General features: G+C 38.6%; 1 protein-coding gene across 1 annotated transcript; it reads left to right on the top strand.

Moving 5' to 3' along the window:
- Positions 1–404: 404 nt before the first annotated feature.
- On the top strand, positions 405–54,786 carry LOC122032395 (chromatin assembly factor 1 subunit FAS2 homolog). Its single transcript, XM_042591687.1, has 12 exons — positions 405–589; positions 1,597–1,708; positions 5,238–5,264; positions 5,371–5,443; positions 5,517–5,620; positions 5,702–5,916; positions 6,012–6,114; positions 24,060–24,132; positions 24,617–24,705; positions 24,780–24,918; positions 25,075–25,175; positions 54,448–54,786. The coding sequence occupies exons 1-12, from the start codon at positions 476–478 to the stop codon at positions 54,648–54,650; spliced, it is 1,353 nt and encodes a 450-aa protein (XP_042447621.1). The 5' UTR covers positions 405–475; the 3' UTR covers positions 54,651–54,786.
- The last annotated feature ends 17,303 nt before the right edge of the window (positions 54,787–72,089 follow it).

The raw sequence follows: 72,089 nt of genomic DNA on the forward strand, positions 1-72,089 counted from the left end.
TAAATTATTGTGCATCATTTAAGAATTTCATTACGGTCTTTGATAGATTATCAAAACATAAAAATAAATTTAATTACCTATTCTAATGTAATGATCTATTTTTTTAAAAAAATAATATTTAGAAGGATTAGATATTCATAGTTCCATTGATAAATTTAATTTTTAGTTATGATGTATTTATAAGTATTTTTTTTAAATATAATTTTTTTTCTAAATATAACTCGTAATGGATACTAAAATTCTGAATTATCCGTCGTATGATTGATAAAAAATTTATATGAAATTAAGTCGATGATTCTAGGGTTTAGGGTTTAAGTCGATGATTCTAAATTCAACGTTACTTAATGTCGTTAATTAATTAATTAATTTTTAAATAACATTTAAAGGGTTTATCTATTCCGAACCGTTTCACATTTTTAAACCCTAATACTAAGGATCGGAAGTAAGAAACTGCCCGACGCAGTTATAGACAAGGATGCGGGGAGGGACGGTACAGGTCAACTGGCATGACGCTCAGCCGGTTCTGACCCTAGATTTCCACCCCCGCACTGGGGCACTCGCCACCGGCGGCGCCGATCACGATATCAAGGTCCTGATCTTCTACTTTCCGTGGATTCAAGAATTCTCGGCATTCCCGTCACATTAGCTTCATGCTCTAAAATGCGGGTTTTGACGTATTCCCGTCTTTTGTTTAATTTAAGGACAAAAGCGTTAGTTTTGGTTAGTTCACAGTCAAGTAATTTTTAATTCCTTGTCTTTTTTCCTGTGAAGTTGATCAAAATTGGAATTTCTCCTGCTATTTTGATGATGCTGTACCAATTCTCATGCAAAATTGTTTTTCTCCTAATCTTTGGTAACTGCACATTTGCAATTTTTCGACAAAATGAGATACTGCTAGCTCCTTTGTCGTTTCATATGGGGAACACACAAGAAGACTACCACCGTCTATTTTCTTTCACTTCTTAAGCTATTTCTCCACATCTGAACCCAAAAGCTTGCAGCTTTGGGGTATGCACTTGAATACAAAAGCTGTTGGTCAGTTATTGCTTGGTAATAACTAATGTTTCTGTTTGATATCCCCCACTGTTAGTTGTTGATGCGAGACCCTAAGGCTAGATTTGTTGAACACATGGCTTGCCTTATGGCTTTTAAAAATATCATAAGTGCCTTATGCCTTATGATGAGTTTTATCTTCAAGAAGTACTACTTGTATCACCTTGAGTGCATCTCTTTCAAAGTGAATTACCAAAGAAATTGACACACCTACAATATCCACAACATGCTAAGCTTTGTACCTTTCTGGGATTTATTTTGTCCTTAGTGTTTAATATTTATGAGAACACTAATATTTATGAGAAGGAGAGTCTCGGCGCAACGGTAAAGTTGCCCCATGTGACCTGGAGGTCACGAGTTTGATTCTTGGAAACAACCTCTTACAAAGCAAGTAGCGTACAATAAACCCTTTTCTCGGATCCTGCATTGGCAGGAGCTGCTCCAGGCTGCCTTTTTAGTGTTTAATATTTATGAATTGATCTTGTATTTTGAATGCTATTCTAATATTGGTTTTCCAATTTATTGAAATATTAATGACTACAGCTGTGGCTTCTGAAATCGGGTGAATCAGAAAAGCAACTTCCAACTGTTTTATATCAGAACAGTCTTTCTTACCACTGTACAGCTGTCAATGTGTTGCGGTTCTCTCCTTCTGGTAATAAATCATTGATGGCATATCAATTGTTTGTTATTGAAGCAACTTTCAATCATTCTTCTCTATCAAACTGCCATTCAACTTTTAAAATGCTGGTTAGAAGTGTTGGACCTATGTGCAACTATGTATCTCATAGGGGTACACTTGTGATATTCTGTGATATCAGTAACATCTATACAAGGTACTGGGGGCTACCTAGGATTATTCATCAAGAAATAATTTCCCAAAGGAATATGGTATTAGAGCCGTCATTCTTTCTCACATAACTTTTCTTCGGATCATTTGCGCAATATTTCAATCTATATGAACTCCCTTCACGGACATTCTTCTCTTTTCCCTTTTCTTATGTGCATTGTATTCTTCTCTTTTCATGCATCTTGTTCTTTCGTCATGAGTGTCCTGCCCATCCACAAGCTCTTGTGGATTAAATTAGTGACATGTGCAAGCTTTAATTGTCTAGTCCGTTTGTCTATGATGCTGAGCGTATATCTATTTGCTTATGACACTGGCAAGTGTTGCTCCTATTTGACATCCTTTGTGCACAGTCTTGCATTCTCAGCACACATCCCTGCAAAGTCTTACATTTTTTTTTGTGTAGTTTGACTTCGTCTGCCAGCATCCACAGTTGCTAATCACACCAAGTTGTTTCTCTTCTCGCAACAACAATACTCTAAAGCCCTAGAGTCCTAGTGAATAACTCAAATTTAAGAAAGCTCTCAAATGTTAGAATCATCGTCTTCTATATCCCCAATGCCTCGGACTGTGACCGCCCTCTAGTCTCTTAGAATCCAAGATGATTACCACCGAGAAGTTGAATGGAAAGAAGTATTTTTCATGGGCTGTAATTGTTTGTGTGTGGGTTATGGGTTAAGGGAAGTTGGATCATCACTACATGAGCAATTGATACTTTAGAGTTTGTATAGGTCATGCGGGAGCAAACTAATGTGCAATTTCTTGCCTTGTGGTTGTCTATTAATCTTAGCTTGATGACTAACTTTTGATGCTACTTCTTGAGTTATGAGACTTTGACGTGGAATCAAGCATTGGATATGGGTGACATCTCTTGAGCTTATGACGTGATTGGTAGTCTATTTCTATTGCACCATGGTGACACTAAGATGACCTCTCATGCAAATCTCGTTTAGACTATCACAACCCATTTTATGGACATATTCTTGATCATTTTGGATGTTTGAGACATAAGTGACCATTTCAATAAGCTGTTAATTATCATATTTCTCCATACAGTTTTATATGAACTACTAGTGAAGTCTTAGATCTTGGGCGGCTCCTCGAATATTGCAAGCCTCTACTACAACTTCACCATCGGTTGATCTTGTTGTCGATCATTTTGCTATGGTCTACTTGACCTTTGGAGTGGCTGGATGGTGGTGGGCATGGGGGCAAGGAGGTTGATGAAGGGGTAGAGGTGTTTGGTTTGGCCAAAATAGGATTAATTGTACCTATTGTGGTAGACTTGGACATATCAGAGATACTTGTTACGTGCTTCATGGATATCCTACTAGCTAGTTGTCTCACATTGCACAAGTTGCTCAGATTGATAGTGTGTCCACTACTATGGCTCCAGTCATACTTGACAGATCACTCGAAATTTGATCTTATCTTTTAATTAGGGAAGTGTATTCTTCTTATTGTATAGGTGGATGATATCATCATTACGGGTGATGATTCCATTGGAATTGCACAATTGAAGGTTTTTCTTTATCAACACATCTAGAATAGGATTAGGTATCCTCAAGAATTTTCTTGACATGAAGGTGGCTTACTCTAAGGTATCTATATATCTCTCAGCGCAATTATGTATTTGATATGCTTGAATTGGTTTAGATTTTAGGGATTTAACCAATAGATACTCCTGTGGATTATAGTGGTAGGATTGTACTAGGACAGGGAACCCTTGATCAACCTAGAAAATTGAACTATCTCTCAGTCATTAGATTTGACATTTCATTTGCAGTGATCAATTACTTAATTTCTAGAATAACCCATGTCAGGGCCATTGCTAATGGCCTTAAGAATTCTCCGATATCTTAAGAATGCTCTTGGAAAATGTATTTTGTTCTATGTAGACTGGTTTGTCCTAGAGAAAGCAATCTAAATCGGGTTATTTTATCCTTTTAAGGGAGGGAATCTTATTTCAAAAAAAAAATAGTAAAAGTAAACAGTGGTAGAACAATATGTGAGGGTAAGCATTTAATAATTGAGGTAAGATGTCCTTTAGAACAAATGAAACTTTAGTGTGACAATCAAGCTGCATTGCATATAGTCTTCAATCTATTTTTTTCATGAAAAGACAACATAGAAATTAATTGTTACTCCATTGGAGAGAAAATACAACTCTTTGTTATTTTGGACGATCAGTTGATAGATTTGCTAACTAAACTCGTTGAGAGCAACTAGAGTTGAATATACTGTAATAACTCGGAATTTTACAATGTATTCAAACCAACTTGAGGGAGAGTGTTGGAACCTATGTGTAAATATGTATCTCATAGGGTTATTTTTGTAATGTTACATGATGTCAATAGCATTTTTATAAGGTAGTTGGCGCTACCTACCTTTATTCATTGAGGAATAATTCCCTCCAAAGTAACAAAAAGTTTTCAGTTTGTTTATGACAACCTATGATGTCTTGAGACCAGATTACCTTAGTCAGCTAACTTATCGTTTGTGTTTCTTGTTTGAGATGGAATGATTCAGCAATCGTGGAATACTGTTTATTTCATTAAATATAATCTGTGTTCCTCATTTTCATTTTTGAAGTGGTTCAGTAGATACTAGCAGATTAACCTGACTAACACAGACATCTACATTTTTTTTTAGTCGTTCACTTAAAAATGGGACCTATTCTAAATATGTTTTTGAGTTATTTCCCACATTCTTTTACTCTCTTATTGATTGTTAATAAATACTTGTGGCTAAATCCCCAAAAACTTTTCAAGGTGATTACAATTATCTTCTTTGCATGATCTCTGTTTGGCAAGTCTTTATTTTTGCATGTGCTATATCAGAAGTTGCATTACAGATTGATTAACTATTGATATCTTTTGTCATCCTTATTGCCTTCAGTACTAACATTTGTGTCTAGGTACCGTCTCATAATTATTTTTATTCTGTAATGTGTGGCATGTAGTCCCAAGCAATAAAGAAGGAATTCATATAAATGAAACTCGTTTCTATTTTATTTTATTTTATTTACATGATCATTTTAATTGTCTTAGACGAACATCTGGCACATTTCCTGGTGCTTCAGTACAATTTTTAATATTTTTTTAATGCACAATTAAACATTTATATAAATTATTTTGCTCTGATATATTATTGGGAATCAGTTTCTGAAAGAAATTGAAGTACAACATTTTGACATAGATTAATTTTCAAAAAAAAAAAGTAATTGCTTATTTGAGCATTAATGTTCTATGATTTCAGGTCTGATTATCCATTGTCCATACATATTCTCTCAAGTTGATTGTATAAACATAGTAAAAGTTATTGTGATTTTTTGCAGGGGATTACATTGCATCAGGTGCTGATGGTATGCATCTTCCATTTGTTCAATTAGTTACTTGATTTAAGTCATTTGTTTTTTTCACTATTTATGGATACTGATAGTTGTCTATGCACATCTTTTGGATTTGCAGGAGGTGAGCTGGTTATTTGGAAGCTACACTTGACAGATGATAGTCAATCTTGGAAAGTGCACAAGACATTATTGTAGGCCTTCTAGTAAAATTTTTTTCCATCATAGCTGAAATTGTTGTGGTCCTAATATTAATGTTCTAATTAGATTTCATCGGAAAGATGTTCTTGACCTTGAGTGGTCTCCTAATGGAGAAAGTTTGATTTCTGGTTCAGTTGATAATTCTTGCATAATATGGGATGCCAATAAAGGTTTGTCACAGTTAGTTGCCTAAACTTCTTTCACTTTACCGCTTGGATAGTTATTGGAATAAATGTGCGCCAATAACTTAGGATTGGTCCGTCAAATGCTGGATGCACATTTGCATTATGTTCAAGGTGTTGCATGGGATCCTTTGGGCCATTATGTTGCTTCTCTTAGCTCTGACCGGACTTGCCGGATTTATGCTAATAGGACTCAGAGTAAACATAAGGGAGGTGAGAAACTGAATTATGTCTGCCAGCATGTTCTCACAAAATCAGACCCACAAAACTTTGATCATTCCAAGGTTAGTAAGTTGGAAATTGTTTTGGCTAACCATATTGCATATAGACTTGCAAACCATACTAATAGGTGTCTATTTATTTGTTGATTGATTTTCAGTCTATCTCAGGAAAATCTCATCTATTTCATGATGAAACGTTACCATCCTTCTTCAGAAGGTTGGCATGGTCTCCCGATGGAACCTTTTTAATAGTACCTGCAGGTATAAATGTAATGGTCTTTCATAGTTTTTGTTATTTGCCCCATTACTTTGCTTCCTTTCCTCTATTTAAAATTTATTTTACTCTTAATGTTATATTATTATTATTATTATTATTATTTTTGGTAACATTCTCTATGCTAGTTATTAATAATATTATTATTTTACTCATTGTAGTTGAATTCAAGATTTAAAATTTCGACCTTTGACGAGGTTTCGGTTATAGACCAGAACGATAAGGTTTCAGTACTATATCGTGTCGTGCCGATATAATTTTAGTATTTTTAAATATAAAATATATTAATTAAAAATAAAATATTTAAAAAATAAATAAAATAAAAAATATAAAAAATAATCTTTAAAAAAAGGAAAAGATATGAAAATAGATAAATAAATAAATAAAAATTTTATTATAATTTTTAAATTAAAATAAATGAAATATAAAATTAATTAGATAATTTTATTAGGGTTTAATAAAGCTTCTTTAGATTATCTCCATCATAGCTAGGAGTTGATTAAAATAATTAATCTAAGTTTAATTAAAAAAAAAAATCCAAAATCCGACACTACTCGCCAGATTGCGCGACCTCGGCGTTGCCGTGGGGTTGCACGACCCCTCAGCCATGGCCGCAGGGATTGCGTGACTCCTCCTGCACGACTGCGGTGGTCGTGTGACCCCTTTGCAGTGGTTGCAGGGTCGCGCGACACTTCTAGGGTCGGTAGCGGAAGGGTTATGCAACCCCTTCGCTGCTTTTGCAGGGTCGAGTAACCCCTCCGTTACAGCCACGGGGTCGCGCAACACGTCGCAGTTGCCATGGGTCTGGTGTTGTGGTCGTATCGGCATGCCGATGCCAATCGTTGGGCGGAACGAGATGTTTCGTCTGTTTCGACCGTCTCAGCATGACACTTTAAACCACGATTGAATTAGACTAAACCCTTTAAGATCCTTGATATTCAGTGTTACTCTTGAGAGATTTTGAACTACTTTTGTGATCAAAAACTCAAGTTCAATTTTGTAGTTCCGAGACTAAGGTTGACCTCTCAGTTCGTCACTTAATTTCTAAGTAATGCAAACGATTGAGCACACTAAAATTGAATCAAGACAATCATAACATTAATAAGAGAAGGAAACCAAACTTCAATGTGAATATGTTATCGGGCTAATCTCTAATCCTGGAATAAGAAAACTACTCCATAACGTTGAAGAGACAATTCATTGAAATCAATAAAAGCATTTTACAATCTGAAAAATAAAGATCAAGTAATGAAAGAACTTGATTGTGGATGTTTGTCTGTCTCTGGAAGATCTCCACATGTTCTTTGTTATTCGGTATCTCTTAGCTCCTTGGAAGTCTTGGATGCAACTTTCACTCTGATCGGCTATCACCAGATGCCCTAAACTGCCGTCCTTTACTTCTTTTATATCCCCCAAACCCTAACATATTTTTTGAAATAAAAGGGCGGTGTCATCATTTAAACCTAATGATACATGGTCGTGGAACGTTACACGAGGTGGCCGTGGATCGTTCTACCTTGAATCTACACTTTACTTCAGTAGTGTCTACGGTCATGGTTCTTGCTGCTTGTTCTAGTCAACGCTCCACAGGCTGATCTGATTTCTCAGATTATCCACGGCCGTGTATCATTTTGCCATTTGTTTTCTCAAATTTTGCATCTCCAAGCATGCTCCAACAGTAAGATCTTCACTTTTTGTCAATACAAAATACAAATTACAGTCATCCAAACTAAAAAGATAAAATGAATGCAAATGCAAGAATTTTACAAAAAATATACTCATGTAATGCAACAAATGTATGCTAAATAAGATAAAAAACATATGCATAATTCACACATCAAACATCCACTACCTTAAATCTTTATTTATCCCTAAGCAAAATATATAGTCAAAAACTAATGTGTGTGAATGAAACTTATCATTTTTGAGAAATTTATCTAATCCTATTACGTAGTGTTATTTTATGTGCATAGGCTTACAAATTATTTCACTATGACTTAATCTGAAAGTTTTGTATTCGCTTCACTGGTGCAAGTGTATTGACTCTAAGATAGATGCAAATCCAAGTTATTTCTTCATTTGACTATGTTCTCCAAATTTCCGATGTAAAGGGCACATTACTTTTGCCACCAAACGCATGACTTGTCCCTCCTAATGTTTTGCATCTTCCACACTTAGTCTTAAAGGAGCACTCGATGTCGAGATAAGCTAAAATGCAATAAGTATTCCCCATTAACCACTACGTTCTCCAAATTTCCGATGTAAAGGGCACATTACTTTTGCCACCAAACGCATGACTCATCCCTCCTAATGTTTTGCATCTTCCACACTTAGTCTTAAAGGAGCACTCGATGTCGAGATAAGCTAAAATGCAATAAGTATTCCCCATTAACCACTACATTCTCCAAATTTCCGATGTAAAGGGCACATTACTTTTGCCACCAAACGCATGACTCGTCCCTCCTAATGTTTTGCATCTTCCACACGTAGTCTTAAAGGAGCACTCAATGTCGAGATAAGCTAAAATGCAATAAGTATTCCCCATTAACCACTTGGTCTCAAAGGGGTACTTATTGCCTTTGCTCATCATCACTTTTTTTTTCAGTCTTTCGAGTAAAGTGTTTCTCCATTAGCCAAATGAAGTGGGAGCCCCGAAGGAAACTAGGGTACTAAGTGTAGGAAATAACAAGTCTTCTCGGATGCTTCAACCCTAGAAGCTAAGTTTATGTGAAAGAGATCGTTATCAAGTAGGCAAACAACGAAACTCTCTGACTTAACAATACTTAGATCATAATATTACAAATAGAAGAAAACGAATTGCTAAAGATATGAGCACAAATTCATAAATGCAAAAAATTTCTACATGATAATGTCATGCAATAAAAACAAATAAAAACATGATTAATGAAATAAAAGCAAATAAAAACATGATGACTATTGAAATACTATAACTTCCCCAAACTTAAAAATTCCATTTGTTCTCAAAGGGAAATGACCTTGAGAAAGGTGCGCTTCAATCATGTCGCGCTGCTCGGCTTGCTCGACTTGAATAACATTAATGGAGGTGTGAATCCAAGAGAAAGCGTCCTTCGTATAACTTGCAAAAGAAGAGTCCCGTAAAAGAAGAGGAATGCCTATAGCCTGAGTGGATGGACGAGTGGGTTACTCCACCGTAAGTGGTTTATGCTGAGGACCACTAGGAAAGGCCCAGTTGGCTCGTACACCTACGGTGGTATGCTCATGATCAGGAACGGGACGTGGGGCTTGGTCTTTAAGGAGAGGCTATAACAATCCTCATCCTTGACAATCATTATAATTGCAACACAAAATTCCATGTCAATTTGTGCTGCCCGTGGCTTCTTATAAACCATTAAATCATAATTTAAGGTGAGAACAATAAGAGTGATGTGCTCGCCTATAACAATCTTCCCTACGAAGCCTTATAGGCTTTGGTGAGGTGTCTCACGAAGTGGGAGCCTATGTCTAAATTTACATTGTTCAGCATAGCCTATAAAAACATCAACTTACTATTGAAGGACCACACCATCGCTATCTCCGTGATTGAAAATAGTGTGGGATATGATTCGTTGGAGATAGCGGAAACAAGGATTGTGGAGGCCTTAGCCCTAGAGAAATCATAACTAAGTACGTTAGTGAAATCAACCCAAGCATTATCCACTCTAAAATCGGAGGGATCTCTTTCCTCCCCACCACAAGGTAAACTGAAGATGGTATTGAATTTCCCTTAGGGATACAGTGCAGCGGTTAGACCCTCCAAGCGGTTAATCAGATATCTAAGGATCGAATTCCAGCTGCGATACACTACAGGGATTTTCCTCCACCCTAAGAACGTTGGTCGTTTGGATGAACCTCCGTGAGCGCTTCTTGATTTATGGCTAGTGGGAATCGTCCGTGGAGTCGAGCCGATCACCTCCAAGATTAGTCGGTTAGTTCAAAAAGTTAGATACCTAAATTATCAAAAAAAAGACGGTATTGAATTGTTCAAGGGTAAGTCTATGTTCAGTATTAAAAAGACGGAAAGAGATGTGACCTTCATCAGAACCCTCCTCACAACACACTAGCCTTAATAAAACTTAAAAACTCTAGGGTGATACTATAATATCAATAGGATATTTCATGTTAATAAAGGTATTCCATCCTACTTATTCTATCATCCAAAATACGTCATCCTTAAGTCCCAAAACATCAAGCACATTACCATCTAGGTATCTAGTATTCACAAATTTTCTTTTAACGAGTGTATTTACCTAGCCTTTTGAGTTTCATCACGAAAAATAATACCAACAACAACAACAACAACAATAACAACCAAGCCTTTTCCCACTAGGTGGGGTCGGCTGTATGAATCTTTTTACGCCATTGAGCTCTATCTCCTATTATATCATCATCTATATTTAAATAAATTTTATCTTGTTTTATTGTTGCTAACCAAGTTTTTTTTGGTCTTCCTCTTCCTCGTTTTATATGCATGTTTATCATAGTTTCACATCGTCTAACTGGAGCATTTATTGGTCGTCTAAGTACATGTCCGTACCATCTTAAACGTGCCTCTCAAGTTTTCCTCGATAAGTATAACCCTACTTTCTCTCTATATTCTCATTTCTTATTTTGTATATCCTCATATGTCCACACATCCACCTTAATGGTAAAATACCAAACATATATATATGGATTAAAATGATTAAAGTTTGGACATAATTAAATTTATTTAGGAAAAGGACTTTATTTGGTCAGGCATTAAGAAGGAAATAGTTTTATACAAATTATTAGAATTCTATGGACATCTCTCTATCCCTCCATCGTTTTGTAAAAACGATCCTAAATATTTAAATCTCTCGGTTCCGGCAACTCGTCCTCTCCTATCTTAACAATTGTTTCATTACTTCTAATATTGCTAAACTTAAATTCCATATATTCCGTCTTTAATCTACTAAGCTTAAAACCTTTCCCTTCTAGTTTCTCCTCCAAGATTCTAGCTTAGCATTTACTCCTTCACGTGTCTCATCTACCAAAATAATATCATCTCCAAACAACATCACGATATTGTGTCTTGAATGTGTGTAGTGAGTTCGTCCATAATTAATGTAAAAGATAGGGACTTAGAGTGATCCTTGATGTAACCCTATCTTTATGGAAATGCTTTTACTCCACCCGAAGTCTTTACTCTGGTCGTTACATCCTCATACATATCCTTAATTAATATATTACGCTAACACCTCTCTTTCTAAAATTCTCATATAATTTATCTTGGGACTCTATCATACGCCTTTTCTAAGTTAATGAATACCATGTGTAGATCTTTTTGCTCTCGATATTTTTCAATTAATTGTCTAAGAAGATGTATAGCTTCTATTGTCGACCTTCTGTATGAACCCAAATTGATTTTCTATCATTGTGGTCTCCTTCCTTAATCTTTTTTATTACTTTTCCCAAAGTTTCGTAGTATGACTCATTAGTTTAATACCCTATAGTTTGCATAATTTTGACGTCTCCCTTATTCTTATATAAGGAACTAGAGTACTTATCCTCCATTGATCGACATTTTTTCGCTTTCAATATCATGTTAAATAATTTTGTAAGCCATTCAATACTTGTTTCCTAAGCACTTCCATACCTCTATCGGAATATCATTTCGTCCAACGATTTTTTTGGATCTCATTTAAAGCTTGTTTTACTCAAGTTTGAATTCTACGATTAAAATTAAAATTTCATGCTCATTTGACCTAATTAAATTACCTAAGTTAAGTTGGTCTCTTAAACTTTCATTAAAAGTTGATGAAAATACCTCTTCCACCGCTCTTTTATTTCTCCATCGCTTACTAATACCCTATTACATTCATCTTTAATACATTTTATTTGGCTAAGATCTCTTGTTTTTCTCTCTCACTTTAGCTATTCTATAGATGTCTTTTTCCCCTTCTTTTGTATCTAATTTTTGATATAACCGCTCAAAAGTTTCATTTTTTTGCTTCACTCACTACTTTTTAGCTTCTTTCTTGCTATTGTATATTTTTAAATTTTCCTCGCTTACAAATATATAATTCTTTATAAGCTATTCGTTTTCCTTCACTTTCTCTTGTACTTTCTCATTCCACCACCAAGATTCTTTACTTAGCGGTGCATGCCCCTTTGACTCTCAACTTTGATACCATCTTATCCCATGTTGTATTAGAGTCATCATATATTTCACCTAATGCTTATACTTCGACCTTCTCTTTAAATATATGTTGCTTCCCATCCTTTAACTTCCACCACTTAATTCTAGGAATTGTATATATTTTCTTTCTATTAATACTATGTTTGAGGCATATATCCAACACTACTACCCTATGTTGGGTAGTTAAGCTTTCTCCAGGGATAACTTTGCAATCTTTACAAATCTTTCTATCATTCTTCCTAACCATAAGAAAGTCAATTTGCGATTTATTATTCCCACTTTTGAATGTGACTAAGAGTGTTCTTCTCTTTTCTTAAAAATCGTATTAGCTAATATAAGGTCATATGCTATCGCAAAATCTAATATAGTTTTTCCTTCCTCATTCCTCGTTCCAAACCCATAATTCCCATGTACTCTCTCATATTCCTCATTTTTCACTTCGACATGCCCATTTAGATCACCTCCTATTAAAATCCTTTCATTTGGTGGAATATTTTGTAATATTTCATCTAAGTCCTCCTAAAATCTTAATTTGGTAGCTTCATCTAATCCTACTTGTGGTGCATATACGCTAATTATGTTCATAATTTCTTTCGCCACTATTATCTTAAGGGTGCGTTTGGTTCAAGTCATCATGTATAACATTGTTTATGTGATTACCAGGTAATCACACAACCAAGGTTATAGGGAATAAAACATAACCAAATGTTGTTTGGTTCAACTTAGGTAATGTAACAAAAACTTGTTTGTTTGAAGGTTTTAATGAATACCCTAGTTTAATATTTTACCGTATTACCCTCAGTTACAAAATCAACTATACATAATATTATTATTATTATTATTATTTATTTATTTAATTTTTAATGTTTTTTACTTTTTTTTTTCCTGTATATTTTTTTACTTTTTAATGTGTTTTTTTATTTTTTAATGTTTTTATATTTTTATATTATTTATATTTATATTTTTTATTTTTTTACATTTTTTAAATTTAAATTTTTATTTATTTATTTTATTTTTATTTTTTAAATTTTTAAAAAAATTTTAAATTTTTTAAAATTTTTAAAAAATTTTAAATTTTTATAATTTTTTTAAAATTTTTTTAGAATTTTTAAAATTTTTTAACATTTTTAACATTTTTATTTTTTATTTTTAAAATTTTTATTTTTTATTTTTTTAAATTATTTATTTTTTTAAAAAATAAATTTTTAAATTTTTTAAAACATTTTTTTATTTTTTTTACATTTTTAAATATTTTTTTACATTTTTTTCTCTTTTTTTCATGTTTTTTCTTATCGGAGGGTATTTTTGGTAAAAAAAATTCGTTAACCCCGGAATCAACAAAAACCTTAGTTTTTTGAAGTTTTCCGATTCCGGGCTGCATGACCCTTTTGCTAACATGTCGGGCATGGAACATTACTTGGGAATCATCGAATACCTAAACCAAACAAGGTTTTTGTTGATAACCTTGGATGGATAACCAAGGTTATCAAGAATAACCCCGAACCAAACGCACCCTAAGGGTTATAATTCTATCCCCTTTTCTAATTACTCCTACAACTTCATCCTTTAACAAACTATCTACAATAATACCCATTCCATTTCTTGCTTTACTCTTTCCAGTGTACCATAACTTAAAACCCGAGTTCTCTATCATCTTTGCCTTCTCACCTGTCTATTTTGTCTCTTGTACACATAAAATATTAATTTTTTTCCTAATCATCATATCTACTACCTCCATTGATTTACCAGTGAGAGTTCCTATGTTCCATGTTCCAAATCTTAGATTATTAGTTTTCCTATCATATTTGTTCTTATCTAACCTATGGTGTGAGAACTCTTGCCTATTTAACACTACACCCAAGTTCTCATGGAGATGTAGCGGTACAGTCGGACCCTGTAACGCGAACTCTTGCATATTTATCACCACACCCGAGTTCTGGAGATGTAGCGGTCCTTGCCGAGACGTTACAGTCGGACCCTGCAATGCGTTCCTTCCGGGGAACAACCTAGCATTAGCACAATAGTTTAATGGATTCATTCATGAAATATTTGTCATAGTTTGACGCTGGCTGGCAACCTAACGCAACCCTCCTCCTTTATCCGGGCTTGGGACCGGTCACGACCGGTCATCATGGGCGGAGTTCGAAAAATAATACCAAGAGGGTTAAAATTGTTACCCTTAGTGGAAGCTTTCCCCTTCCGTTTCGATTTTGAGCTTGAACCTTCGCTACGTTGTCTTTTGGACGCCATTGTGTCACTGCAACAAAAAAAAGAGAAAGTTGAAGAAGAGGGGAAATGGAGGTTAGGGTTTTGAGGGGAAAAGGAGAGGAGAAGATGGTGGCTGTGAGAAGAGGTACAGTTCTTTTGGAGGCTGTGAGAAGAAGGTTGGGAAAGGAAGAGAATGAGGGTTTAGAAGGCTTGAGAGGATGAGGTTTGGGAGCTCGGGAAAATTAGGGTTTTGAGGAGAATAGTGGTTTTGGTGGTTGTGAGGATGAGTATCAAGAGAGGAATAGATTTTTTTTTGTTTTATACCCTCTATGACCGTGTCTTTTACTCTTCTACCCATGATTTTTTACGTGCCACGGTCATGGAACGATCCACGATCTGGCCGTGGTGCATTTTGAGTATTCCAACCTTTCGGTGCGCAAGGGACCACGGTTGTTGTGCTTACCACTGTTTGGCCATGGTTCACACTGCTTCCACACAACTAGATGTTCCCTTATGTCCATGGTCGTGGTGGCTACCACGGGCGGGCTGTGGTGCATGTTGTAACTATTCCTCTTTTCTCTACGGTCGTGGTGGCTACCACGGTTAGACCGTGTTTCTTACTGGTTCCAAAAGATTTTAGCCTTTCACTCATGAATGATCCACGACGATGGTGGTTACCGCGGTTTGGTTGTGGATCTTGCTATCCCGAACATGGTATTAATCAAATTAAAACATTAAAACATCAAATTGCAAATAAACTACCAAAAGAAATTAAACTTAAATGAAAAATAAATTTGGGTTGCCTCCCAAGAAACACACTTATTTTAGGTGATAAGCTTGCTTGACCCCTATTATTCTCCATCTAGAAAGGATGTTATGCTTCCCTCCTTTCTCAATAGGTTCATTAAGGAAGTATCTTTCACTAGTTGCCTTATCCCTGCATGCGCTACTTGTATATTCTTTCAAAAAAGGTACATATCAATATTAATACCTATGAACCTCCAACAATTAAAGGCAGATTAATTACCCCATTCCTCTTAATGGATTATGGTCTTCTTCATAAACTATGGGTACATGATCCTGATTCCATCCAAAACTTTCCAAAGAAACTTGGGCAGATTATTTCTTTAGCTCTTGAAGAAGAAGAAACATATGTCATATGTACTATCGATAGCTCTCCTCCAGAATGGGTTGATTTGAGGATTCAACCTGCAAAGCATCTTATTAAAATAGATATTGATGAACTTAATGGAAGACAACCAGAATTTGATGACTACACTACTGATTTTGATATTGATTGGGATGCTTTTCCATCATTAACATACCAAGTCAAACACTAGAGAGCTTCTGTCCAAGGGTCCAACTTGACATGCAAGAAGATCCTAATGAATACATCCTAGCCGGAGAAACATAGACAGAAAAAATTTATTGGCCCAGAGACATGGGTACTCGGTTTTTCCCTTTTTCTTTTACAACCCAACATACAACATCACTAAACACTACAAAAGGAAAGCCGAACGATGGTCTTATAAAGCACGAGCTACTTCAGCCCTTTCTGCTAGAGCTTACAAAACAGCTCTCGCCAAGGCCTGAAGAAGTGAGGCCTAAGCCAACAGTTCTTACGCTCAACATGCCAGTTCAATGAAGCCCAGGAAACCAGTGTTACTCCCTCAATGGATTCTGTCGGTGACCATAACCTTGAAAACATGATAGAAGCTTAAGGGTCCCACTACTATTATAACTTTCCAGCTCCACTTTCTTTTCACTCTTATCCTCCAAGTGCCTTACTTTGCTCTTCCCCAACGGTCAACATTTCCACCTGCTCACCAGCTGTCTTTCCTTCTTCACGAAGGAATTTTTCTCTGCTAAGGCCTCCCTTTTTCTTCTCCTATGCTTTCAACCTGTCCTTTTCTTCCCCCATTTTCTCTATAAAAGCCCTTCCTGTTTCCACCCTAGGGGCAAAAAGAGAGAGTGCCCCAAAAGCGTGCACACAATCTCAGCTCCGTAAGTTTCTGTAAGTCTGCTGTTTCGTTTCTCAGTCAATGTAAAGTCCATTTGTCTATACCACCTCTATGTAAACACCTGTCTCTATTTGTTTATACCACCTCTATGTAAACATCTGTCTCCATGTGTCTATGTTTAATAACATTATTTCTATAAAGAACTGAACAAAGTAGGGACTTTTATCTTGCTTTTCTAAACTAGTAATTACCTTTCTTAAACTTCCTCAGTTCTTATCTCAGTAATCAGAGGTGAAAACTATCTCAGGAATAACAGAAGTTTTGACCAGATAAGTCCTGTGCAAGCTAAGGAAGGTATACTACCTATATTCCTGAAAATAGCCGGGGCAATGGTTCAATTGTAAGGTCCTGAATATGTGAGACTCATTAGAATTTGTTGGGCAAAGCCCCTCATGATTTATCCTATTCTAGGAAGTGTGGGGCCACTGGGAGGGACTATCAAGATGATAGTTTCACCTTTTGCCACAATAAGGAAGTGTCTTTTCAATCTTACCCATTCATCTTAAAAGAACTTGTGGTTTCACTTCATACATCAACAACTCTATAAAAATATATTTTTTAAACTTAGGAAAAGTTTTAACCTAGAATTGAAAAGTAGCACAAGATCTCCTTCATGAAATTCTCTATGTAGGATTGGCTTGTCATGCCAACGTTTGGTTTGCTCTTTGTAAGAGTTAGCATGTTCAACTTCATTCAAACTTGCATTAATAACTACAGGATATGTAGAGTTGAGTCTGAGAAATTCATACTTGAGGATCTACTTGTGTTGGCTTTCCTTCCTCCCATTCAATTTCATTGTCGCCATCTACTGATCTTCCACTAGTTAAAGACAACTCCGAAGGATCAGCTGAAGGATATCTGTGTTTTTTCTTTCACCACTTGCTATAATTAAGGTTTAAAATCTCGACAAACGATACAGTTTCGGTATCGTATCGTGTCAATATAATTTCAGTATTTCTTTAAATTTTAAATATAAATGTATATTAATTTTATTAATATTTGATTATTAAATATACTTTATTTTTTGAGATAGTGAATTTATATTTCAATATTATCTCATAACATAATACCTATTACACTTTTATAAAAATTATTTTAAAAAATAGTTGATTCTCAAAATTTAGAAATAAATTTAAAATTATAAAATCTTTTGAAAAGATAAAAATAATTATAAAATTATTTGAAAATTTTAAATTATTTATTTAAATGTATTTGTAAATTATTAATTAAAAGAATTATTTGAAATGTTTAAGAATTATATATTTTTTTAAAAAATTTAGATTATTTTTAATTTATATTTAATTTTAAAATTATTTAAAAATTTTAAATTATTTTATAAAGTATTTATTAAATTTTAAAATTATTTAAAATTTTTGAAATAATTATTAATATTTTATAACTATTATTAATTACAGTTTATTTATAAAAAATACATATTTAAAAAATAAAAAATAAAAAATAAAAAATAATTAAACCAAAAAACTAAAAAAATTGTGGTTACGGTAACACACAGAGTGACTCTTGTGGAGGATTTTAGGAATATATAAAATTTATTAGATTTTTTTAGAATTTAAAATAAACTTTTATATATTTTAATAGGATTATTTGATTAAGATTTTAAGAAATATATTTGGCTATTTATTTAAGTTAAGGGTTGATTGGATATATTAAAAATAATAATAACATAGCTAAGAGATAAATAGATAAAATTTATTATATATTTTTAGAATTAAAATAAATCAAATATATTAATTCATATAAATCATATTTATATTCTAATAATTTTATATTTAAAATTAAAAACATTATAATAAATTTTATTAATTCATTTATATTTTGATAATTTTATATTTAAAATTAAAAAATCTAATAAATATTATTAAATCATATAAATTATAATTATATTCTAATAATTTTATATTTAAAATTAAAAAATTCTAATAGTTTTTTTAAATCATATTTATTTTTATTTTTTTAAATAATCTATAGCTTTATTAATGAATATTTTGTTATGGTCATTTGGTTTTTCAAAGACATTTTCAAAGACTTTAATAGATATAATAGTCCTTTTGTTTATTACATTTTTTTTTTGTAAAGTGTGCACTTCACTTTGCGCTTTAAGTTCTCATACCCTTAGCGCTTTTTTGCGCCTCACACTTTTTTGCGCTTACGCTTTTTACAACTATGATTGACAGATAAGGTGACTAAAATAGTCGAACTAGAGATGAGTGTGTTTCAGAGAATGGTGTTTGGGTTAGGAATCACATCGAACACCACTGCGTCCTCATATGGGGATCCACTTCAAGCCACATTAAGGACCTACAAATTGTGACAAATGTTGAGAAAAGAAATATTATGCTCGAGGCAAAGCTTGACGAGGGGGAGTTCAATAGAGTCCTTACAGTCACATCGTTGGTGTGAAGGCGACAAATCTCGTCGACCTCCTTGGTGAATAAGCCCTTGGAGGCATCATCTTGTTATCATTTTGGAGGAAGCTACATAACTTGCATGATAGATAACAGATTCGACAGCAAATTTTGCTTACTACGATCCATCACCAAGAGAATGTGCCCAAGGGTGTCCTAAAGTTCCTCCTCCAAACTGTAGTACGGAATCATCCCCGGTCAGCGCAGGCATATGCCAAACATGAATACCCCCTGAAGCCACGGGTATAACACCTGGCATAGAAACCCAATCTTGAGTGAAGAAAATACCACGACTTCGATCTTTTTCAAGAAAATCATCACGTAATAAATCAACAAAACCTAAAGTCATTTCGCGTTCCCCTTCCAGTTTACCTACTACTGTACCAGCGTGAATATGGTCTCCACCAGACATACGTAATGCTTTAGCTAGTACACGGAAATGCATACCATGATTTTTCTGTCAATGATTAACTTCTTGGATTCGTGATGATGTGAACAATCACATTTCGCGCATCATGATCAATAGAGGAATGTGTGACCACATTTAGGGTGCTTGGGGTCTCCAATAGGGTGATTTGTTTTTGTTGTATCTCTTTGATATGTGTTAGGACCAAGGGGAGCTAGAGGGGGTGAATAGCTTCACTCGATTCGACGAAGATGATTTGCAATGGAATACTTGAAGCGAAGAACTCTCCAATGCTAACACAAAGATTTACTTAGTATCCATCTCAACGAGGTGACTAATCCAAGGATCCACACAGTGCACACATTTACACTATAAAAACACTCCTTTTTGGAAATAATCCGGAGATAGAGTAGCCTCGTACAAGCTCACAACACGAAATACAACTTGAAACAAGGAAACAAACAAATACAAATTGAAACACGACTTAGCACTTTGAACCTTGATTTGCTTGAGCTTTTCTTGCTTTGGAATGCCTCTTGAAGGTGGGAAATACAGAAGCACTTGTCTCCCCCAATCTCAAGAACCAACATTGAAAGCTATGGTGAGTCTTTTTTTTCAAGCCTTCGCCAAAACCCTTTTCTAGGGTTCACTTGACGTCTCTAATCGATTAGACTTTTCCCTAATCGATTGTCATGTCATTCAACCGTCCAACACATGTAGAACGACTCTTTTTTTGAACCCTAATCGATTGGTGAGTCATCCCAATCGATTCAGAGAGCCTTAATCGATTATCCAATCGATTTTGTAACTCTCTGTTCACTTGCAAAAAGACCTTAATCGATTAACCCAAATTGGTTCCCTCTTCTCGCGATAAAACACTGCCTAGTCGATTGACCCAATCGATTAATTAATTGGGCTAATTGATGCAGTCTTGTTTTCGCTAATTTCCCTTCACGAATCTCTTGGCCCTAGTCGATTGGTCCAATCGATTAGGCTCAGCCTAATCGATTGACCAATCGATCTGGGCCCTTTCTATGTTCTCGCAAGAATTTCCTAACCGATTACCTAATCGATTAGCTTAGGGTCAATTGATTGTCCCAATCTATTGCCTAATCCTAACTTGCTTAATCCATATCTAGGGTTCCTTTGCCCAACATCCGATTAATTGTGACCTGTTGGAACTTGTCCACCAAGTGTCCTGCCAACCTTTAACCCATTTGGACTTTGTCAACTTTCTGCGCCAAGTGTCGGGGCCTCCATGATCTATTTGGACTTCTTTTTTCGTACCAAATGTCCGGTCCTTCATGATCCACTTGGACTTCCAAGCACTAGGTGTCCGGTCAATCTTTGACCCACCTGGATTTTCTAATGTTTGATTTCACTCACTAGGACATTTCACCACCTATTTTCACTCATTCTTCACTCATCAACGTTTCCTTATCGCTTAACTTCACTCATTAGGACTTTCTAACTGTCTGACTTTATTCACCCGGACTTTCCAACTACCCGGCTTCATTCACCAGGACTTTTCTCATTGTTTGCCTTCACTCACTAGCACTTTTCACACCAAGTGTTCGGTTCTTATTGACCCACTTAGTTTTTCTTTTTCTACCAACCATTCTGTTGGTTTTGTCCTTGCCTAACCTGTAGTTAGAACTTTTCTAATACCTTGACCTACTTGACCTTTCTCACATATCAACCCAGTCAACTTTTGACCAGAGGAGATTTGCACCAACATTCTCCCTAATGGACAATTGCACATGCAATCTCCATATATTGTCAAACATTAAAACTCAAGCTTGAGTCGAACTGGTCAACTTTAACCTAGAGACAATTGCATCAACAAGTATCCGGAGGAATGCATGACCACATTAAGGGTGCTTGGGGCAAGGTGATTCTCTCTCCTTTGTTATTTGGTTTATGCTTGGAAATAATCTCACGTTCTATGAAAGTAGTTTCAACAATAAGTGCATTTCATTATCATCCAAAATGTAACGCCGTGGAGCTCACACATATAGCATATGCAGATGATCTATTGTTGTTTGCAAGAGCCGAAGTCGACCTTACTCTTATTATGTATTGTCTAACGCTTTTTAGTAGAATAGCATTTTAAGGATCCGAGTTTGATTTGAGGATCATTTGGGAAATCAGCATATATGGTTGAGTAATGCAGTGTATTTTTAGTAGTTCAGGTTTTGGATTTCTTTTGCATATTGGGTATAGATCTTTTATAAAGCTGTTGGGCATGAGCAGATTGTATAATGAGTAGTGCCAAATAAATATTAATTGAGATAAGTAATATCATATGCAGGAAAATGGAGTTAATCAGAGCAATACTTGGCTATCCATTTTGCTAATCCCATATGATATCATAGATAAGATATATTTATTATACAGGTCATTTGTTTGGACGCCAAAACACCCACTTATATCTCGGGTTGATATATATGCTTGCTAAGGGATGAGGGGATATGGCTTAAGAAATTTATGGGTATGGAACAAAGCCCTTCTTTCTCGGGTCTTATGGACTATCCATGAAAAACGAGAAAATTACATTTTCAGTCCTGTAACTTGTATTTTTTTCAATTTTAGTCCTATTATGAGTTAATTTACGTTCTTAGTCCTGTAACTTATAATATTTTCCAATTTCAATCCTTTTTCCTCCAAATTTGAAAATTTTCAACTAAAAATGTCTAGTTTGTGGCTAGAATATAAAAAGCACATGGGTCATAAAAAATCAAAATCCCCAAATTCAATTTACAACTCATCATTTTCCGTTGAAAAATTCAATTTTAAAGGAAAAAGGATTGAAATTGGAAACTATTACAAGTTACAGGACTAAAAATGTAAATTGACTCATAACAGGACTAAAATTGAAAAAAGTGTAAGTTTTAGTACTAAAAACGTAATTTTCTCATGAAAAACAGGACACCTTATGGATCAAATGGATTCATTACACATATGTGGGCCATGTAGGTGTATGGACATGGACAACAAAGCATGCAGACTCCCCATTGATTAAAAAGATACTAACAATCTGGGATGAAACACTTGAATGCTCTGGTCGGCTGTGGATGGTTTATGCAAACCGGCAAGGATGTCTCTAGAGCTTATCGTTTCTTTCGGACCCAAGGAAACAAGAAGGCTTGGGCCAACATTGTGCGGAAGCCATATATCTAGCCAAGGCATGCTTTCACAGTTTGGCTTTTGGCGCATGGGAGACTTTTGATCTCTAGGTGTACAAGAAAAAAAACTATGTGCTATGCAAGACTGTGGAGTAATTGTTGGAGCATGCATTCTTTTGATGCTCCACGAATGCCATATCTTGGCTGAAGATTTGAGCATGACTTGAGATGCAACAGGAGCAGATGATACGAGTTTTCAAGTAGCAATATAGGGGCTCATAGATTTTCACCAAGGCATGACACTTGGTAATATCTTGTATAGTTCATCTTATATGAATGGCTAGATGTGTTTTTAATAAGTGTTTAAGGGATATGATGTATATTTCATGATCTTCTTATAATCAATTATTTATCAAAAATAAAAAATAAAAAACAGAGATTGATAGAGCAAGCATCCATTTTCTTGGAGTGTTATAGAAAGTATTCATACTCATACTCTTTATGATTACGGTGGGCATCAGCATGGATCCTATAAGCTCATTACTTAGTTCATCTTATCCTAACATCAGTATGAATCTCTTGAACTTGCTTAGCAAACTCCTCAATAGACTCTAATGGGTGGAAAGAGAAATCAAGTAAACAACTTGATGAGCTTTAAATCTCGAAACAACAACGAAAGGACGTCTAGCAATAATCTATTTGTAAAATTGTTGTAAGTTAATTTGGTAATGAGCAGAACTGTTCTAAATTACATCAACATTTCATCTGCTTGAAATCCAAGCAAGATTCCTAAACTATAACCATTAACTTTGGTGTGACCATCAATTTGTAGATGAAAAGTTGATGAGAATTTAGGTTGGGTGCCAAACAACTTTCGGAAGTTTTTCAATTATAAATTCACCATTCTTATTTAACAAATATGGGTAATTCATGCAATGTAACAAATTTTTTTTTTGAAGAACATTCTAATTCATTTAATGTATTGTTGGTTTTGTCACGGTGAATGAAATTTGTCATCTTGGAAAACTAGCCATGACTCATAATGGAATCATGGTTTTGATTGGTTCAAGGCAGCTCTCATATTTCCAAGGCTCATTGTGAATGAGTATTGGTATACAACAATTTGTTGGATGAGCATGTGGCTCAGCGCTTCAGGCTGGTCTCAACATATTAGAGCTATGATGCTTCTTCATCTGTGCTTGAACTATTAAGTGTTGTCTGCCTGAGGTGTTATGGGCTAATATTTCAATCTATGGCCATAAGTGCCTAATATCTCCTTTTCATCTTACAAATTTGTGTGCCTGCACTTGACATAACCTACTTATTCATTTGCATCATGCCTCCTACGAGAGAAGGAAATATGGATGGAAATAAGGTGGCAAAAAATTTTATTAGTGGACATTGTTTATAGGCATTACTAGAGTGTCTAAGTTCATTTTTGTGGATTTCACTGCTATTTTCATATTTTCCTGCACTTGTAACTAAATTGGTCATGGAAGTTTACTGAAATACTGAAAAAGAGGTTGGCTTGAAGTTTTCTAACTCTGCTCCTTTTTGGCATTTTTTAGGTACATACAAATATTCATGTTCGTCTGGAACTATAAATACTGCTTATGTTCTCTCAAGGAGCGATCTTTCTAGGTATGTTTTATTTTTTTCTTTATTCCTCAAGGAGGGTATGTTCTCTCTGCTTATGTTCATCTTTATAGGGATCTTTTTAGGTACATATAAGTATTCATTTTTTAGCTTTCTTTATTTTCAGGTACTTTGCTTTTGTGTTTTTTTGATATATGTGGAGGGTGCCCATGTCTCTGCATGTTTATGCTCATGTTTGTGTGTGTGGGGTCAAGATTGATGTCAGTCCAGGCTCTTTAGTAGGAACTGTATCTGTTCTTAATATAACTGATACTCCAACTCAAGACAAAACATTGTCAGCCATATGATAACTCTAGTACATGAATATCTAAATAGTGAAAATCTTGCTGGCATGCAGTATTTTTGAGCAGTCTATTAGTTAAATATGACAATTCTAATTCCCCTATAGTGTAGATGGCCTTCAGCTGGCGTCTACCATTAATATATTATACCTTGCTTTTATAATTTGACCACTGCACTTGTTTGACAGACCAGCCATGCAACTCTCACAGGCTTGCAAACCAATAGTTGTTGTCAGATTCTGTCCTGTTCTTTTTGCTCTTCGAGGTTCTAACTCAGGTAAGTCTTTTCGTTTACAACAATGAAGTTTAGATGAAGCTATATTGGAGCTAATTATTTTTTGCTACCTGCAGCTGGTTTCTTTAAACTACCATATAGAGTCATTTTTGGTCTGGCAACCTTGAACTCTTTGTACATCTACGACACCGAAAGCATGCCACCCATTGCCATCTTTGCTGGACTACATTATGCAGCCATCACAGATATTGCATGGTCTGTTTTAGTGAATTATGATTTGTGGTTGGCAATTTTTTAGCCAGAGGAATCCTATGATTATCCTTCATGGTCAATAACTATATTTTCAAGAGCCTTTAGCAAAAGGAGCTATGTTTTTTAGTCTCTTATCGAACTACCTTTTTTTTTTGTAAGGTCTTCTGATGCTAAGTATGTGTCACTGTCCTCAAGGGATGGATATTGTACCATTATAGAATTTGAGAAAGGTGAACTTGGAGAACCCTTGTCTGCCTCAGGTACATAGATTAAATCATTTTTTTATGCTTTATTGTTTATCCCTTTTGATACTAAATTCACTTATCTAAGATCTACTTTTTCTCTGCTCTTCTGTGTTTCTATGATTCATGTAGTTCAAATATTCAAATCTTGGGATTGGTAATTTCATCATGTTCTTAGAAGCCATCTCAACTTTTTCTTCTGAATTATATCACTGTTTGGATATGTACACGATCACTTTCTCTTGAATATGTAAAAATCTGTCAAACATAGACCACATGATGTGATTATTGTTTAGTTACCTTTTCATCTTAGGCAATGATAACCGCTTATCGTTTAGATGTATTTTCATAAAGTGTATCATAAAGGCTCTGTCATGAAGTACTTTTAAATTTAACAATGTTTTGGGATAGTAGATAGAAAAAGAAACGAAATGAGGAGAAAAAGGAGGTAGTGGGAAGAACTGGAATTTCTGAGCCAATACCACCATTGGACCATTTTGGTTTTAACTGTTGGATGCTCTATGATAATCATGGTTTCAGGAGTTCTTGAGTTATCGCCGGAGAATATTTTCTAGCCATAGAAGTCATATAAAATAGCATAGCTAATTTAGGCTCTTATGCTTTGTTTACATGGCCTAACATCTAATGTTTGTGCAATAGTTTATGAAGTTTCCCTGCGATATTGTTATAAATGGTAAAAAATTTTGGTCATAGTCCCTAGGTAGTGTGGTCCACCTATGGTCTCATTCTTGGATCACTCTCTATTGGTGTGTATGGCTGTAATCGAGCGAATAAATTTGTACAATCTTCTTATGGTACTAGTTGTTAGCTTGTCACCTTGTATTGAATGAATGATTTAAATAAAAGGCTAATTACTTTGTTTCTGAATTTTTAAGACTATTTAAGTCCTTCCTAAATCGTATCTAATTATGTAAAACTAAAAGCATGGTGAGTGAAAGAAGGCTGAGAGATGAGATATTGAAACAATGGTTAGTTTTTGTTAACGATAATTCAATCACAGTAGCAGCTTTCTTCCTCTTTTAACTAAAAAACTTACTTCTTTGCAAACATCTTGGGGTTGGGTTAAGAGTTTATGTGCAAATCATGTTAGTTTGAGCTCAACCTTATAGTAACAGAAATTAGACTATTCACTCAGATGGTTGAAGAGCCAAGCTTATGTTGTACCCACTAACAATGTTTGCCTTGTTTTGGGTGTTTCAAGGGACTTGTATACCAAGTCATCAATTGGAACCCTACCAATTAATCTGGTATTTGCATTTATCACAGTATTTCTTGTGTACACCATTTCATTCAATTTTGAGTGTCTTGTTTTGGGTGTTTGAAGGGACTTGTACACCAAGTCATCAATTGGAACCCTACCAATTAATGTGGTAATTTGCATTTATCACATTATTTCTTGTGTACCCCATTTCATTCAATTTTGACTTAGATTAGGTTTACAATACCTTGTTAAACAAGGCAAATGGAATCAAATCAGAGGATGTTTGAGGATTTTTAGAATTACCTGACCATATGCTACTGCAGGTATACGCTTGGGCTAAAATCTTGAATTCATTCCACCTGGTCAGTGATAGAGTATTGCATCCTAGAACTGATTATGTCCCTTTTGTTCCTGTTATTTAAAGCTAATATATAGTGTCATACGGACTTCAACTTTCTCAGTTGAAATAACATTTTGTCATACTCTCTTGTCCTAGAGAACCTTGCAGTGAAGTATTAGTATGAAGCAATTAGGACCTTCCCATCTAGCTTAGAAATGATAAGATAAATAGGATTTTATTTAATAGTGGTGGAACTAAGTATTCCTCTTAAACTATGGAGTGTGTGGGAAAACATGATTTTGAAATATGTATATTAGGTTGAAAATATTTCATAAATCATGTAATCATAATTCTGTAAATTATGAGATATATAGTGTAGCTAGTTTCATAAAAGTTTGGTTAGTATTATTTTTTTTCAAAAAAAAAAGTTTGTTAGAGTTTTTATTAGCATAATTAGGATTTTTATTGGAAAAGTTTGTTATTATGAATAATAAGTGTTGCCAATCTATATAAAAGAGGTTAGGATCCCATATATTAGATAAGTTTTGAGTGAATACAATTTTTAGCTTTCGTTTTGGTATTAGAGATGAAACTTGGTGAGGTAATTTGGTCTTGATACTAGTTATCCTTTTGTTCACCATCATCCTCAAACTTCAACACCACCATCCATGAATCGTCCGCACTTCGTTACCTGATTTGGTTCTTTTTGACCGTCTCTTTATTATTATTTCTTTCTCTCCTTATTCTTTCCTTATCAATAAGAAGTTAATTCTTTCCTTTTTTTCTTTCTTTTGTGTTCTATCTATCTCTTGATCTTATTCTTCTTTACCCTAGTACTTCTACTCCTGTATTTTTGCATATATCTTTTTATTATCATTCCCATTTCTTATTTGTTCTCTCTTTACCGCCGCTTTTGTTCTACATCTTTATTAGTCTTGTAGACATTTTCTTGCTCTCTTTTGTCTCATCTTTTGTCCTCTTCACATTTTTATTTTCGTCCCTTGTGTTTTTTCTCTTATTCTTTTTCATCATATTTATAGTTAACTTCTTTTATTTATTTTCTTTTTTTCATGCTCTTTTATTTAACTTTATATTGGTCTTATTAAGTTTTTATATTTTTCTTATTGCTGTTTAACTTATTCTTTGTTTTTGATTTTCTTATCATTGGTGTTTATCTTTATATTGTTCCTCTCATCATTGCACATCGTTTCCTTCACCGCATCCTCCAAACATCTACAGTCGTCTCCACCTTTTGTTTTGCTATTTTTTTTTTCTAAAGACAAAACATAATATTTCTCCTACCCCTTTTACTGATCTTTATAGCTAGATTCCTTTCCCTAATCTTCATCATGGGCGGTGTATCTTTGTTGCCAATTTTTCCTTGCTTGTTTCTACTAACCATAACATGATTTTTTTTTTCTCTAGTCTTCCTTTCCCTAATCTTCATCATGGGCGGTGTATCTTTGTTGCCAATTTTTCCTTGCTTGTTTCTACTAGCCATAACATGATTTTTTTTTTCTCTAGTCTTCATCATTAGCAGTTCATCTTTTTTGTAGTCTATCTTTGTTGCTTGACCTTTATTGCCATTTTTTTCTTCTTTTTTTCCCAACCATAATTGGATTCCTTTCTCTAGCCCTCATCATTGGTGATTCATATTTTTTGCTCAGCCCTGTTTCCTTTTACTAGCCTTTGTTGCTCCTGTTTCCTTTTTACTAGCCGTGTGGACATCTCTATTGTGCTACTCGAGTCCCCTATGCCTTGTGCCCCTATCCGTTGCGAGTCTAGCCGAGTGCTAGCGATCTTTTGGAATGCCCTTCTCTGCTTGAGATGTTGCTCTTCGTCTCATGAGTCCTCTTCATCTTCGGTCTCTCTTCCTCGCCCCTTGCCCAAATTTTCTATGATCCCTCGATCCTGTGTTGGCAACCTTTCCCCTATGCATTAGAAATATTCTCCAAGTTGTAATGAGACTCAAGCGATGCCTTCTACATCCGAACCTTTCTAGGTTAGCGAACGTACAATTGCTATGCCGATTGCCGACCCCGATCTCAGCAGACAACTCCACCATGCGAGATCAGTTTTGTATCAAGTTATTGGTGAATTTGACTATAGAGGACCGTTGTTCTTTCAATCTGAAGGGGTTTTGTTCTCTTATATCCCTGGCATCCAAAATCTACATCTTACAACTTGTTGCAAGTATGGTGGAATCACTTCAAATGAAGACCAAGCTTTGCTTCTCATGGTGGCGGTAGTTTTGATATATCTTACAAAGGTAAGTTATACATTAAATTTCTGGATCCAAATCTATATATATCTTGGTTCTTGTTGCTTGTCTTAAAAGAAAATTTTCTTTATAGCAGGTGAATAGTCAAATTGTTTTCTTTCAAATTATTCTAATATATGAAATATCATCAAATCTTTATAGACAGGTAAGTAGTCAACATTTTACTTTCAAACTACTATAGTTGAAGTATCATCTATAATCGTACAACATCATTGTGGGAATACCATTCCCTCAATTTTAACTTCCTTACATGATGAAATTTGTATTCGTCTATTCCATTCTACGGAATGGTATTGAAATTGTTTGTGTACTTAATTACATTGGTTAGGAAAGTTATAGTAGCAGAAAAATGCAATCTAGAAGATGAAAAAAAATTAAGCTAATTCGGTTTTCGACCAAATTAATCGATATTTTATCGGTTTAATTTTTAATGGAAAATTTGGTCGATTCAGTTAATTCAAAAAAATTCAGTTTGTTCGGTTAATTTGGTTCGGTTTTAATCGAATACTCAACCCTATTAGAAATTGTTAGCATTGTAAATGATGATAGGTGATGGCTTACTGCCTCGGCCGCCTAGGCGATTAAATTTTTTTTACTATTTTTATATAAAGTATTATAAATAGTCATCATTCTTTATGTAATATATATAATTAAATGATGTTTATGCAAAAATAAACTTCATAAAATACAATACAAATAAATATATAAATTAAACTAACAAGATAATTAATAAAGATTCATCATCATATTAATACTAAAAAAGTAATATCATCATTTTTACCCAAAGTTTAACTTTAAAATTTAGTTTCAATCCCACATGACAACAAGTCAACAAGGACTAGACTAAATATAACTAATCTTCTAATTCATTTACACATGTACAATTAACTACATCCATAATTAATAAAGATTCATCATCATATTAATACTAAAAAAGCAGTGTTTTCAATAGCGGCGAATAGCGCGCTACATAGTGGCGATAGCGCGCTATCGTGCGCTACGATCAGCGAACGCTGCAGAGCGTTCGCTGATTAGCAATTGTTCTGAATAGCCCACGTTGTTCGGGACAATAACGTTGATAGCGCACATACCGTGCGTTATCGTGACCTAGCGGCCCATAGCGGGCGCTATAGTTGCTTACAAAATAGCTAAGGCAGAGACGAGGAGGCATAGGCGAGTGGAATCGTGACCTTTGAGAAGGTAGGGCAGAGGCGACCAGGGACTGGCGACCTGTCAACGACGAGCGGCGGTGAGGGACGACGATTGGAGGTCAGGTTTTCTCCTTTTCGATTTTCTTCGTTTGGTTTTTCCTTTTCCTTTTTCGTTTCTCGAAGGAGCAAAAGCAATCGCGATTTCCAAAAGACGGGTATCTTGATCGATCTAGAACAGAATGGATATTGGATCGATCACTAGATCGATCCAGATGCCCTAGATTGTTCCAATGATTGATCTAGATACCCTGGATCGGTCAGTGATCAATCCAGATCCTTTCTGTTCGCAAATTTTTCTATGAACAAAAAGGATCTGGATCGATCACAGGATCGATCCAGATGCCCTCGATCGATCACCGTGGATTGATTTCGATTTTTTTCTGACTTGTTTATAATTAATTAATTATTTGTTCTGATTTTTTCTTTTGTTTTTCTAGGATTTTGATTGTATATTTGGAATTTGCAATGCCTACAAATTTGTCAAAAAAAGATAAAAAATATATTAGTTGGAAGTATTGTTATCAAAGGAGGGGAAAAAAAATCTGTTCGGTGCAAATTATCATCATTTATTGAATGGAGGAATTACTCGCTTAAAGGAACATTTAGTTCAAACTCATAAAGGGGTTGCACCTTGTGTTAGTGTTCTGAATGATATTAAGCAAGAAATTAGAGAATCACTTAACAAAATTAGACCATCTAAAAGCAAAAAAACCGAATTGTTACGAGAGATTGGTGAGGGTCCCTAGAGTATGAGTATGCAATCATCAAAAGTAGAAAGTGCAGGGGGAAATTCAATTGGATGCTCTAGTAGTGGTGAATCAAAAGGTAAAGGTACTCTTCATGGGTTTGTTAGTTCGAAACCTAGATAAACAACCCTAAATTTGGCATATAAAAAAGATTTGCTGGTTGATGTGAAGAGTTGGTCATTTTATTTACTCTGCCGCACTTCCATTTAATTTATGAATGATCCTTATTGGTTGTCTATGGTTGAGGGTATTGCGGAATATGGAAGAGGGTTCAAGTCTCCTTTAATGCATGAGTTAAGAACTTGGATACTTAAAATTGAGGTTGATGACATCAACCTAATATATGAGGAGCATAAAAAGGTATGGAAAAAATATGGATGCACTATTATGTTCGATGGTTGGACAGATGGGAAAAATAGAAGTTTGATTAATTTTTTGGTAAATAGTCTCGCCGTCATTTTCTTTTTGAAATCTATTGATGCATCAACTTCATTTAAAAATGGGGAATTGATCTTTAAATATCTTGATGATGTTGTTGATGAGGTGGGAGAGGAAAATGTGATTCAAATTGTCATAGATGATGCTTTAAATTGCATTAAGGCGGGAAAAAAATTATGGAGATTAGACACAGAATTTGGTGGACACCTTGTATGGCGAATTGAATTGATCTAATGTTGGAGGATATTGCAAAGTTGAAGATTTTTTCTGACACAATTGAGCATGCTAAAATGGTTGTGAAGTTCCTTTATGGTCATGGGACTATACTCTTTGATGAGAAAGTATACAAACAGTAAAGAAATTCTCCATCCTGCTGTTACTCGCTTTGCTACTTCATTTCTCACTCTTCAGAGTATGTATAAGGTTAAAAGACCAGTTGAACAAATGTTTGCTTCCGAAGATTGGGTTAGTTCACCACTATCTCAAACAACTCAGGGAAGGGTCGTGAAGAGAATTGTTGTTAATGATCCTAATTTTTGGCCACATGTTGCATTTTATGTTAAGAGTATTATTTCTCTTATAAGTGTATTAAGGGAAGTTGATTTGGAGGAGAGATCGACCATGAGATATATTTATGAACTTATGGATAAGGCAAAAGAGACAATAAAATTTAATTATGGGGAGAGTTGACAGAAAATACAAGTCCATTTGGAAAAAATTGATTCACGATGGATTCCATAACTTCATCATCCTCTACACACGACTGGGTACTATTTGAACCTACAATTGCGTTATGAAGAAAGATTTTCCGATTGTGATGAAGTTAAAGATGGCTTGTATGCTTGCATGGATAGGATGTTGTCTTCTGATGATCGTTTTAAAGCGGGCATCCAATTGGACTTGTATAACAAAGCTGAAGGAGAATTTGAAACTCCAATAGCAAAACGAATAAGAATGTTGCGGACTTCAGGGAAAATTTTCTTCTTGTAATCGTTCTTGTAAAATTATACTAGCATTCATATTTTAAAATTATATACATTCTTGTAATTTTCTTTCTGTTATTACTTATTAGTCTCATTGTGGGAACGTTTTGGAAGTACGACACCTGAGCTTATTACGTTTACAATTCGAGTGCTTGGTCTCACTTGTAGTGCTTCGGAATGTGAAAGAAATTGGAGCACTTTTGAATCGGTGAATATTCTAAGTTTCTAACTGTACTTGAATTTTAATTGTTTTCTAATTTTCTTATCATTGTTTAATTTTTTATATATATTTTCTTCTTTGTAATATTAGATTCATACAAAAAAAAAAAAGAGAAATAAGCTTAAACATGCGAAGCTGAATGCGTTGGTGTTTGTGAAATATAACTTCAAGCTTATGGAGAGAAGCATTAGGAGGAAAGACAAGATTGATCCCATTGTAGTTGATGAAATTGATTCGGATGATAAATGAATAATTGAGAAAGAAGGTCCCGTCCTCCCTGTAACTACTAAATAGTTTGAAGATGATAAATTATTTGAAAGTGATCCTATTGTGAGTGTGCAGTCGACTATCTTTGAAAGTCTTTTCGACTCAAATAAACGAGTCGAAGATGTTGATGATATAGTTGAAGTTCCTCCTACAAATTCAAAAAAAAAAAAGAGTTGTTGAAAATTCATGTAAGCACATGCAAATTATTTACTTATATCTACTTCACCTATAATTGATTCTTAAATGTCGTATCTCTTATATAATAGGTGAAGTCTTGTTGATGTGGAAGATAATCATCTTGATGCTGAAAATTATGACAGAGTAATTCCAATAACTTTTGATAGTAGAAATTTTCCAAACAGACACTATTGATGATGATAGTGATATAGAGTTGGATGATACTGATTATTTTTAGGTATGTTGTTTTAATTATAAGACTTTTTAAATTGTTGTTCTTAGATATTTTGACATGTACTGAATTATTATGATTAATTTTAGGTTATGTTATTTTTATTTTATTTATATAAGTATATTTATTTTTCTAAATTTTAAATTAATGTGTACGAAAAGCTTGCGCTATGCGCTTCGCTATTTATGCTACGTGATGACAAGACAAAAACGCTGTGAACTAACACTACGCGATTTAAAACATTGTAAAAAAGCAATATCATTATTTTTACCAAAAGTTTAAGTTTAAACTTCAGTTTCAATCCCACATGACAACAAGCCAACAAGGACTAGACTAAACATAACTAATCTTCTAAATCATTTACACATGCACCATTAACTACTTCCATAATCTTCTCATCATCGAACTTAAAATCAACATCTTTATTCTCCTCTTCCGCTGTATCTAAATCCTCATCATCTCTTATGGGGATGTTCCTTGTACTCCTTGGTTGTAGCACTTTATCCGCTCTCGAGGCCTCCACCACCATTCTCCAAGTAAGTCCCGAACTCGACTTAAACTCATCTTCATTACCACCATCAACAAGCTAACCTTCAGCTTCGCTTGAGAGGATAGAAAAAATCTCCGTTCATTTCTCTTTTACTCTTATTTTTCATAAGATTAATGTTGAATATGACATATACAAGATTTTTTAATTTTGATGTCTCAAGCCTCTTCCTCTTCTTAGTATGCATCTAAATAATTAGAAAATTATTAAAATCTAATTGAAAAAAGGATAGATAATATAATTTGTGAATTACTATTTCTCCCTTCAAATTTGCTTTAATTTCTCACACCCCGATGAACTACTTGTTAAAGAGAGAAATCTCATTGTCAATTTTTGTAAGTTTGGAGTGCCACTACCATAATTGGACCGTCATCCAACTTAAAAAAAGTAAAGAGATAAAAAAAAATAATAAACAAAAAAATAGGTAAAAGCGTGTTAGTGAATAGAAATAGAGGAAAGAGATGTATCCGGGTCAATGTCATGGTACACATCCACCTTTTCATATATCGCGACTACCATTTTTCTTCTAAAGTTTCCGAATTTACTCTTATACTTCAATAATTCATTATTAGAAATAATGGATTGCATTCCCTTGTCGGTGGAAAAAATTCTTTAAACACAATTCAAAAACTTATTCATAACATTGGTGTTATTTTGTATGCTGAAGTAAAAAATCGGATTCAACAAGTGGCATAATATAAAAGACTATCAAGTCTACCTCTAGATTTTTCATCAATAATCTTCAAACTAGGGGTGACACTTTCTTCTTTTTTGAAAGCCTTTCTAATCTTTTCCTTGGCTTGTTTATTTGCATCTAATGAAAATGCCATTGAGGGCTTTTTGTTCAACAAGACGTAAAACTTTCACTAAAGGGGTGAAAACATTCAAAGTCAAAGAAACACCATTCCACATCATAGGGCTTTTGTTATCGTCGCCTCCGTTACTTTTCCCTTTACACTACTCCTTAATTTTATTTTGCTCCACTCCTTGGATGTAAACATAAGTCTTAATTGATCTCTCTTGCCTTTGAGACTTTTCAAGGTCAAAAATGAAATAACAAATCTAGTCACCCCGGGCCTCACAATATCCCTCTTCTTGTTATATTTTCACATAATTGTCAAAGTTCTATGATGTGTATAGATGAATATTGTTAGGGCCTTTGCTTTCTCAAGCATTTTGCTAAACTTGGGTAACTTTTCAATTGTGAGGTTGATTGTATTAGTCGCACAAGACGTCCAAAAATAATTGAGACGTCCCAATATAATTGAGGCGGTGTAACCTTCAACAACTCCGTCGTGGCCATATTATTTGTTGCATTATTCGCCACTACTTGAACAACATGTTGAGGGCCAATTTAATTGATGTATTTTTTCATAAATTTGAAATGTAAGCCTCGGTGTGTGCCTCCGTTTGATTTTTCAATAGAACCAAGGAATGAAGTGCCTAGTTTACAATTAACACATACATTCATAATGCTTCTCTTGTGATCCGTCCACGCACCAGTCATAGTTAAACATCTAATTTTCATCCACTTTTTAAAAGATAATTTGGTCCTCTAAACTTCTTGCTTCAAAAGTGACTCTTTTAGAAGATATTGACTTAGAGGTTTGTAGTCTAAGTCGAATTCCTCAACTGCCTCTACAAATTGTCTAAAGCTTTGATTGTTAATTGCATGAAAAGGAATCACCGCCTCATAAATTTATCTTTTAAGGTACTCTTGCACATCTTGTAAACTTTAGCTTCAATGTATCATTTATGTTTTGTTGTCTTGCCTTTGTTAGATCGATTGCAGATGTCCGTTTGCTAATAGGTTCGAGGTGCTTTGGCTTCTTTTTGAAGAATCTCCTTCCACTTGATAATCATCATCCTATACATCAACAGTTATATTTACTTCCGCCTTCTCTTGTTGCTTGATATGATCTTATTCGATCTTTGGTTACCAAATGTGCTTGGTTGACCAACTCCATATTCGGTTGATTGCACCCTCATTTTCTTCTTTGCAAGATCTTGATCTGATCTGATTTGTGCCTAGCTGCTAGGATCAGTCGGCTGAACTTCCATATTAGGCTGACCAAACCCTTCGGTCAACCAGAACTTTGTTTCTTGCAAAATAAAGTTAGTACAGTAAGAATAATAATAATAAAGGTCCTCTAAAGCTGACAAATATAATTATAAATGAGTCTGACAATTAGGACCGTCTGATCTCAACTTAAAAATCTCCGTTGATTTCTTTAGTTGGGATCAACACCTAAGATTGTCCTCAAAAGTGAGAACACGTTCTTACACGTTTCAGAAGGGCTTCTATTCTTCATATTCTTACCTTACTTGCCAAACATCCGATCTACTAACCTATTTGGACTTCTTTTGCTCAGTGTCCAATCGACCCACCAGGACTATTTGGACTTCTTTTGCTCAGTGTCCGATCGACCCACCAGGACTATTTGGACTTCTTTTGCTCAGTGTCCGATCGACCCACCAGGACTTTCCTTGATGTCTAGTACCCATCAAGTGCTTTGCCAAATCAACTTATTTAGTCTTTTGCCTGTTGTCTGTTCTTTTTTATCCCACTAAGAATCCTTGCCTAGTGTCCAATCCTCTTTGCAGATCCAGGTAGGCTAGCTAAAGGAGGTGAATAGCCTTGAAAAAAAGTTAGAAAAATCTCTTGCTTTTTGAATTTAGCAAGGATACAATATTAATTAAACAATAAAAAAGAAATGCATAAAATAAAAGGACAAAACATTTACTTGGTTACAACCTAAGTGGTTGTTAATCTAAGACAAATGAAAGTGCACTAAAAGTTCTCCTTCCTTGAAGGCGGAGTAGTCTCTTACAAACTTTGGAAGCTCATAAATGACTAAAGAAATAAGTATAGAAATTGTTATACAATGTCTATCTTTAGGGGGGTTTTTATAGCCTCCTGGGAGAATATTATCATTGGCTGACATGGTTCGGGGCGCCTCCAAAGGGATCCAGGGCGCCTCCAGTGCGGATAAAACTTTATTCGAAGTGCAACGGTCGACCAACGTCTCTTCCACGTTGGAGGCACATTCAATGTTCTTGGAGGTGCCTTGACACTGTTCATCAGAGGCGCTCCCACACAGCTTGAGGCGCCTCGAATATTATTCATCTGAGGTGCCTCCACACATCTGAGATGCCTCGGGTCTTGAAGACTCGAACTTCCTTCGCGTGGGTGTTGCTCCATCCGTCCGGAGTTGAGCTTATCCGAACCCAACTCCGATTTTCTTCTTGAGCAGGTTTTCTCCCGGCTTCTTGTCCCTTGAACGCTTCGTGCGCATTCTTCTTGTCCATCAGTGTATCTTCCGCACATCTGAGGCGCCTCGGGTCTTGAAGACTCGAACTTCCTTCGCGTGGGTGATGCTCCATCCGTCCAGAGTTGAGCTTATCCGAACCCAACTCCAATTTTCTTCTCGAGCAGGTTTCCTCCTGGCTTCTTGTCCCTCGAACGCTTCGTGCGCATTCTTCTTGTCCATCAGTGTACTCTTCCGCAGCTTTTCGCTCCTCGAATGCACCGAGCCCTTCAACTAGTTTTCCTTGCCATCCTTCTCGCTTACCGCGTTTTCTGCTCGACTTCTTGTGTTTCTAAGTTTCTACACATTTAGACACAAAACATCAAAACAACAAGATCAAACTTAATTCAGTTGACCACATCAAAACTAACCTGGGGTGCTTACAATTTTCTCTTTTTTTATTTACATCAACCCAAGTAAAGTTAGGGTAAACAAATAATAAAACATTTTAAGCAAATAAATTTGCAATAAATACAAGTAAAGAACATGAAATTTTATATTAAGTTTACCTCTCCTTAACTTCATCCCTCTCCCCCCATAACTTAATCTCTCTCTCCCTTTGATCGTATAAAAAAATATTAGGAAAAATATAAAAAATATTAGGAAAATTTCTTAGGGGTTTAAACAGAATTTTAAAAAAAATCTCATTTTACTAAAATTAATTTTCGATAGAAATAATTTTTATCAATTAATCCTCAATTTTGGTAAACATAATTATTATTTTTAAGTTTTGAAAATTTTTATAAATGACAAACATAAGCATTTGAAACACGACAAAAATGTCCATGAATAGAATATTATTATATTAATCATAATAAATATTTTTGAACAGAAATAATTATTTTCAAATTTAAATATTTACAAATAGATTTTTATTTAAGAAAATTTTGTTAATTTTTCTAAGTATTCAAAATGTAATGGTCATTCACCGAAAAATTAGATTTATCAAAATTAAATTTCGAAAATTTTTAGATTTTAAAATTATGGTTATCAATCATAAATTCATAAAAAATTATAATTGTTAAAAATATTTTAAATTTTTTTCTAAGAACAGATAGCATATTAGTTTACCACAAACAGAAATTGAAACAAAAAATTCATCGAACAAAAAGTAAAGAAATAATTTTACTAATGTATTCAACTGAGCTAATTTCTAGTATGCATATAAAATCAATTTAGAATAGATTTAGAAACCCAACATAGATTTTTATTTACTTGATTAGTAAAAAATTTTCTTGGAATATAATTTCTAGGCATTTTTGCAATTTGACTCATATGAGATCTAATATACCAATTGTTGGGTTCTTCGAGCCGCGAAAATCGCTTTTTCGCGTCGCGGAAACCCCGAAGGACCCAAAGCCGTAGATCCGTGCAAAGATTCGTATAAAAATTTGAAAAACTATTTTTTGTACGAGTTTAAAAACTGATCTACTACTTAGATCTACGAGGAAAAAGTGTTTACCCTTGATGCGATGCCCTTCGCGTTCCCGCTCGTCCAAATGATGCCGGATCTCAAGACAGTCCCTAGAAGTATCCACACGGACACACTAGATGGAGACGACTAAAACCAAGTGCAAGACCATGGTTCGGCCAAGGAGGAGGAGAGGAGAGGAGAGGTTGAGAGGAGAAGGAGGAAGACGACACAAGTGAACGAAAATGAATTTTTCACACAAAACCAAGCCGTCGCCACATTTAAATTCACATTAATCGCATTAATCGCAATTAATACGAAACTATAAAATCACATTAATCGCATTAATTGCAATTAATACGAAACCATTAAGAAAGTGACTTTGTTATTTCCATGAGGTGGCACCCACGATGACGCGGAACATCATTATTGGTCCACCTAATGCCAACTCACCAACGAGGTGGCAAAAAGGTCAAGTCAAAATCGACCTTTGGTCTTCCTTTCAAGTCAAGTCAAACTCGACCTAATCTCTACCATGGTGGATCTAATCCAACCATTTGATTCGAGCCAACTTAATATAATGAATCTAATTCATTAAATTAATTGATTCAATGAGTCAAAATCTAAATTAGACTCATTTAATACATGAATCAACTCGAGTCGAACTCAGTTAGCTCAATTAGATTACTCTTAATCCAATTTGATTCATCAAATGAATCTAATCCTCTTGTTCATCATACGAACCTAATCTCCACCTAATTGTCTCTAAGCGATCTTATAGTTCTCAGAACGTTGGCAACGCCTCTAAACCCATTTAGAGCATAAGTAATGAGCGGGATCTAGCAACACATCATTACTACCCAAGTTACAAGAATGTCGAGATCCGACATCACCTTGTGACTACCAATCGTGACTACTCACAAAATAACGACAAGTGTCCTTCATCCTGACATCTAGATCGATCAACGCGAGGCATGCATCATCCTCTAATCAATATAAATCTTGAACTCCAAGAGACTCACTCGATCAAACGAGCTCAACATCTAATGTTGACTCATTCGCATGGCCATGCACTTAGTGGTCTCACTCTATCAAGAATACCGATGTCGCCCCGTCATATGGGAGGATAGATCCCATCTACATCACTCACATCCCTATATAATTCGTTATATACCCAGAATCACCTTTATAGTCCACCCATTCGTGACGTTTGACGAAACCAAAGCACATAACTCCTTATGTAGGATCCACGGTGACTTCAGTGTCTAAGGACTAATATCATACTAATACCATACGAAAGTATATGACACTCATATAACGATCCACGATACTTTCTCACGATGGTCATTCAAGATATTCTCTAACGATACCCACGTGTCACTGATATCTCATATCCACGATCATGAGATCAAGTCATCGAAATGACCTACACGCTAGTCTTATTCATTAACATCGTCCCGAACGCTAATACTCGACTAGGAACGATTTAGAGTAGTGTCCCTATATCATCTCACCATCGATTCAACTAATCGATCGATATAAGAACCTTTCACTCAAGGACGCTATTATACTCAATATGGCACTAATATAAATAAGTATAATAACCAAACAAATGTCTTTATTAATATAAAAGAATATGATACACGAGTCCATACAATCATCAAACGATTGGCTCTAGGCTCTAACTAACAATCTCCACCAAGACCAAGGCCAATCAAGATAGCTCCAAGGCCTAAAGACCCAGCACCATCACGCTTCCGCCAAAGCTCGTCAAGGATCTCGTGAATGTTAGCCTCTGTAGTATCAGAAATCTTCACATCTCCTCATCGATAATCTCTCGAACGACGGCCGTAGTACGCTGTCCACCGGTGCGAGCGAGGTTCCTTCGCCTGTGCTATAGCTCCATCGTTGTCAACTGGCCGATGCTAGAACCACCCCAAGTTCAGATACGAACTGGATCCAACTTCCTTTCCGACGCAAAGAATATACTCGGCTTTGTAGAATCACCATCGATCCCGCTCAACTCTTCCAAACCGACAAGACCACCATTAATGCAAAATACGAACCACGATCGCGATCGGTAATCATCCTGATCGGTCTGGCATCATAACTTTACGCTAGCTCATCATCGCTTCCATATATCAAGAAATATTCTTGTCCTTCGTAAGTACTTAAGAATATTCTCGACCGATATCCAGCCGACTTTCACCGGATCCGACGGTATCCGCCGCCACGCCAAAGCATACGAGACATCGTCGAGTACACAAGATGGCGCGATCGATCCTGGCCGAGGCATAAGGGATCCGATCCACGCGGTCTCTATCCTCTGAAGAGGGACCTCGAGTCTTCGAAAGACCACGCCGACATCGCAAACCTTCGAATTCGCACGGCAAACCAAGGAGTACCTCACAATATACGATCGACTTAAAGCAATCTCTTAGATCTATCTCTATAGATCTCAGATCCCAAGAACGCGAGATGCCTCACTTAAGTCCTTCATCGAGAAGCAACTCCCTAGCCATGCCTGACTGAAGCATGGGGACGTCCTTCCCAACGAGTAGTACGTCATCCACATACAAGATGAGGAAGACAACTATGTCCCCTACAACCTTCTGATACAAGGCTCATCTTCGCTCTCGATGAAACCAAACTGCTTGATCGCATCATCGAATCAAGATTCCAGCCCGAGAAGTTCGCTTTAGTCCATAAACGGACGCATGCAGTGATACCTACTAGTACGTGGATCTACAAAATCCTCGGGTTGTCATGTACACATCTTCGAGTAGGTTTCATTCAAACGCGGTTTTGACATCCATCCGCCATATCTCATAGTCACGGTAGGCTGCAATCAAGCATGATCCGAATGGACTTAAACATCGCCATCGAGAAAAGGTTTCATCATAATCAATACCATGAATCTGCTTGAAACCTTTAGCTACCAAGCACCCTTATAGATAAGTCCATCCACGCCGGTCTTTCTTAAAGACCCACTTGCACCCAACGGGTTTTACCCTTCAGTGGATCAACCAAAGTCCATACTGGTGGTGTACATGGATTCTATCTCGGATCTCACGGCTTCAGCCATTTCTCGAATACGGTCTCATCACTGATAGTGGTAGGCTCATCCTCATGAGCACAATGTCATCACGGTCGACAAGAGAATGAGTATCTCTCAGTCGACGACGCACCCTATCGGACCGCCAAGAGGTACGCCTACTGAACGGTCATGTGCCCTCAACCTCGCGAACAACATCATCCACAACACTTGGTTCCAGTTTAATTTCCATCGAGGCATCATGTATTGTTCGCATCTCGAACTCTTCAAGATCGAACGCAGCCCCACTAGTCTTTCTGTAAACAAAACCTTTCTAGAAGACCCGCCTCGCCACAACCACTCAGGCCGACCGAACGTAGAAGCATATCCCTAGTTTCTCGATATCCGACGAATAAGACTCGTCGGATTGGGTCCTAACTCATTCGAGACTCGACGCCCAACGAAGCCTCACAACCCCAAATCCTCATGAAAGACACCGGACATCTCTCCCACCATATCCTATACGGTGTCTTTATCACGGCCTTATGGAACTCGGTTGAGAATGAAGCCGTGTTTAGAGCATATCCCCATAGATACGTCGGAAGATCTGTGTGACTCATCATAGATCGTACCATATCTAATAAGGTACGATTCCTCCTTTGATACACCATTCCACCGTGGTGTTCCAGGAGGAGTGAGTGAGATAAATCCCACACTCGCCTAAGTAGTCACGAAACTCACGGCTTAAGTATTCACCACCGATCCGATCAAGTACCTTAATACCTCGCTGTCGGTTCTCAGATTCATTCTCGAATTCTTCGAACTTTCAAAGGATCGCACTTACGTGTCATCAAGTACACATAACCGTATCTACTAAAATCAGTAAATGTGATGAAGCATCTATAACCGCCTCTAGCAATGACATCAAAGGGCCACATACATCACTACGTATGAGTCCTAACAAATCCGTCGCTCGCCCACTAAAGGAGTTTTCGTCATCTTGCCTCGTATGCACGACTCGCATATCTCATATGATTCAAAACCAAACGAGTCCAAAGAAACCATCCTTACGGAGTCGATGCGTCATTTTTATACGACCTAAGCGACAAAGGTAGAGTTCGTTCAAGTCATTCGACTGATCCTCTCGGTATTTATGTTATGTATGTGGCCTCTAGGTCTAGAAACGAGAGTCCGCTTATCGAGGTGCACTCATAATAACATATCGCTTAAAAGACGTAACAACATTTGTTCTTTATTTTAAACGAGTATCCTCTCTTGTCCAAACAAGAAACCGATATTATGTTCTTAGTCAAGGCAGCACATAACAACAATCATCTAATTTTAGTACAAGCCAGAGGGAAGAGATAGATGATAAGTTCCTACAAGAATAGCAGCACCTTGCTCCATTGCCTACTCGTAGGTCTATTTCACCCTTCGTCAACGCCCCGCTATTTCTCATATTGACATTAGTACAAATGCGTAAGAACATCCCAGATTCAATACCCACGAAGAAATGAGAGGTCGACTTTATAACACGATAATCAAGTAAATATTATTTCTCTTCAGAAGATCTTCCGTATCCTCGAAGTTCCTCTTCCAAGTCTCGCTGTCTCGATATAGTTGACAAAGACGCAACCATATCGTAAGCACCCATTAACTCATGTTGCCTCAAGCTCAGAGTTCACGGTCGCGAGCATTAGACACTTACATCTAACGCGGCCATCTCGATGCTTCAGAAGCATCTTCACCATGGCATCGCAGGAGGAGCCTCCGAACGGGCTCGCCCACGAATGCACGCTTACGCCCCGAGTGAGAACACCTCGTGTTCTGCATCACCGAGAAATTGCTTCATTGAGCTTGTCCTTCTAGGATGATCGCAGGAGAAAATGTTCAGATTCGACGCCATGACAATTCTACAAAAATAAATGCGAAATAAATATCATATTCTTTTAAAATCATTTAATTAGCCTTTAATTAAATGATGCTCCCATCGAATACTATAATTCTTGCGGGACAAGATCCACATCATACCAACCCTCGAGTTAGCTAATACGCCCAAGGCTTAGTATGATCGGAGGTAACGATTACCAATTACATCTCTACGCAACTCTTGTTTATAGAATCAATATCCGCATTTATATTAAAACTCGAGTTAGCTTCGGACACGCCCGAGAGTTAATATAGATGTGATATCGACCTATCTTTCCAACTATTGGATTAATGCCTCATAGTTGACTCGATCCAACCGAGTAACTATGAATACCAATCTAATCGAGTTTTATTCACCCATACGCCGATGACGGACCAAGATCGTCCTCCGCACTCTACCAAGATAATACGTATCGCTCGCCCGCGCATTCAACAATACACGCGATCGAGGTAGTGATAGTATCACTACGCTAGTCATTTTAGAGTTGGTTCGATCTAGATCTAATCTAATCGAGAAGAATGCATTGTGCACGACTTAGATCTAATCTAATCGCAAGGTGCATCCACGACTTAGATCTAATCTAATCGTTAAGACACTAATTAATTAATTAATTATTAAACACGCATCAAATACATAATAATTAATTAATTAATCTATTTGTGATTTAGTCACGGTTCTACTACGATCTTCTCAAGCCAACGAGAAGATCGACTGGTCAACCTAGGGTCAACAGCTTCTCCAAGCTCCTCCCTTTGACCACCTTGTGTTGCTCGTGCCCGCCTCGGAACTCCGTCTCGTGTGGACCCTCCACCGCTCCAATTTGTACATTACAATTTGAAACTCGAGTTACATTCGAGTCTAAATCTAATTTACAACAAGAATAAAGATGAGGCACGACGCGCAGGTCGCGAATAATAAAATAAATACAACACGCGAAAACATATCACGGCACGCAGGCAGTATTATGAATTACAACACAACCAATCATATTGGGCTTTGGGCCATGACTATCACAAATTAATATATATAATTCAAAATTATATATTTTCATAATTTTCTATAATTTTAAAATTAATTTTACAATTTTACAAGTAAAATTTTCCTGCGGTCCCGTTTAGCGGTTTCGGCGCAATCGTGGAACGGATCCTCTGCGGGGCCAGGGGCAGCGCCCCTAACCATCGCGAGGGTTCCTTTGCGATCCAACAGCGCCTAAACCCGCTGTCCCAAAATGATTTGGGCCGAGACATTACTGTTTCGGAAAAATCTTCCCGACGGGTTCGTTTTTAGCGATTTCGGGTGCGATCGCGGAGCAAATCCCCTTGCGGGGTTAGGGGCAGCGCCCCTACCTACGATCTAACCATCATGAGTTGCTCCGTTGCGATCTAAAGGCACCCGAGTCCGCTGTCCCAAAAGATTTTGGGTCGAAACGAAGCCGTTTGGGAAAATTCTTCCCGATAGCCGAAGCCTACAAGTGCCGAGACACTTGTGCTTCGCCTATAAGGAAAAATTACCCATAAAACATAAAATTGAATTTTATAGAAAATCACAGTTTTTGTTTTCCAAAACCAAAACTAACTCAGACAAGTCTTTGACGTGGCTCGATACCACGTTGGGTTCTTCGAGCTGAAACCGCTGTCATGAAACCCCGAAGGACCCAAAGTCGTAGATCCGATCGTATAAAAATTGAAAAACTATTTTTGACGAGTTCAAAACCGATCTACTACTTAGATCTACGAGGAAAAGTGTTTACCTCGACGCGATGCCCTTCGCTCCCCGTCCAAACGATGCCGATCTCAAGACCGTTGGGTCCTCTGAAGTATCCACACGGACACACCTAGATGGAGACGACTAAAACCAAGGTGTGTTAAGACCCATGCTGGGCTCGGAGGAGAGGGAGAGGAGAGGTAGAGAGGAGAAAACCTAATGAACAAATGAATTCATTCACAAAAGTGGCCGGCCACATTTTAAAATTCACATTAATTGCATTAATTGCAATTAATACGAACTATAAAATCACATTAATCGCATTAATTAATTACGAAACCATTAAGAGAGGCTTTGTTACTTCCACGAGGTGGCACCCATGATGATGTCATTATTGGTCCACCTAATGCCAACTCACCAACGAGGTGGCAAAAGGTCAAGTCAAAATCGACCTTTAGTCTTCCTTCTCAAGTCAAGTCAAACTTGACTCAATCTCTACCATGGTGGATCTAATCCAACCATTCGATTCGAGCCAACTTAATATAATGAATCTAATTCATTAAATTAATTGATTCAACGAGTCAAAATCTAAATTAGACTCATTTAACACATGAATCAACTCGAGTCGAACTCAAGTTCAATTAGATTACTCTTAATCCAATTTGATTCATCAAATGAATCTAATCCTCTCGTTCATCATACGAACCTAATCTCCACCTAATTGTCTGTGTGTGACCTATAGGTTCTTGTAACGTTAGCAACGCCCTAAACCCATTTAGAGCATAAGTAATGAACGGTATCTAGCAACACATCATTACTACCAGTTACAAGAATGTCGAGATCCGACATCACCTTGTGACTACCAATTGTGACTACTCACAAAATAATGACAAGTGTCCTTCTATCCTGGACATCTAGATTGAGCATAGACCGTGTCATCCTCTAATCAACTCCAAGTAGACTCACTCGATCAAACGAGCTCAACATCTAATGTCGACTCATTTGGGCATGGCCACGCACTTAGTGGTCTCACTCTATCAAGAATACCGATGTCGCTCCCATATACGGGAGGGATAGATCCCATCTACATCACTCACATCCCTCTATATAATTCGTTACCCAAGAATCACCTTTATAGTCCACCCGCCATTCGGTGACGCGTTGACTAAACCAAAGCACATAACTCCCCATGAGGATCCACGGTGACTTCAGTGTCTAAGGACTAATAGTCATACTAATAGCATGAGAAAGTATATGACACTCATATAACGATCCACGATACTTTCTCACGCGGGTCATTCAAGATACATTCTCTAACGATACCCACGTGTCACTGATATCTCTATATCCACGATCAGAGATCAAGTCATCGAGTCGACCTACACGCTAGTCTTATCAGAAACATTGTCCCTGAATGCTAATACTCGACTAGGAATGATTTAGAGTAGTGTTCCCTATATCATCTCACTATCGATTCAACTAATCGATTGATATAGGTATGAACCTTCTACTCAAGGACGCTATTATACTTAGTCTATTTGGCACTAATATAAATAAGTATAATAACCAAACAAATGTCTTTATTAATATAAAAGAATATGATATACATGAGTCCATACAATCATCAAATGATTGGCTCTAGGGCTCTAACTAACACCAATTTAGTCCTCTAATATTTTTAAAATTAAGTATTGATAAAAAATTCGAGCATGCATAATTCTTTTTCAATATTTCTATTTGTTCTTTTAATTTTGAAATTTTCATTTAAACTTTGTCAAAATGTTCTAATGGACATGCCTTAGCTAAGTTAATTTTTAATTCAATGTTATTATATTTACATATTTGGTTCGTAATTTACATAGATAACATTTGTATTGCATCATAAAGTTGATCAGACGGTAAGAGTTGTACCTCACTTATCTTGTCGGACTTGTAGTTCAATGCCCCCTTCATTGATGCTATCGATGCTCATCTCAGATGAGCTTTCTACATCTTTATTTTGATGACTTGCCATAAGTGCAAGTTCGGTGTAGGCCTCGATCTCGGACTTAGATGATGATTCATCCCACGTGGCTTTTAGATTCTTGTGCTTCGTCCGTCTTGGCTTTTTGTTTTTTTTCTTTCTCCCTTTTCTTCAGCTTCGGGCAGTTGTCCTTGATGTATCTTTCCTCTTGGTAGTTATAGTAATGAATTTTCCTTTTGCTTCGTAGTAGCTTCATTGTTTACTTATCAAAATAGTTAGTTTTAAAGAGCTTACTAAACTTTCTTATCATATAGGCTTCTTTGTTTTCGTTGAGCAATGATCCGGACTCCAGCTCGATCTTCTTGGCTTTTAGGGCGATGTTATTCAACTTTTTTATGTCTTTAAGATCTGCACATCGAGACTTGTGAAGTTTGAAAGTTGAAAATAAATTTTCTAATGTACTTACCTCGAGATCCTTGGAGATATAATAGAAGTCTACTAGATGTTCATGTGGGTGTTCTAGTAAATGCATTTAAGGCACGTCTCAATGAATCCCGATTTGTTACCGATTCTCCGAGGTTGTTGAGTCCTGTAATTAGATCTTTGATCTTGGCGTGCTGTTGAGCTACCTTTTCTCCTTCTTCCATTCAGAGGTTGGTTTGTCGATGGAGGATGTCTCGTCTTGCTAACTTGACCTCAGATGTCCCTTTATGTAGATCCAGGGACTTCTCCCAAAGTTCTTTTGCCGAGTCGTAGGTGCTGATCTGGTTGACTTTTTGGGGCGGTAGCACGCTCAGGAGGTGGAACTCAGCCTTATCGTATGCCATGAACTCAGTGTGCTATTTTTTATTCCACTAGTGTTCTTCCTTGTCTTCTCCATTCTCATCCTTAGGTACTGTAAAACCATATTTAATAAAAAAATAAAATGTAGAAATCGATTTTGAAGAATACTTCTATTTTGCGCTTCTAAAGCGTGAATTCCTCCTCGAACTTTGGCTGATAGATGTTGGATCCGACCATCGTTTTCATGCTTTAGCAGACGGTTAGTCCTTCTAGAGTGGTCTAACTCTGATATCACTTGCAGATCTAGGTAGGCCGATTAAAGGGGATGAATATCCCTGAAAAGAAAGTTAGAAAAATCTTTTGCTTTTTGAATTTAGCAAGAACACAATATTAATTAAACAATAAAAAAGAAATGCATATAATAAGTAAGAGGACAAAGGAATTACTTGGTCACAACCTAAGTGGTTGTTAATCCAAGACGAGTGAAAGTGCACTAAAAGTTTTTCTTCATTGAAGGTGGAGTAGTCTCTTACACACTTTGGAAGATCACAAATGACTAAAGAAATAAGTACAGTAATTATTATATAATTCCTAGTTCTAGGGATTTTTTTATATCCTCCTGGAAGAATATTACCGTTGGCTGATATGACTTGAAGGCGCCTCCAAAGGGATCGAAGTGCAACGGTTGACCAACGTCTCTTCCGCGTTGGAGGCGCCTTCAATGTTCCTGGAGGCGCCTTCAATGTTCCTGGAGGCGCCTCAACAGTATTCATTAGAGACACCCTCGCGCCTGCTTGAGGCACCTCGGATACTGTTCATCCGAGGCACCCTCGCTCCATTGGAGGCGCCTCTAGTCTGGCAGTTGGCAAAAGCGATTCTGCTCATCTGAGGTGCCTTCACACATCAGAGGTGCCTCGGGTCTTGAAGACTCCAAAAGTCAACTTTTGAGTGACTTTTTCTGATTTCCTTCGCGTGGGTGATACTCCATTTGTCCGGAGTTGAGCTCGCCCAAACCCAACTCCGATATTTTCCTTGAATAGGCTTCCTCCCCAGCTTCTCGTTTCTCGAACGCTCTGCGCGCGTCCTTCTCGTCCATCGGTGTACTTTTTTCACAATTTTTCCTCGCTCAGATGCACCAAGCCCGTCGACTCGTTTCCCTTGCCATCCTTCTCGCTCGTCGTGTTTTTCACTTGATTTCTTATGTTCCTAAATCACTGCACACTTAGATACAAGACATCAAAATAACAAGACCTAACTTAACTCGATTGACCACAACAAAACTAACCCGGGTACTTACACTCTTGACCCTATTAGGTCTTTTCAATGCCTATGTTTGGTCTTCCTGACCCATTAGGACTTCCAATGTTTAGTGACCTATACACTTAACTAACATATCAAATATATAATGTCTTAACTTTAAATCTTTTGCCATACATTAAAATACAAGTTCGATTATCAGTGTTGTTTATAATCTTTTTCTTTTTAATATTTAACAACACAATTTAAAGTTAGACAAAAATATACATTTCTTTTACAGAGTCTAACATGCTAAAACAAAATTTCAGTCTTAATCTAAAGTAGTTAAACTTAAATCAAAAGCTAACTTAAACTTAGATTAGAGTTTAAAGTTTAACTTTAACAACTTAAATTATAGTAAAAAAAATGGTAAGTAATCAGTTCATGTTTTACGTTGAAAGTTCAATCAAGCTTGAGATAGCTAACTTGAACTTAACTTTAATCCAAGTATTGTTCAATTTTCTTTCTAAATTTTCTCTGAGTTCACTTTAAACCAATCTCTCTCCTTTGACATACATAACAAATAGGGATCATAACACAATTTTCAAAGAAAATTTAAAACAATTTTTATTAAAATAGTGGATTTTTCCATGACAATAATGCATTAGAAATATTTTCAAATATGTATCAAAAATATTTTTCAAAACAATATTGCATCTTTAAGCATAATTTTCAAAGGTAACGATGCATTTTATTTATTTTTTTTAAATATCTAATTTCAAACATATTTTTTAAAAGCATTTTCAAAATTATAAAACATAATTTTCCAAAGAATTTGCATATTTTTTGAAAACATTTTCAAGGATTTGTAAAACTGGTTTTTAAAACCAATTTTTAATAACATGCAAATAGGTAAATGCTATTCTAAGGCAATCATGTTATCAAACATAAATTTAGTGCAAAAGCATAAGTTCAAAAAGCAAACCATAGCAAATAGTCAAATAAAGTACCTAGTAATCAAACTACAAAGCATAACCATAGTCTAGTCAGATGATGGCGGAGGCTGCTGATGTGCCAAGCTCTAAGAAAGGCAAACATGTCCTGCTGCTCCTTCGCTTGTGTATCGAATCCCTCATTGCATCTCTTGTCGAGGACTAGCGTATCGCGGGGGCTGGAGGAGGTATATCTATGGGTGCACTAGTGGGTTCCAAAGCTAGCTGGGCAATGCGCTCCTCATCATGTGGGGCATATGGATGATAGTCTTTGAATACTAGAGTTTGACCACTTATTTTTATCACAACCAAGGACAATTGTCTAATGCATATCTTGTGAAAATGAATGGATATGGGTTTGACATTATCCGTTGCTATGTTAATGCCAAAGGATCCTAAGAGTGAAGTGATGACATGACAGTATGCCATGTGAATCTTTCTGGAGGAACTACAACTAGAGTAATAAACATGGTTTTAAACACCCATAAACCTATGTGACTATGTCAATGTCAAGTCAGTGTTTAAGAGCATACATGAGAAATAGATGATAGGGTGTAATGACAGATTGATCTCGAGTGGCTAGAGGCAAAATGCAACCGACAATTGCTTTATAAAAAGTATTGTCTTGAGGTTTTAGGTTGGCTGAGTTCATTACTTTAGGACAAGAACCTTCAAAAAAATCAGCATACATGGAGTCTAAGGTAAAATGAGTGTAAGGATTGGCAAAGTTCGGAAAACAGTAGAAGGTATTATTAGTTACCCAAGTATGAAGAAAAGATCGAACCATGTCAATCGTAAATAGAAAATCTTGACATGCAATTCTGGTTTTATAATTATACTCGTTAATTTGCCGTAGAAGGTTGTTATAAAATTAAGCACACAAGTCAAAATTGATAAAATGCATGTAGGTTAGGAAATTCAGTATTGCATAATAGTTGAAAATTTCCATCACATTAGGACAGTATATGGTGAAAAATGATATGTCTATATACCGGGTTCCTAAATGATGAAATATCTTAGTTTGGAATGAATGCCTTAGTTTATGGGAACCTGGGGTCTTGACTGGGATTTGATAGACCAACCTGATCTTGGATGTTTTGGTGTTTATTTTGGCTATAAATATGAACAGAATAAATAAGGACAAAAACTAAGTTTAAAAAAGAAGTTAGGAGCTATTACCAAGGCATTTTCGATGCTTTGGAGGCTTCGAAAAATTTCAGAAGGCTTCAGAAAGCTTGTTTCGACATTGAAATAGGAGAGGGAGGAAGAGATGTTGGTGTGAAGGCTCTGTTCTCCCCCGTGCTATTTTTATAGCACTCGATCAATCGACCGAACTAGTGGGTTGGTCAAACGGTCCATTAAATGTAAAGTCGGCTCTTAGGATTTCGAGGTTGGAATGGTTGGGTTTCTACTATTAGGATTTCAAGGTTGGGCGACAGACGGCGACGGCGACGATGGCAGTCGGCAGGAGGTGGCAGCGGCAATGACAGTGGGGGCAGTTCCAAGCAAAAGGAGGTGGGTTATGAGTGACTTGGTGGAGTTATTTTTGTTTTGGAAGGGGGAGAGTATTAATATACCTAGGGTTTTTAAAATTTTATTGACTTTGACGGCCTCACCTATCGTCTTGACTGCCTCGTCCACCGCCTTGCTCGCCTCACCAGGTTCGCCTCATCTTTGATTGCATGAAGCACTGTCTAAGTCAAAGACGATGCAGTTGTTGCCCACCTCTCGCCTAGGTGTTGTCTTGGTCATCATTTAGAACATTGAAAATTGTATAAATAACATATACAAAATAGTTAGAAGAGGCTGAGAGGTTAGAATCTGGCATTGATTACTTTGACAAGTCTTTAACTACTTGTTCATTGGTGTACTCAGGATGCCCCCGGGAGCTATGGTGTAGTGGAAGAGCGCCCAGTTGTCACTAGACACCCACGATTCGATTTCCAGCTACGACGCATTTGTAGGAATTTTTTCTCCAAATGGGACGCGTAACCAAGGGACACTGCGCTTCTGAGTTGCCCGTCACGAGCACTTCCCAATTTACCCAAGAGACCGATGGAAACCTTTGTGGAGCCAAGCTGGTTGCCCCAGGTTCGACGTTATCTGACTTAGTTAATCATTGGTGCATTTAGGACAATAATTTGGAGAAGATGATTGGACATGCTAAAGAATGAGATGAGCTCTGCTATCATGAAACAAGTGTTGTCATCCTCCATTAAAGAAGTTCCATGTGTAGACGAACATTTTCAATGAATAAGTGCCTTACTTCACTACACTTTATCTTCAAAGGGAGAATTATTGAAAGATAAGGACAAAAATTTCTTTCTTGACGTGTTATTACTTCTAATGTCTAAGTATTTGAATTTGTGTTTGGATTGTGTCAAATCCTATGTCTATTGAGCTTGAAAATTCCAATTCTATCATTAAGAATATTAGACTTGATAAGGCGGACTCAAGGAAGATGGTTGTGCTTGACTAATACAAGTCCAAGAATAACCTAGATCCTGAGAACAAGTTTGATGTCAAGAATGCATTTTTACACGGAGAACTAGAAGAACAAATTTATATGGAGCTCCCACTAAGATGTGGAAATAATTTGTGCTTGACTATATGGAGTTAAGCAATTACCATGGGCATGGCTTGACAGATTTGTGAGAGTTATGATTATCATAGGGTATAGACAAAGTCAAGGGACAGATTGTTTATTAAACACTTCTTCAAGAGGAGTCATAACTCTATTTGTGTATGTTAGTGACAGAAAATGATGATAAAAAGAGAACTTCTAAATCAATGTTTGGTGAAAGAGAATCAAATTGTTAGGAAGGACGAAACCCTTTCTTGTGTTTGAGGTGGCTCACTCTAAGCAAGACATGTTTATCTCTCAATAAAAATATGTTAACAAATCTTCTTAAAAGACAAAGAAGATAGCTTGCAAGTTAGCAAGTGCTTGAAAAGACCCAAATCTTAGGCTTAGAATGACAGAGGAAGATGTCATGATACTTAGGAAATGTATCAACGTTAGATAGAAAAATTTATTTGTCTCATTCAGGACTAGTCATAACATACACAATTAATGTGATTAGTCAATTCGTCTGCTAAGTTCATCTGCTAGTAGCTCAACTAGCTCATTAGGTATTACAGTATCTCAAAAGAGGAATTTTGTTTAAAAGATATAAAAAAGTTTGGTGCTAGAGCCATATATAGATGTTAACCATTGAAGTTGCACCTTTCTTGGTGGTAACCTTCTCACATAAGAGGACTAAGAAATAGCATGTGGTGTTGTAGTCTAGTGTAGAGGTAGAATTCTTAGCAATGACTCAAGTTGTGTGTGAACTGCTTTGGTTAAAAATCATCTTTGAAGATTTGAAGATCAAGTAGGATGGTCCAATTGCGATTAGCATAACTCACAATCCAATGCAACATGATCAAACATTATTGAATGAAGAATATTGAAATTGACAAACACTTCATCAAAGAGAAACTAAAGAGTGTTGATTTTCATCTCTTACGTATATACATTGGGACAACTTGTAGATAGAGTTACCAATGAGTTAAGTAGTCCAGTGTTTCAAAGTATTATATCCATATTGGGAATGATAGTCTCCTATTAACCAGCTCGAGGGGAGTATGAGAAAACATGATTTTGTAACCATGTATATCCCTAAAATCAGGCTTGAAATATTCCATGAATCGTAGGATTATGTTTTACTTCTAGGAAAGGTGGTTTATTTTTTTTTAGAAAAGTATGTTAGACTTTTTATTGGGAGAATTAGGAGTTTTATTGGAAAAGGTTGGTATTTTATGAAGAATAAGTTGTGTTGTCAATCTATAGAAAGGGGTTAACATCCCATGTATTGGATAAGGTTTGAGTTGTACAATTTTCAATTTTTGTCAGAATGGAATGACTAGGGATTATTCCACCTCAATTTGTCAATCCAAATATTGGAATAACTTTATAAAAGGAATGAATCATTTTTATTCAATTTCCTTCTGCCCTACCAAATGCCCCATATGGACTTGGGATGTATGTGTTGGTATGACAAAAAAAAAATGGTATGATCTTCTAGTACTTTATGACTTTACAATCGGCATACAAGTTTGTGCCATTTTGTTATTAGTTATGGGTAGTCAAATACCTCAGCTTCTGTTGCTTATTTTGAAAAGTTTGATGTGTTTTACAGTACAGTTGGGCTGTTGTCATGATTCAGGGTTATTGTTTCAGAACTCCCTGTTATTTTTGGTAAATTGTCATCATTATTTTGCAGAAAAAGCACAAGGCAAGGCGAATGCATCCAATATTGAAGCTGAAGTGGTATGCAATTTGGAAATTGATAAGATTAAAGCTATTCCAGTTAACAATGAACCAGTTGCCAAAAATGACGAGGAAAGACTGCCACCCACTGCCACCAAAAATGCTGACCCAAATAAGCCTGCCAAGAAGCGTATTACTCCTATAGCTATTAATTAACTAGAGAACAAAAATATTGGACGAGCATGTGTGCTTCAATTTAATTATGCTTCTCGTAACTTGTTTTGTAAATTGTTATTCTCTCCATTGACTTTGAACTAGATGACAACTAATTGAAAACTGAATTCCCATAAAAGTGAAATTTACGCAAGCAGTTGTATGAAAAAAAAAACAGAACCTATTCCTGCTGAGCTTTCCTTAGGAATGTGGTATCGTTCCTTTAATATCCATGTATAAATTTCGTAGTTTACAGTAAAAAGGTAAATGTTGAATTCGTTTCATAGGCTAAGCTTAACTGATACGATTTGCACTGCATAAATATTCACATTATAGGATACGCAAAGAAAATGCTTTGTCGGCCACATGTTTATTTTTTAAATTTTTAATTTGTACAACGACAAGTCAGCTCAATTATTATATCCCATACATGAGAGGAAGTTTGGGAATCGATGGGGGTGATGAAGAGATTTGGGATGGTTCTGCCGTTAGTCAACTTAAGCAATCATGAGATCACTCAAGTCGGTCTAATAGAAGCTATTTTTTCTCTTTTATTTTCACTTCAGCCTTGAAGACTTGCAGACTAATGTTAGAGCATAATAAAATGGCTAGGCACAATTGGTGATCGAGTTCTGGTGGTGCGAGTGTCGATAAGCATCATAAGAATATGTAAATGGGTATTGGTTGCAATGTACTACAATTCTTTGGTTCTCTATGAGGTTATGATGCTTGGAGTCTGGTACATGCCTTATTGTTAGTTTCATTATTTTTTCTAATAAGGTAAATACTCTTAAGGAGTCGAAGAAAAGAAAAAAAAATATGCATACTAGGTGTCAAAGATTGAAATACATGAATCTTTATGAACACTCAATATTTAGCACACCGTCATCAAATGAAATAACTGTGCATGACAGAGTCAAAAACTTCATCTTAGTGAAATGATAGCTCTATTAGAACGTCCTCTTAAAGACTACAACATTCTTCTGGTTGTGCTGATCCCCTGTCTATTCTTAGTAATGTCCGCACTTTGGTCCATATGACCATACTGATCAGGCACTGAAAGGTGTGATCAATTGCCTCATCTGCCCCTTGACATCATGGGCACATCTTGCATTGCACGTAAGGTAAACGATCCTCTGGTTTGCCGACGATCGTGTGAAAGCAGCCATAGGGCAAAGCTATGCTTTGACATGATGTAAGACTTTCAAACGATAGTGGCCCATGCCTAAGTGCCCCATGCCTAAGTGCTATTTCTTGGATGGAAGATAGTAAGCTTTCAAAGGTGCATTGCGCGTAAGGTAGACGATCCTTTGGTTTGCCTTCGATTGTGTGTAAGCAGCCACAAGACAAAGCTATGCTTTGACATGATGTAAGGCTTTCAAACGATAGTGGCCCATGACTAAGTGTTGTTTCTCGGATGGATGAAATCGTAAGCTTTCAAAGGCCTCCATTGGCCTTGCACATACTAGGCAGTGAGTAATGAGTAGTGGTGTATGATGCTTTGGCATGCTTGCGTGCGCAAGGTCATTGATAATAATGTTTTGACACATTATTTTAGCTTTTATATTTGACGGTCTAATCCTCACATATGATTAAATGTTGATTCATACCATGTTTTATGAGAAAATGATTGATTTGGAGCTTCACAGTAAATTACCTACATTTAGAATATTATTTATTAAGATTTGAACTTTATCTTATAGGAGATCAAAGGAGAGCTCAACCGGAGTCAAAAGAGGAGCTCAAAGCACATCACAGTAGGGAACACGACCTGATTGTGTCCCTGACATGGTCAACCCGATCATGTCCACTGAAATGGCCTAGCTGTGTCCCACCCTACTCGGTCTAGGAAATCAATTGGAGCCTCCCATTAGTAGCCAACACGACCAAGTCGTGCCCTTGGAACGACCATGGTGCATGTGGCTGAGTTCACGGTTCATTGGGAGATATAAAAGACCATTTTAGATCTAGGGTTCGGGGCCTCCACCTCTCTAAGCCCTTATCTTGGTTTGGAGAGGCACTACCATCTCCATCTTTGGTGACCACCTTCATTCATAAGCTTTTATCTTGGTTGGGAGAAACTATCATCCATCTCATCCCGGTTTCCTCACAAGGGGCACATAACTTGAGGAGAAGAGGGTGTGATGGTCTTCCACCCTCTTAGCTTCCAAAAGTCCATCTCTGATCTGCATCAAGCCCTTGTCCTAGTTGGGAGAGGCACTCTCATCTTCATTGATACGGTGCGTATTTTGTAGGGTCTATAAGATGATGTGGCTCGAAGTTAGGGCAATGTGGCCGGTCAACAGTCCAGCTGACAAGGAGGTCAAGAAGGTAAGAAGTCAAGCCAACATGGCCGGCCAACTATCGGGCTGATAGGAATAGTGGGGAGGTCAAAAGTCCAACCTACGTGGCTTAAGTCAAAAGAGAGAAATTATAAGACCCAGCCCTGATAGTAAGTAGTAAATGGGTTCGTGGGCCAAGTACAGCTAAGGATGGAGACTACCAGCAGGTCTGCTTACAGACCCAGCGTGCAGGTCGGGACATACATGCCCTGGATAGCAATAAGCAAGGTGCGGGTCGGGAGTCAGACCCAGCATGCATGTCAGGACATACATGCCCTGGATAGCAATAAGCAAGATGCGGGTCGGGAGTCAGACCCAGCGTGCAGGTCGGAACATACATACCCTGGATAGCAATAAGCAGATGCGGGTCGGGAGTCAGACCCAGTGTGCAGGTCGGGACATACATGTCCTGGATAGCAATAAGCAAGATGCGGGTCGGGAGTCAGAACGAGCGTGCAGGTCGGGACATACATACCCTGGATAGCAATAAACAAGATGCGGGTCGGGAGTCAGACCCAGCGTGCAGGTCGGAACATACATACCCTGGATAGCAATAAGCAGATGCGGGTCGGGAGTCAGACCCAGCATGCAGGTCGGAACATATATACCCTGGATAGCAATAAGCAGATGCGGGTCGGGAATCAGACCCAGCGTGCAGGTCGGGACATACATGCCTTGGATAGTGATAAGCGAATGCAGGTCAAGAACTAGATCCCTCGTGTAGGTCGGGATGTACATGCTTCGGATAACGCAGACGAAGGTGGGTCAGTAGGTCAGACACTACATGACAAATAGGCTTGCAAGGAATCGTAACCACCTGTCAGAGAACAATCATCATATGTCAGGGAATATTTTAACAGTGGGGGGCTTATACTCCTCTTGGTTCCTCCGCCAGCCTATAAGAGAAAACCACATGTTGACCACTGGCATACAAAGGCTGACATCTAACATTCCCTAACATTCATCAGGTTCTAGAAGCCTCAGTTGCAGTATAAAAAGGGATGCTTTGTCTCTTACGCAGGTACGCTCACTCGTCATTTTCTACCAGTTTTCTACTTTTCATCTTTTCTCTGTGATTTATGGGGAAAAAGTACCTGACTTGAGCGTCGGAGGGCCTGACCCGTGGACTTTTTCCCTGGTTTTTGGTCTCTAACGACCGGTGGACTCGTTTGTGTGTGTGCAGAGTAATAGCGTCATCATCCTGATCGTTTCTCTCTGTAAGACCACCAGTGCGAACCTTTCCAGGGGGTATCTCGCTGATTCAGCATCTCAATGACTCTCCATCAACTTTTCGCACAACAAGGCCCGCCTTCATCCGACTCAGCTTCCGGACGGGATCAAATTTTGCATCTCAACGACTCTCTGTCAACTTTTCGCACAACAAGGCCCGCCTTCATTCGACTTAGCTTTCGGACGGGATCAAATTTGGCGTCGTCTGTGGGAACACAACAACCTGTTCCGGAACGTGACGATGGAGGAGTCTGGCCGCATTCACGTTACTATGACCGCTGGAGAGTATGAGCTCTTCAAGGAGTCCTAAAGGTTGGCAGCCTTTGAAAGACAGGCAACTGTCTCACAACCACGACAAGCCCCTACTGAAGCCTCCAAGGAGCCCCTCCCTGTTTCAGATCGGGGTTCCAAAAGAAAGCAGCCTGAGGTATTTCCTCAACATCCTTATCGTGAGCCTGGTATAGGATATTATCAGCCAGAGCCCCAAGCACAAAGCCTTAAGAAGGAGCCGCCTCAAGCATCTATGGCTGAGAGTTCACTGTCGCGGGACTCGAAGAAGGGAAAAGCCCTTGTCATACCCGAGGGGTTCCCTGAAGATCCGGACGAGAAAGTACCTTTCTCGGCCAGGATTCTAAATGAAAGACTGCCTAAAGGTTACAGAGCCCCGTCAATTGGAGAATATGATGGGAGCAAGGACCCGGAAGAGCACTTGCGAAAATTCAAAAATGCAGCCCTGCTGCATCAATATAGTGATGTTGTTAAATGCAGAGTGTTCCTGAACACTTTAGCTGGTTCAGCCTTAAAGTGGTTTAATGGGTTACCTCAAGGGTCCATCACCTGTTTTATGGACTTCAAAACGGCTTTTCTGCGCCGATTTGTTAGCAGCAAGAAATACCAGAAGACAGATCATTGCCTCTTCGCTCTAAAGCAAGGGTCGACTGAGCCCTTGAGGAGTTATATCAACTATTTTAATCAAGTGACTCAAGATGTCCCCACTGCCACTTCAGAGATTCTTATGAGCGCCTTCTCCCATGGATTAGGAGAGGGGGAATTCTTCAGAGATCTCATCAAAAATCCCGTTCGGAATTTTGATGAGATGGTGAAAAAAGCTGCTTCTTACATCAAGGTGGAAGAAGCACAAGCAGATCGAAGGAAGGCTGAAAGACCACTTCCTTCCACCAACAAGCAGGAAAGAAGAGCGCCTCAGCCACCCCCTCAACCTCTGCCGCGAGCCCGGGAAGCCAGACCTGCCTTTCATCCTGGGCCAGAAATTCGACCCGCCCCTCGAGTTGCTGCTGTACATGCTCCTCGACCAGGGCCAGGGAATAATCGGTACTGTACCTATCACAGATCACGTACACATGATACTAACCGTTGTTTTCAGTTCGCTCGAGACTCTAAGCAAGCCACCGAGATGGGTTTGCCTCCGCCCGAGCTAGCTCCTTAGTTGATCAAGATGATGGAAGAACAAAGGGTGGCAGGACAGGCCGGACCATCTCGTCCCGACCTTATAGGACCTAGCACTCATCAGCCTGGCCGGGGAAAAGAGCCAGAAGGATCACGGGAGGTCGAAAACAGAGGTAATGCAGCTGTCACAGAGATCGGCATGATCTCAGGAGGGCCAACTGACGGAGATTCAGGGAGAGCACGCAAGTCTCATGTTCGGCGCTTGGAAGTTCATGCCGTCGGATGCAGTCAGGAGCAAGCTGCTGGCCCTGTTATCAGCTTCGGGTTAGCAGACCTGGAAGGCCTGGAGTTACCTCATGACGATGCTCTCATCATCAAAGCCATTATTGCCAATAGCTGAGTGGCTCGAGTTTTCATTGATACTGGAAGCTCAGTCAACATTCTATTTAGGACTGCATTCGAAGAAATGCAAATTGATGCTACTGAACTCCAACTGGTGGCCACATCTCTGTACTGATTTACAGGCAATGAAGTGAAGCCTATGAGTCAGATTAAGTTGGCCATATCTTTAGGCACCGAGCCATTGGTGCGCACCAGGAGAAGCACTTTTATAGTGGTGGACTCCCCTTCTTCCTACAATGTCATCCTCGGAAGGCCCGCCTTGCATGAATTTAAGGCTACTGTCTCGACCTTCTATCAAAAAATCAAGTTTCCTGTGGGCGAGCAAGTCGGGGAAGTTAAAGGAGAACAGAAAGTTTCTCGGCAGTGTTATATTGACATGGTCCGAGTTGAGGCTCGAAAAAATCAAAAGATGCAGGATGGGGGTGTTCATGTTGTTCAAGAGGAGCCTCTTCCTATAGCCGAAGAGCTCATCCCTTGGGAAGAAGTGCAATTACACACTGAGCGACCTGAAAGTCTGACCTGGGTGGCGAGCGACCTTCCCTCTCCCCTCAAAGAAGAATTAATTCAGTGTTTAATCCGCAATCGGGATGTCTTTGCTTGGTCTACTGAGGAACTTCCGGGGGTCAAGCCAAAAGTGGCTGAGCACAAGCTGCATCTATTACTTGATTCCCGGCCTGTAAAGCAAAAGAAAAGAAATTTCTCAACTGACCAGAATAAAATAATAAGAGCCGAGGTGGATCAGCTCAAAAAGGTAGGACAGTTCGGGAGGTTCAGTTCCCATCCTGCCTCTCCAATGTAGTCTTGGTAAAGAAGCCCAATAATAAGTGGAGAGTATGTATAGACTTCCGGGATCTCAACCGGGCCAACCCTAAAGACTGCTATCCTCTGCCCCGAATTGATCAAATGGTAGACTCTACGGCCAGCTGTGAAAGAATATGTATGCTGGATGCCTACCAGGGGTATCATCAGATACCTCTAGCCCGGGAAGATCAAGAGAAGGTTAGTTTTATTACGGCTAATGGTACTTTCTGTTATACTATCAAGCCCTTTGGCCTCAGGAACGCCGGAGCCACATACCAGCGAATGATGGATAAAATCTTCTGGGAGCAGATCGGGCGAAATGTGGAGGTCTATGTAGACGATATACTCATCAAATCTCTGCTGACCGAAAACTTGATCAAAGATGTGGAGGAAACATGTAGGACTCTCCGATAGTATGGGCTGAAACTCAATCCCTTAAAATGCTTATTTGGAGCTAAAGGAGGAAAATTCTTGGGTTACTTGGTGACTGAGCGAGGAATAGAAGCCAATCTTGAAAAAGTTCAAGTGCTCAAGGATATGCAACCTCCTCAGAATTTAAAAGAAACCCAAAAGCTGGTCGACAGAATAACAGCCTTGTCAAGATTCATCTCCAGGTCTACAGATCGAGCTGCTCCTTTTTTCAAGGTGCTGAGGAAGGCCTCCAAGTTCCAGTGGGATAAAGAATGCACTAGAGCTTTTGAAGAGCTGAAGAAGTATCTGGAGACTCTTCCCTCTCTTTTTAAGCCAGTTATAGGAGAACCCTTATGGGTTTACTTGTCAGCCACCCCTGAGGCTGTAGGGGTAGTGCTCGTTAAAGAACATGACAATGTACAACGACTAGTGTATTTCTTCAGTCACTTATTGAAAGCAACCGAGTCTCGGTACACGGCCCTAGAGAAGTTGGTTTATGGATTGGTCCTTATGGCTCGGCAATTAAGACCATATTTCTTGTCGCATCCTATCACAGTCTTAACCAATAGCACCATGGGAAGAGCTCTGACTAATGTAGAAGTTGTGGGGCGGCTTATCAAATGGGCCACTGAGTTGGGAGAATATGACATATAGTACCAGCCGCGCACCGCTATTAAGGCACAGGCCTTGGCATATTTCTTAACAGAAGTACATCAAACCAGTTCGGAAGAGATATGGAAGATTTATGTGGACGGGTCTGCTAATCATCATGGAAGCGGGGTGGGGGTCTTGGTAATATCTCCTCAAGGAGATATACTTCAGTTGGCGGTTCGATTGAATTTCCGAGCCACTAACAATGAGGCAGAGTACGAGGCTTTGTTGGCCGGACTATAAGCAGCTAGACATGTAGGGGCCGCCCGGGTAATTGTTTATTTAGATTCCCAGTTGGTGACTCAGCAAGTTACCGGTAACTTTATGATAAACTGTGATAAATTGCAAATGTATTGGGAAGCTTATGAGAAGATGAAGGAAGAATTCACAGAGGTCACTGTAACCAAGATACCCAAGATGGAGAATGAGCGAGCAGATGAATTAGCAAAGATGGCCAGTTCCTTAACTACTTGGGTGCTGGATCGGTCAACGATACAAACCTTTTTGATAGCCCAGATAGATTTGCAAAACAATACAGAAGCAACTATTGATTGGCGAGCACCCGTGGTTAGTTATCTCAGGCAAGGTATCTTACCTACAGATCCAGAAGAGTCACGGCTGATTAGGAGGCAAGCGCATGCTTACGTAATGATTGGAGATCAGCTCTACAAGTGGTCCTTCTCTTGACCCTTACTTAAATGCTTGAGTATGGAGAAAGCCGATTAGGCCTTGCGAGAAATACATCTGGGATGCTGTGGCAATCACGTAGGCGGTCGGACATTATCTCGCAAGGTGCTCCTGGCCGATTATTTCTGGCCCACTTTACAGAGGGATGCTCACAAGTTGGTGAACACATGCTTGTCCTGCAAGAAACATCAAAACTTGACACATCGACCTACGACCCTGTTGAGAACGTCTATAGTGTCCTGTCCTTTTGATCAATGGGGCATGGATATTGTGGGACCATTTCCGATGGCACCAGGTCAGAGGCGCTTCTTATGGTGGCCGTGGACTATTTTTCTAAATGGGTAGAAGCAGAAGCCCTGGCCCGGATCACAGAAGATGCTGTCATTCAATTCTTGTGGAAGAACATCCTCTGTAGATTTGGTATTCCTCACAAGCTGGTGTCTGACAATGGAAGGCAATTTCAAGGACAAAGAATCCAGGCCTGGTGTAAGGGATTTGACATAACGCAAGCCTTCACTTCAGTAGCTTATCTTCAAAGCAATGGTCAGACTGAGTTAATCAATAGAGAAATAGTACGAGGTCTGAAGGTCAAGCTAGATCATGTCGGAGGCAATTGGGTGGAAGAGCTGCCAAGCATTCTGTGGGCCTATCGTACAACACCTCGGGAAAGCACAGGTCTGACGCTATTCCACTTGGTTTATGGCAATGAGGCAGTGGTACCCATAGAAATTGGAGTACCGTCGGTCAGAAGGACACTATACAATGAAGGAAACACGGAGCGGCGGTTAGCTGAGTTGGATTTTATTAGCAAGACCCGTGACCGAATGGTGGCTCGGTTGGAGGCTTATCGACAAAGAATGAGATAAAATTACAACAGAAGAGTAATTCCTCGATTCTTTGGAGAAGGAGATCTGGTCTGGAAGCAAATCAAGCCAGTGGGGGACGTGACTAAGCTAGCACCACAATGGGATGGACCTTATAAAGTCATTAAAAAGTTAGCGTCTGGAGCCTATTATTTACAAGATGAACGAGGCAAGAGGTTCAATCGACCCTAGAGCGCTAATTACTTGCGACCTTATCGAGTTTGAAGAGACAGACCGAGAAGTGTAGGCTGAGGGATAGGCCGAGTTGTCACTTATCTCATAGACTGGGTTAGCAGACCTGATCAGAGGAAGTAGAAGAGGTGAAAGCAGAAGTTGTATGTTCTAATGCTTTTTATGACAAAGTTACGCAATTTTAGTGAAAGCAAGCCTTTGAAGGCAAACAAAGAAACAACAAAGTACTTTACAAACAACTCTCGAGTCATTATGTACAAAAGGCCAAAAAATATTATTCGAAAGGAGCAAATATTTCATCCGGTATCTCTTTAAGGATCTGGTCATGGTCTAAAAACTCAAGAGGCGGGAGGGACTTTAAATTGTCTTGCTCGTGAAGTTGTCGCAGAGCCCCGCCCGCCCCGTAGATAGCAGATGTGGAAAAACGATGTCCCACCTGTGCGTAAAATTCTGGAGAACGCAGATACATAGCATGGCTCTGCAAACAGCGATTGTTCTCTCCTTCTCTGTAGATCGCCAGAGCTGCTGACACGCCCTCTGTGGTGGCCCTAGCTTGAGCCAGTTCACTTCTGGCAGTGGATAATTCTGTCGCTTGGTAAGTTAGCTGAGCCTCTTGAGATTTCAAAAGGGCCTCCTGGGATTTCAACTTTTGGTCTTGATCCTGCACCAGAGTCTCGGCAGCACGCAACTTTTGAGCCAACTGGTCCTTAGCTCCTTGATGTTCTAAGGCCTGTTGATTCATACTCTGTTGGTGTACATTATCAGCCTGACTTTGCTTTTCCTGGAGATCTCTGAGCTCATGGTTGGTTAGGGCTAAGGATAATTTCAGACTATTCTTCTTTTTAGTTAAATCTTTTATTTCAGTCCTTAAAGCATGGCTAGCCTGGGCAGGATCATTCAGTTGCAATTCCAGTTCAGCAACCTGGTCGCGCAGCATCTTATTTTGATAATGAGTAGCATGGAAGGAATGGTTCACTATCAGAGATTCTGCACAGGCCTGAAACATACAAAAAGTATCTAATAAGAGCGGGAAAAGCAACAGTTGGGAAATCTTTAAAGGTTACCTTGATATACAACTCTGCGAATTGGTCCATCTGAGCCGGAGAAGGCAAGGAATTCATATACTGCAGGCTTTCTTCCTATAAAGTGGCCAGACGACCTTTTATCTTGAGGGAGATGGTGGGAACATCTGTTTGAGACCATAATGGCTCCTCAGAAGGGAGGGTAGTGCAATAATTATGATAAATAAGTGGAGGGGGTCCTGAGGGACCCGCGGATGAGATCGGAGGAGCTGAAGGCTTGGTGGTTGCACCAGAGGGAGCTGAAGAAGGCCCCTGAGGAGGTACCGCAGGCGGGATAGTTGAAGGTCGTTCTGAGGGGCCAGCTTCATCGTCCGGAACGTGCTGTGAGGTGGAAGGGTGAGCCAATGGGGGCTCGGCCTGATTAGTGGATGAAGTAGGGGGATCAGTTACATGGCTCGGGATTGGAGGTGGAGTCACATGAGGGGATGGAGGAGAGATAGCTGCACTTGGAGGAGGAGAAGGGATAGATGATGGCCGGAGTCAGGCATCGGGCGAGGAGCTCGGCGCCGGCATCTCTGAGATAGCGGCTGATCGTCAGAGTCAGAATCATCGGAGGACGACCGAGCCCTATGCCTAGAGGGAGTTGGGGCATTTTGGCTCAGGTGTTCATTTGTGGCACGAGCCCTGCGAGCCGCCTGAGAAGCCTCTCTGAAAGTAGGACTGGCAAGGGGGATGTTTCCGGTTCTTCCGCCAAGGCCCATAAGCCTTTCACCAAGGCCCCGACCGGGGATATAAGTGGCTATAGGAGGACTAACCGAGGGTAGTGATGTTGAGTAGGCCGGGTCGTACGTGGGGCCCGAGGGCGAGCGGGAGCCCGGGGACGAGCAGGAGTGGCCGATCGAGGCGGACGAACAGCCCTGGGGCGAGCGGGAGTGGCCCGTCGAGGTGGACGAGCAGTCCGAGAGCTAGTAGGCCGAGCCAATAGAGCAGGTCGGGCAGCCGGAGGCCCTCGCCGAACAGGTCTGAGCGGAGGATTGGTCGATGAAGCCCCACCGATTGAAGTTGAAGATGAGTGGGGGAGTGCTCTTCTATGCAGGATAACTCGGTCTCGCCTCATTATCTCCATGTCACTCAGAGGAAGGGGATGGACCTCCGAAGTATGGGTTACGACTTCAGCTGTACCGGATAAAGTGTGAAATTTCTTTCCCTAGAAAAATAAAATACTCACGCAATGATGACAGAACGGAAAGAGAAACTTACCCAGGGAGCGGGGCATCTCATGAGTCAGATTGCTCAGGCGAAAATAGGATAACAATTCCTCAGATAGTAGACGCATTAAATTTATACGCCAGCCGGCCAGGCGAGACGAAGCTTCCAAGTAAGAAGAGTCAAGATGAAATTCTCCCAGTTCTCGAGAAGAAGGAAGTAACTGTTGCCATCGCAAGGGCCACTCCACGTCGCGGGGAAAGGCAATGAAGAAAAATTGGTCCCTCCAGCTCGGGTCAGAAGGCGGTAGGGATGAAAAAAAAGTAGTTCGGAGACGGGGTTGAAAACGAAATGTGCCTTCTTCTTGGCGTCGTAGGGTGAAGAAGCAATGGAATAAGTGGGCGGGCCAGGATAGCTTACACACTTCACACAGAATTACAAAGCCACAAAGGATTCTTATGGAATTGGGTGTCAATTGCCCCAGAGGAATCTGGAAATATCGGCCTATGTCGGTAAAGAAATGATGGATAGGAAGACGAAGGCCGGCCACGAATTGTTCTCTAAAGAAGGTGCTAGAGCTAACAGGGGGATTGAAGAATTGATGTATTCCAGTAGGGATGATCACTTGAACGTCATCTTCGACCCCGTAAGTGTAACGTAGGTCATCTCGAGCACATTCATCGAAAGAGGAAGAGCCTGGATAAAGTATCGACGCCAAAGAAGAGAGAAAAGAAGGGGACGCAATAAGAAGCGAAGACGAAAAGAGGAAGGATCAAGCGAAAAAGGATCGAGGCGAAAGTAGCAGGAGCAGGAGGGATTCAAGTACAAGGAAGAAGAAAAGGACGTCTAACGTTGCCAGTCGAAAGCGAGGAGAATATTTATAGGCACCTAGCAAAGGGATAATTTCGTCAAATTATCATCCATCGACACAAAATAATGAGCAGGAACAACGAGAGTCGTAGGATCAGCCTCGGAAATAACGCCTAAGGCATACTTGGAAAAGTACTGGCACGAAGTACGAAGAGGCGGACTTCGGGAAAAAGATACCTAGTGTTCTTAAAAAAGTGATCGCTCTTTCCCGAGCTGGCTTATCTCTTAAATAACTCGACCTTTATCTAAGCAGACCTGGATAACGAGGGGTCCTGGTCTACCCTTAATCTCCTGATCTTCTTCTATACAGACCTGGAATAGGACGGATCCTGGCCTGTACATAACTTTTAATGTCTCGGTCTTCAAATTAGACCGACCTGTAAACGAGGCTTAGGATAGATCGAGGCGCAAGACTAAGGCAGAATCAGCAGAGGAAGGTAAGGAAGCAGGTCGGGAAATTAGAAGGATCCCTGACCAGGGGTAAGTGAAACCTAAAATAAAGGGCCGAAGCACGAACATGAGCAGGGCCGATTATCAACAACAGAAGATCAACAATCAACATATTATCAGTCGTTTACTATGATAAAAGAGTCAAGTGTCCGCTACTAAAGAATATCATGAGAAGCACGAGCATGCCAAAAGAAAGAGGAGTTTATAAAGACACTGAAGTAGAGTTGGTTAAGTACAATTTTACATAATTACATAAAGACATGCAATACAAGTCACCCCAGAGGAGTCCCTGTCCGAAGAAATTTCGACAGCACCTCCCCTGTACGGCGGACAATCTGAATCTTTCTACAATCACTATATACCTCAGCCACATGCGGCTGGAATAATAACATGTAAATAAACAAATCACCACACAGTTTAATAATAGACAAATATAGCAGTAATAAGATGACTCGAAAACAACCCTACTCAACTACACTCGTAAATCTCAAAACCGGCAATAAAACCAACTTACCTCTTCTGTCACCTAAGCAGGCATGTAATAAAACATATCGAATAAAAATCCATCAACAAGGACAATCCATACAATATCCAGGTATCAAACGAAACTAAGTGTAAACATGGTCAAATAAGAAGCAAAACAAAATCAAAAGATCCATAAGTCTTCGGGGTCTTCAGGGGACCAGCAACTAGAACTCTCTCCTGACAGCATCATCCTGAAATATAACAACAATGGAGGTGGGGTGAGTCAAACACTCAGCAGGTACAATTGATATGCAAAGTAAGGAAATAACACCTAGCACTATGCGTATAGTCTCCTGATAAAAATAAAGGTAAATGCAAACCAAAGTAAACATGACAGAAACTGTACTAACCAGGACCTGGGTATAAGGACAAATAGTCTGAAAGGTATAGAAGACCTGTATACATGTCAAACATAGGTATCCAAACAATATGCAGCATATAAATGCAGCAAACACAAACACAAGCAATAAATGCATCATGAATATGATGCCAATGTCATGGTCACCCCTGACGCCAGTCAGCCGACTCACAACAAAAGTGGGACCAAGTGGGTAGGGCTGTGACAACCGTGCACTCTGCATCATTACTCCTGATGAGTGACCGAGTGGACGGGATGCTGTCGGAGTACAGACATACTCCTACCCCAAATCATAAATGGGGGAGCGCAATGCTCTCATCTCCCGGTACACTATGACGGAGAGGGATCTCTAACGTGCTACACGCTGCGTCACACTACCCCTGAGCGAACCAACGGAGCAACGGAAGAGCAAACTGACGTGCTACCACGCTGCGTCACGCTACCCATGAGCGTCACAATGGAGTACCGAACAGTGATGAAACTGGCAATGTGCTCGACAATAATGGAGCAATCTATCACACAGCATGCAATCATGCGAATGGTGCATGACACTAAGCATGGTAATATACCGAACAAACCTACATACACATATGATGTGCATCATAGTAAATAAATCACATCAAAATATACTGATCAGATAAGGTATTAATCCTACGTCCTGAACATGGTGAGGTATGGTTATATCACTACCCCTATGAGCATGTGTAATCAGGTACATAACAACACGAAATGCAAAACAAACAATCAATCAAGCAGGTAACAGGTAATCGGGTAGTGATTAACCGAAACAAATGAGGAACATAATTAATGCAACTTGTTAATTTCACTACTATGCATATCAAAGACAATAAGTCAAAAGTACCCGCCTCCAGTAATAAAGGTCTAATACGAGATAAATCCCTCGTCGAGATACCGTCTCGAACCAAAGCCCTGTAACAACATGATGTAATCAATCCACTATACTATAATTTAGATAACCAACTCAATTCCAATTAGGGTTAGAAAACCTTATTTCATCTATTAATCTCGGTTAACTAATTAATTCGGATCTAACCCAATCTTAGATTAGATCCAAGATCTGCATAAGACATAATCACTAGTGATTAACCTCTTAATTTAGAGATCTTACCTTCATATTACCACCAATCTCTGTTTGGAATTGCTGTCGCTTTAAAGATGCTGGTGGCAGTAGCTATGCACCAATGGCTAATCTCCTCGACAGAACAAGACCAGATTTGTAACCTCCTCCACAAAGCCACGGTGGTGGTGAACTAGAGCAATGATCAATGGCGAGAGAAGGCCGGCTGGTATCGCGATGAAGAGACCATGAGTTGACGGTCTAGGGCACAGAGGGAACCAGAGCAGAGTTCAGGGCAGAGGCTGGATTTGCCCAATCCAATGGTCGGCAGAGGTGCAGAGGGAAGAAGGAAGAGCGGCAGTGACAAAGAGGAGACTGGCTGCCTTCTCTCGAGCGCTGATCAATGCCGAGAAGAACATGGAGGCAGAGAAATTGCGGTGTCAGTGTTGCTGCCAAACATCAGCAGAGGGGGCGGCCGACGCTAGGGCACAGGCATCGGCAACGCGCGGTCGGCCTGGTGGCAGTGACCGGTGGCGATGTCCAATGATCGGCCACGGAGGTTGGCTATTCTCTGCTGGAAGAGAGGAAGAGGGCGTCGTCTGCTGGCTCTAGGGCAGAGGCAGAAGCGTCGGGAAGAAGTCGGCTAGGGCACTCGCGACGGCGGCCGGCGCTGGGGTTCCTGGCGGCTAGGGCACAAAATCGGTGAGGAAGAAGATGATAAGAGGGTGGCGGGTTGCATCACCGGTTGGGAGAGGGCGGTTAGGGCACAGTTGGTTCGGCGGCTCGGCGCGAGGAGGAAGAGAGATCGCCGCGCGTGTGAGGCTCGGTGAGGGCCCGGGAGGAGAAGAAAATAAATAAGAAAAAGAAAGGAAAAGAAAATAAATAAATAGCTAAATCTTTTCCTCGCTTAAATGGGTAGCCTAAATAGGTCTTTTCGGGACCAACTTTTTATCCCCGTTAACTCGTCCATACGAGCTCCGAAAAATTCCCGAAAAATTTCCAAAAATTCCGGAAAATTCCCTTATCATTATTTCTCATTTTTCCAATATTTTACATTCTCCCCCACTAATAAAAGTTTGGTCCCCAAATTTCGTTATCTACCATCAGCACGTACTAACAATAGCTATAAAGTATAAATGCTGAACGGTAAATTAAATCACATACTTCAAGTGAAAAGATGGGGATATCGAGCTCGGATAGTATCCTCGAGCTCCCAAGTAGCATCCTCGTCCGAATGATACTGCCATCCGACTTTAACCAGCCAGATAGTCTTGTTCCTCAACTTACGCTCTTTCCGATCCAAAATACGTACCGGAACCTCCTCATAAATAACGTCAGGCTGAACAGGAACTGAAATATCTGTCAGCACATGTGTCGAGTCAGGTATATACCTCCTCAGCATAAACACATGGAATACGTCATGCACGCCTGACAGGAACGGTAGTAGTGCTAGATAGTAGGCTACCGCTCCAATCCACTCCAAGATCTGGAAATGTCCAACATATTGCAGAGCTAGCTTGCATCTGAGGTCAAATCTCTTCACCCCTTTCGTGGGTGAAACTCGAAGAAATACATGGTCGCCAACAGAGAACGCTAGGGGTCTACGTCTCCGATCAGCATAACACTTCTGGCGATCCTGCGCCTCTAACATTCTCCGTCTGATAATACAGACCAACTCTGCATCCTGCTGAGCTCTATGAGGTCCCAACATCTGGGCCTCTCCAACCTCATCCCAGAGGACGGGTGTCCGACAAGACCTACCATACAACGCCTCAAACGGTGTCATCTGGATAGCCGAATGAAAGTTGTTGTTGTAGGCAAACTCTACTAACGGCAAGTGGTCCTTCTAACTGCCTCCGAAATCCATAACATACAACCTCAGCAGGTCCTCTAAAGTCTGAATGGTCCGCTCTGACTGTCCATCTGTCTGCGGATGGAAAGCTGTACTAAATTAGAGCTGCGTGCCCAAGGCATGCTGCAGACTCTGCCAGAAACGAGACGTGAACCGGGAAATAATAGTCAAAGGGACACCCTGTAATCTGATGATCTCCCGGCAATACATATCTGCCAATCGATCCAGGGAATCAGTCCTCCGGATCGCTAAGAAGTGCGCGGATTTGGTTACTCGATCAACGATAACCCAAATCGCGTCATGGCCTCGTCATGTCCTCGGCAAACCCACCACAAAGTCCATAGTAATATGTTCCCATTTCCACTCAGGAATAGGAATCCGCTGAAGTAATCCGGCAGGTCTCTGGTGCTCGACCTTCACTTGCTGACAAACAAGACATCTAGTTACAAAATCCGCGATGTCTTCCTTCATGTCGTCATTCATGTCGTTCCACCAATAAAAATACCTCAAATCTTGGTATATACGAGTACCGCCTGGGTGGAAAGCAAATCATGAGCGATGAGCGTCTGAAAGTATAACACTCTCCTCGTCTCGTGTGAACTCGGTCTGCTGCCCGGAAGCTATCTGGCTGTAAATAAATTACAAATATTGATCAGCAGCCTAGGGCTCTCGTATCCTCGTCCTGATCAACGACTGAGCAACCATGGTAACCAGAGTACCCTGCTCTGTCTGTCCTTACCCCTCAAGGCCCAAATCGGAGAAACCTTAAATCAAGTCTGTGACCACAACTCGGTGGCAAGCTAAAGTCCCTCCGGACTTCCTGCTAAGCGCATCGACAACCACATTAGCTCTTCCCGGGTGATAGCTAATGGTACAATCATAATCCTTCAGGAACTCCATCCATCTCCTCTGTCGGAGATTAAGTTCCTTCTAAGAAAACAGATATTTGAGACTCTCAAGATCAGTGAGAATCTCAAATGTAACGCCATATAAATAATGTCGCTAAATCTTCAAGGCAAAAATAATGGCGACTTGCTCCAGATCACGTACAGGATAGTTCTTCTCATGCTCCTTCAACCGACGAGAAGCATAGGA

Source organism: Zingiber officinale, chromosome 11A, assembly GCF_018446385.1.
Source record: "Zingiber officinale cultivar Zhangliang chromosome 11A, Zo_v1.1, whole genome shotgun sequence".
In the NCBI taxonomy this organism is placed as follows: Eukaryota; Viridiplantae; Streptophyta; class Magnoliopsida; order Zingiberales; family Zingiberaceae; genus Zingiber; species Zingiber officinale.

What these genes read in the sequence shown, in the direction of transcription:
- LOC122032395 (XM_042591687.1), top strand. Translation starts at nt 476, where the DNA reads ATGCGGGGAGGGACGGTACAGGTCAACTGGCATGACGCTCAGCCGGTT. An exon ending in CATTGCATCAGGTGCTGATG is followed by an intron (nt 5,265 to 5,370) that starts GTATGCATCTTC and finishes TTGGATTTGCAG; the next exon opens with GAGGTGAGCTGGTTATTTGG. An exon ending in TCAAGGAGCGATCTTTCTAG is followed by an intron (nt 24,133 to 24,616) that starts GTATGTTTTATT and finishes CTTGTTTGACAG; the next exon opens with ACCAGCCATGCAACTCTCAC.